Source organism: Urocitellus parryii, chromosome 12 (assembly GCF_045843805.1).
Source record: "Urocitellus parryii isolate mUroPar1 chromosome 12, mUroPar1.hap1, whole genome shotgun sequence".
Lineage (NCBI taxonomy): Eukaryota > Metazoa > Chordata > Mammalia > Rodentia > Sciuridae > Urocitellus > Urocitellus parryii.
The window spans coordinates 95,240,258-95,312,346 of record NC_135542.1 but is presented as its reverse complement, the minus strand read 5'-3'; positions in this window follow the sequence as shown (position 1 = coordinate 95,312,346).

The window sequence follows — 72,089 nt, the reverse complement described above, 5'->3', positions numbered from 1 at the left end:
CTATCTCTAACCATGCACAAAACTCAACCCAAAGTGGATCAAGGACCTAGGAATTAAACCAGAGACACTGCTGGGGTTGTGGCTCAGTGGTAGAGCACTTGCCTGGCATGTGTGAGGCCCTGGGTTCGATCCTCAGCACCATATATAAATAAATAAAATAAAGTAAGATCCATTTTAAAATAATAAACCAGAGACACTGTATCTAATAGAAGAAAAAGTAGGCCCAAATCTCCATTATGTCTAATTAGGTACCAAATTCCTAATAAGATTCCTGTAGCACAAGAATTAATATCAAGAATCAATAAATGGCTTGGATTCAAATTAAAAATATTTTTTCTCAGCAAAAGAAACAATCAGTGAGGTGAATAGAAAGCCTACTAATTGGGAAAAATCCTTACCACACACACATTAGATAGAGCACTAATCTCCAGTCAGAATGGCTGCTATTATGAAGACAAAAAAACAATAAGTGTTGGTGAGGATATGGGGGAAAAGGCACACTCATCCATTATTGGTGAGACTGCAAATTGGTGTAACCAATCTGGAAAGCAGTATGGAGATTCCTTGGAAAACTTTGAATGAAGTCACCATTTGACCCAGCTATCCCACTCCTTGGTCTATATACCCAAAGGACTTAAAAGGAGAATATTACAGGGACACAGCCAAAGCAATGTTTATAGCAGCACAATTCACAATAGCTAAACAGTAGGATCGACCTAGTTGCCCTTAAGTAAATGAATGGATAAAGAAGACATGTTCATATACACAATGAAATATTATTCAGCATTAAATTGAATAAAATCATGGCATTTGTGGTTAACTGGATAAAGCTGGAGAATATAATGCTAAGAGAAATTGGCCAAACCCAAAAAAAACAAATGCTGAATGATTTATCTAATTTAAGGATGCTGATTAATAATATGCTGTGGGGCGGGTGTTTGGGTGGGAGAATTAAATGAATTCTAGATATGGCAAAGGGGAAAAGGGGAGGTGGGGAAAGAAGGGGGCATAGGGGTAGGAAAAGTGGAATGTAATACATGTATGAAGACATGAAGCATGTGACTTAACCTTGTGTACAGCCAGAGATATGAAAAATTGTGCTCTATATGTGTAATATGAATTGTAATGTATTCTGTTGTCATATATAAGAAATTAAAATTTAAAAAATAAACCACATTCTTATTTTTTGATATAAAATCTTTTTTCTTTTCACTTTTTAAAAACATTTTTATTCATTTTAATTAGTTATACATGACAGTAGGATGCACTTATGCATTTTGATATATCATACAAATATGGGATATAATGTCTCATTTTTCTGAATGTACATGTTGCAGAATCATATTTGTCATGTAGTCACATATATACATACAGTAATAATGTCTGTTTTATTCAACTATCTTTCCTATCCCCACATCCCCTCTCCTTCCCTCCCATCACTTCCCTCTACCTAATCTAAGTTAATGCTATTCTTCCCTAGTGCCCCTCACATTATTGGGAATTAGCATTTGCATATTAGAGAAAACATTCAGCCTTTGGTTTGGGAGGATTGGCTTGTTTCATTTAGCATGTTATACTCCAACTCCAACCATTTATTGGCAAATGCTATAATTTAGTCTTCTCTAAAGCTGAGTAATTTTCCATTGAGTATATGTACCACATGTTCTTTATCCATTCATCTATTGAGGGACACAAAGGCTGGTTCTGCTCTATAGTCTAGCCATTGTGAATTGAGCTACAATAAACATTGATGTGGCTGCATCACCATATAGTATGCTGATTTTAAGTCCTTTCTGTATAGACCAAGGAGTGGGATAACTGAGTCATATGGTGGTTTCTTTCAAGGTTTTCCAAGGATTCTCCATACTGCTTTCCAGATTGGTTGCATCAATTTGCAGTACTACCAGCAATGTATGAGTGTGCCTTTTCCCAAAAATCCTTTACCACATTTATTGTTGTTTGTATTCTTAATATCTGCCATTTGGACTGGAGTGAGATGAAATCTTAGAGTAGTTTTGATTTGCATTTCTCTAATTGCCAGAGATGATGAACACTTTTTCATATATTTGTTGATCAATTGTATTTCTTCTTCTGAGAAGTGTCTGTTCAGTTGCCTGGCCCATTTATTGATTTTTTTGGGTGTGTGGTGTTAAGATTTTTGAGTTCTTTATATATCCTAGAGATTAATGCTTTATCAGAGGTGCAAGTGGTAAAGATTTTCTCCCAATCTGTAGGCTCTCTCCTCACTTTATTAATTGTTTTCTTTGCTAAAAAGAAGCTTTTTAATTTTAATCCATCCCATTTATTGATTTGTGATTAAAAATAGGTAAAGAAGAACTCAAACTATTACTATTTGCTGATGACATGATTCTCTCTCTAGAAGATCCAAAAAATTCCACCAGAAAACTTCTCAAACTAATAAATTAATTTAGCAAAGTAGCAGGATATAAAATCAACACCCATAAATTAAATGCATTTCTACATATCAGTGATGAATCTACTGAAAGAGAAATTAGGAAAACTACTTCTACTGAAAGAGAAATTAGGAAAAGTACTTCACTCAAAAAAATAATAAAATACCTGAGAATCAATCTAACAAAAGAGGTAAAAGACTTCTACAGTAAAAATTACAGAACACTAAAGAAAGAAATCAAAGAAAATCTCAGAAGATGGAAAGATATCCCATGCTCCTGGATAGGCAGAATTAATATTGTCAAAATGGCCATACTACCAAAAGTGTAATACAGATTTAATACAATTCCTATTAAAATTCCAATGACATTCTACATAGAAATAGAAAAAGCAATCATGAATTTTTTTTTTGAAAAATAAGAGACCCAGAATAGATAAAGCAATCCTGAGCAAGAAAAGTAAACCAGGAAGCATCACAATACCAGACCTTAAACTATACTACAGAGCTATAGTAATAACAATGGTATGGCATTGGCACCAAAATAGATTTGTAGACCAATAGTATAGAATAGAGGACACAGAGACAAACCCACATAAATATGGTTATGTCATACTAGACAAAGGTGCCAAAAACATTCACTGGAGAAAAGATAGCCTATTCAACAAATGGTGCTGGCAAAACTTCAAAACCATATGTAACAAAATGAAATTAAAACTCTATCTCTCACCCTGCACAAAAATTAACTCAAAGTGGATCAAAGACTTAGGCACTAGAACAGAGACTCTGCACCTAATAGCAGAAAAAAATAGGCCCAAATCTTCACCACATTGGCCTAGTATCTGACTTCCTTAATAAGACTCCTAAAGGGCAAGAAGTAAAATTCTTTTTTTAACATTAAAAAAATTATTTTGGCAAATATATCTTCCTGGTATTTTATACCCTAAAAATGTCCTAGTTTATTGAATGATATTCAGATAATTATGTACGTTAGGACTTGAAGAGTAAAAAACATTACAGAAGTCATAATAATGTTTCTCAAAAATATAAATTTGTTTTACATTTGCATGAGAGTTTATAAACAATAAAAGATGAAAAGTTTTGCCAAAGGCCATAGAGGTATTATTAATGGACAGAAAATTATAAACCTTCCATCTTGCTTCCCTGAGCAATACTCATTCTACTAGATCATGGTGAAGCTCCTAATTTGGTGGCAGGCAAGGAGCTTATCATTGTGGTTAGGAGCATGGATTTTTGGGTAAGACTGCTTGGTTTGAAAAACTTTCTAGGCAATAAATCTCTGTGTTCTCTATACTTCTTATTTGTCAAATAATTCGTATTTTGGGAACTGTAAGAATGAAATAAAATATTTACATAAATTGTGTTTAAAGCAGCACCTGACACCAGAAACAATAAACAAAACTTAATTATTATGGGTATATTGAATGCAAAAAAAAAAGCTGGAATTAGCTTTGATTTTTAATTTTCTTCTAAAGCAGGTGAAGCATATTCTTTCTAAAATGTGACTTTTCTAGTTCATTCTTCTCCAGTTTATAATGCAATTGAAAGGTCGCAGGATCACTGATTGTCTCAATCAAAAATTAAGACCTTATTGCCAATCTAAAGCCCACTAGCTCGCAAATGACACCAGACATAGGAAAATGGGCAATGAAATAGCCTTTTAGCAGTTATTCATAAATGAATCCCCCCTGGAAGATTTTGGAGAAATTATAAAGTGGCCATTAAACTAGATAATGGTCCATGCATTTTTCACATTACATAGAAAATAATTCTGATGAATTTTAATTGTAGATATTTTCCAAGAGATTAAAATACTTTACACATATTGAAGAAAATATGACTTTTTTTCATTTTTGAAATGAAACATATAGTTTTCTAAATGCCTGTATTCTTAATAGTATTGCAATTTTTATCCAATCTAAAAATTAATAATTGCTTATTATGGGAAAATTTGCAAATTGGGAGAGTATTAAAAAATAAAACCACTGCAGTTACAAATACAGTGAGTGATAAACATTTTTAAGGTGTTAATCTAAGGATATGTATATATATATATATACATATATGTATATATATATATATATATACATATATAATATACATTTATAAATTCATCTAGACATATGTATACACATGTCTGCAAAATCTAGACACATATATAAATTAAATGCATAATGTTGATTTACTTGACATAATTATTTTATATCAGGATCAGTTTTAGGTACCAAAGATACAGATTAAAAAACACCAAACAGAGGCTCATTGTTATGAAGACTTCATTCTAGTATACAGAAAAATATAACTGTATAATTTTACAAATTCACATCATACTTTTAGTATTTGCCCTTTACTCCCATGTGTAAATTATTAACAGTTTTTATAAAAATATTTTTAACTACCATCCAATTTTAGATTCAGCTTCTTACAAATGTAATGGCATGTATCTTTTTGGAGTAATCCAAGCATGAACACAATTAGCATTTTATAGCTACAACTATTTATCTAAAAATGTGTTTCTGTCCAATAAATTAAGAATGCAATTGCTTTACCAAAGTGGCAAAAGAGAAAAATAAAGGATACTATACTATCAACAACATGATGGATCATTTACACTTGAAATATATTGAAATATTTTCAATTATTACACAATTAACTACATTTATATATGATTTAATTATGGAGATATGTACAAATATACTCACAGTTATGTTTCTAAAAGGGGTTTGAAGAGCAGATAGAATTATTTAAATTGGTACCAAGTCCAGATGTTTAATTATTTTACTTCCAAATCAATGCGTTGAGTCCCCTGTCCCCTAAACTACCTTTTTTCTGAAAGCAATATCAGATGAGAAAGAACATTTTAATGTGTATTCTCTACAAATATCTCTGTAAAAGAGTCAAGTACAGCAACATATTTACATGTTTGTCTAGAAATCACAGGCTGCAACTGAGGAGGCAAAGAAGCTGGAATTGTGAACATCATCTTCTGGCTCTCCACCAAATTTCTTGAACAGTCACCTTGACTCTGGTATTTTAAAATGTTAAAGACAAAACTTCCTTTTACCTCATTGCCTCCTGCCCCTTAAGTCCTAGTGACTTTTCTGTAATATTGTCTTCTGAATCTATTTCTTTGTTTGCTTATTTCCACCACTGCTGCGATCCGTTTTGAGAGCTTCCCACCTGGGTTATCAACTCTTTTCAATTCAACTTGACTAAATGTCTCAAATGAAAACCTTCATCATATATTAAAAACAAACAAAACTCAGTATTTTATTTGGAGGTAATTTAATTCCCTCTTGTAGGCACTTAATGTGATTACCTTAAATGTGAGATGCTATTTAAATTTAAAAAATTAAGAGTGAAAATTTTAATGTATTTTCTTCCTTTATGAATTTAAAAGAGTAATTAATATTGATTCCAAATTGTCTCCCCTCTCCCCCCCCTAAAAAAAAATCATAGTACTTTTGAGGATGTTAAGCCTCAGGTTTCTGGATAGATGAGAACCAAAACCAAGAACCATCTCAGAGGGTAGAGCCTTCCACTAGAGAATCCTGATCTCACCAAAGCAGCCTCTGGGTCCATAAAGCTGAGAACCTAGTTAGTAGGCAGTAGGGACACTTGAGGAAAAAATGGGAAAGGTCTACACTAGGAATAATAGGTGAAACTTCTTCCAGTCCCCAGAGCATCATGAGCAAATGCCACAATGTTCTTGCTTGAAGGGATCAAGATAGACATGTTTGAAGGTGGAATTGCCTTGTCCTTATCTCATGAGTGATGGTAGCAAGTGTATTCAAACACCTTTTCCTAAAATGATGCCACCTCTCCATGGCTGCACCAGAGGCTATAGCTTCTAGCTTCAATAAACTAGAAGACAAAGACATCAGTTTAACTTTCCTTGGGAGCACATCGCACGTGCTCAAATTGGAATTTCAAATTAATTATTTCAAATTGGAATTTCAAATCTTTGGGAAGTTAAAATTTAGAATCAAAGGATACAGCAACATTCTCTGAAGTTTGAGTACCTTAAGACACCTCTTTTAGATATAACAGTTGCAAAGAAAGTGTTATGACACAAAATATGATCTGTAGTTTTGCAGAGAGAAAATATTCTTCAGAGCTTATCATTTTTTTAATCAAGCAGTTTGAAGAACCTTTAGTTTTTGAGGCAAAGGAATATAATTATAAGTCAGAAGTGAAAGATAAAAGTAGTCTTGAAAAGCTCAAACTTACAAAAACCTCATGAAATTATTACCAAGTGTAATATAGGGCAGGTTATGTGTTACATCCAGAACGTTCTTTTTATCTGAACTCAACCTCTGCATTCAGAATTTTTTCATGATTTTTTTACTGGCTGACACATGATTGATGTCCAACAACAAAAAGTTGAATAAATACATGAACTTTTATTGCAGTCACTTTATTTTGGTCACTGGCCTCTCCATAAACTCCTTTCTGCCTTTGCATGGGCTATCTCTTCCACAATATTACAAGACACACTACATTCTATGTGTTTTATCAGTCTTATTGACCACTCTGGACCTTAGATCATCTAGCTCTTCTCTGAATGGCTTTCTATGGCTTCTTTTTACTACTTTAAATCAGTTGGCCACTAACCCAAGAGCCCTTAGTCCCTGTTCCTCATTGAAACAGAAGTATTTTAATTTTCAAATATGAGCTATATCTATTTGCTTACCCTCACTCTGCCTGATTTCTCTTACTTGTAAAGTAAAAGTAATAATAGTATGGTTTAGAAATGAGGTGTCCCTCAAAAGCTTACTGTGAAACAACTCAAGAATTTTCAGAAAAGAGATGATTATATTATGAGAGGGGTAAACTCGATTTGTGGATTAATTCACTGATATGGGTTAACTGGTTGGCAACTGGGTGATAACTGGGAAGGTAGAAAGAAAGAAGTAGGTCGCTGGGATCATGTCCTTGAGGTTTATATATTTTGTTTCTGGTGAGCAGAGATCTCAAGATCTCTGGATCTCTCTCTCTCTCTCTCTCTCTCTCTCTCTCTCTCTCTCTCTCTCTCTCTCTCTCTCTCTGTCTCTCTAGCTCTCTCCACTTTATGGTTGCCATATTCTGAGCTGCTTCCCTTTGCTATTCCTTTCCCATATCAGGACCAGAAATGTGGAGTTGGTTGACCATGGACTGAACCTCTGAAACTGTGAGCCACAATAAGCTTTTTCTCTTCTAAGTTGTTCTTTTCAGGTCATTTGTTCAGGGATGAAAAAGGTAATTAAAACAAATAATCATATGAACTTCATAGATAATGAACAAATTTACATATAAAGTGATCAGAACAGGACCAACTACAAAGTAAGAAATCAATATTGGTTATTAAGTCACACAGACAGACAGACACACACACATACACTCCAAAACATAAACCATCCCTCCTCCTGTCTCTCATCTGTACGGGCTGTGACTGTGAAATAGCATGAAGAGCCCTTATCACTTGAATGTTCATTACTGGAAGAGTGACAGCCGCTCCAAGTGTTGCCTCCTGATCTACCAACAGGGTCAGCTGGTAGGTTGGCTGAGTGAAGCCAGATTCTGTGCAGGGGGGATAATGCCTTTGCCCCTGCTCAACTCCATCTGTGGCCCTATATCCCTGAGGCCTCTCTGACTGTGGCCAGAGCTTAAAGCGGAGATCAAAGGGACATGTGGGTCAGTTTATTTCCCCTAATGTGCCTCTCTGATGTTCTTGACTCCTTTCCTAACTTCCCCATAACATTTCTGGTGTCTATCCAAAATTTAAAGCTAAACATTTCTGCATGTGTTATATCATTTTTGTTCAAGAATATCTTTACAAGGATGTTTGTATAGCAAATAACCTTGAAAGTTAGAGATAGTGTCTTCCTTCAGGTAGAAAACAAATTTATTTTCTCACCAGGATATTAAAGATAATGTCTCCCTTCAGGGAAATATTTAGGCAGGTTTTCTTAGAATCCACTAAAAAATATTAGGATTTCCTAAGAAACCTGAGATTTGTCCACTCTGAGGCACAGTTCCTCTCAGATCTCTTTGCCATGGGACTTGGAGAGAAAAAAAAAATGATACAAATATGAAGGTCTTGCTGCTTGCTGTGCCATGAGTAATAAAGTTCTTTTTCTCTGACTTGGGAATGCTGTGATTTCTATCAGCATCCATGAAATAAGTTAGCTTGCAAATAGAGGAAAATCTTAGTTATTGACAAAGACATAACAAGCCTTAGTAATTTGTTTTTCTAAGCCTTGAGATAAGAAAAACTAGTTAAATGTATTGAATGCTTAAATATGCATTATACATATTTTATATTATTCTCTATGTTTGTATGTGTAGACATCCTTATGTTGTAGATGAATATTTTACCAATAGATTAGGGTAAGGCATCGAGCTATAGCATTTGACTTCCCTCCAGAAAATTAAAGAACATCATGTACAGTGCTTGCCCTCTATTCTTAGACAATTCAGGAAAATGAGAATATATGTAATTACCATTACAGCTTGGCCTTCTCTCTCTCATTAATGAATAAATAAAGAATACATTAAATAACTATTACAAAATTTAATTATATGATGAGGAAAAAATGGCTTAGTCATTAAAAATATTATTTTAGTAAAAGATGAATCATGTTTGATAAATTACTTGGACACATGAAAACTGGTACCTATGGATTATACACAACCAAGTTACAATCCTTCACGAATGCACACAGTCCTGCCCCACATAATAACATTTCTGCCAACAGGGCACTGTATGTGTGACAGTGATCTCATCAAGTTAAGTGACATCACAGCCAGCGTAGTGTATGTGAACACACTCCATGATATTCAGATAATACTGAAATTATCTGGTGGTGGATTCCTCAGAACATATATAGTTAAGAAACACATGGCAACATTTCAAAGGCATCAGGTTTGCCATACAAATTGGCCCAAGCAATACATACTGTTTGACATGTGAGTGAAGGGATGGCAAGAAATATGCACACAAAGAGGAATATTTGTTTCAATCTTTTTAAGGCTACAATTAATTGAACCATTCACTACAATGGAGACATTCTTAAAATAGGAACAATTTCCTGTAAAGGTGGGGTTCCTTTTGGAAACTTGGTTGCAAGTCACTCAAAAAAAAAATGTCTAAGATGAGGGATACAAGTTGTATCCCTCATATGGTGACTGATATAAATAGTTTTCTCTGTTTGATTTGCCTAATGTTACTTTCACTTTTTAAAATTTATTTATTTTTTTATTTGTTTTAATTAGTTACACATGACAGTACATTGATCTTAACATATCATACATTTGAATCAGATGGGGTATAATTTTTCATTTTTCTGAGTGTACAGGTTACAGAATCACATTGGTCATACTTTCATTTTTAAAAACAAAATTTATGTATAAAATAGATTATTGTCCACATAGCTTGGCTATAGGTACAAAGGATAATATGGTGAAATGTGGTCATTGTCAACAGCATTTGGTCTTATATGATTATACCATGTATAATTTTTCCACAAAAATAAATCTGCTAATCAGTTATCATTAGTTTATGCATCCTGAGCATGGTGAAGGGAGAGGTATATAAATTTCCCCCATTATTATTCATTCAACACTTTGCCTTCTATGTTTTGTGACCATTGTTTATATGTTCCACCTGCTTTGAGATATCTTGATATCAATAGCATAGCATTCTATTAGACTAAATTTAAAGTACATGCTATTTCTTTTTTTTTCTTTTTTCTTTTTTTTAAAACATATTTTGGCTTTAGAAGAAGAAAATAATCACTTTAGCATGAGCCAACGAGGAGAAGACACAGGTGCTTTAGAGATGCTGTTTTCTTAGTTCCACATGTGTGCCTTGTGTTTAGGGCCTCTGCCGTGAGCCTGCCCTTTGGACAGACACCTGCCACCAGGCCTGGAGGTAAGTTGCAGTCATATCTGCTCTCTCTCCATCATCTCAGCCAAGTGCACACTGAGCCACCAGCTGAGTCAGACAAGATTCTCCCTCACAGGTATCTGCTAGTAAAGTGCTAATTGGAGGTTTTCAGGTCTTCGACTCTAAAAGCAAAAATTTCGGTTTAAGTTTAAAGGGAAATTGGAAGCAATATTTCATGAGGAAAGCACTGGAATTGAAATCTGAAGATGGAAATGCAAGAAGATCATAAAGATGGGTTTTTCAAAAATTTTCAAAATTCTTTTCTGGTGAAGAAAATTAATGATTTGTTGGTCTGCTTTCTAAATTTGGATGCAGGTGCCACAGTGGCCTTTGAGATGCTACTGTTATGCTGTCAACCTGGCTGCTGTCCAGCTCTTCTGCCCCTGCTGCAGTCAAGGGGTCTGGGGCACCTAGACTATAAGGCAGTGCAAAGAAGACTGGATTAAAAACTTCTCATCTCAAATTCCATAAAACCTTATGGAACTTTATGCTGTGGTTCAGATGCCTGGGTTGATTCTGCATCTTGCTGTCAGAACTTGTTTCCTCATCTTTCCCTCAGGGCCACACCTGGATTCCGTGGCTCTGCCTGTGCAAAACTCCTCTGCCACTTGTTCCTGACCTGTCATCCCAGAGCACTGGACCCTACATCTGCCTGTTGCCTGAGCCATGGAAGCTGCTTTAGCTTAACTACTTGGGCATTGCTGCCTGCCTGGGAGACACACAAAATTTCACACAGTTCTCCGATGTTTATCTAAAACATGGTATCTGTCTAGTTGGTCTCATTGCCCCATGTCTAGCTTCTGTGAAACCTTTCATTAAATAAATAAAGGTTGGCACTATAGACATTAAAAGCAGATACCCATCATAATTATAAATTTTGTAATTATTAAAATTCACTGAGTAATTGCTTCTGGCCAGAAATATGTTTCTTGTTTTCCTAGGGAATTCCTTGTCTGGTTACCATAGCAATAATATACATTTGGAAAAAGAAAGCAATGATTTGATTAAAATTTGATTGAATATTTTATTCCTAGATTATGTTACAAAACCTTTTTTCTTTTCAAACTGAATTAATTTTACCTTTTATATGCATGCACTGATGCTTGCATTTCAATAGATAAAAAGAGTGTATAGTCATTATATGTTAAGAATGAACAATTAATTCATTCAACAATAATGCTCAAAGTTCAGGTAATGTGCGAGGGAGGCAGCTGTGAATATGATTTTCTGCCTTCTTAGAGCTTATAGCCTAATGAAGAAGTGCTTTATTGAATAGGAAAAAAAAAAAAAACTCTTCTAGAAAGTAGTGAATGTGTCCTATGTATCACATGACCAGCCCCCTCTACTACCTGCAGCATTATGCTTACATGGAGCAAGCTCATTACACACATCTAGTTTTCTTAGTCGACAGTTAGGAATAGAATAATTCTTTACTTTAAAAAAAATAAAAAATAACATAAGTGCCCAATTTTTTATATCCTAATAATGGGGCTGTCTTCTCAATAAAACCAATAAAAATAGAATCCTTTATTGAGAAAATACTAAATATTTCCAAGGCAAAACAAAATTAATCCATTATCAAAAAGCATCTAATTAGAGAAAAATCCAAACTTACAATTAATCAAGTTTATTTTTTAAATAAATTAGTAAAATTAATTTTCAGTTTGGCAACATGTAGGATTTAGTGATTATAGGATCTAATCAGGTTTTTCTTTTGGGGGGGGTAGCAAGGATTGAACTCAGGGGCACTCAATCACTGAGCCACATCCTAAGACCTTTTTTGTATTTTTTTTTTTTTTTTTTTTTTTTTTTTTTAGAGAGAGAGTCTCACTGAGTTGCTTAGCACCTCATTGTTACTGAGGCTGGCTTTAAACTCACAATTCTCCAGCTTCAACCTCTCCAGCTTCTGGGATTATAAGCAATGAGCCACTACGCCCAGCTAGTCAGATATTTTCTGAAGGACTTTAAAGGCACCTGGAAGAGATTTTACTAACAGTGATAACCAACACAAAGCCAGCATCACAAATATGTGAAGAAGAAGAGGGAAAGAGAAGGAAGAGAAAGCAGTAGTAGTAGCAGTAGTCCTTTGGAGAGAAATATACCCAGGTGAGCAGAGACACAAGATTAAAAAGAGATTTGAAAAAGGTGGATTTATAGGCCTGGGTATTATGATAAAGAGTTTAATCATTTCAGTTTGAAAGAAAGTAAATGTGGGGGAAAAAAAAGGAAGAAGTTCAGGTATATAGGTGAAGAAAATCCACAGGAGTAGGTCATTATCGGTATTAAGGTGATGGGGTTGAAGGCCTCTGCTTTCCCTTCTAGAATGATCCCTCCCCAAGGTCAAATATGAATTTTTATTCATAATTAATATAATAATATTTAGCCAGGCATGCACCTGTAGTCCAAACAGTTCATAAGGCTGAGACAGGAGCATTGTGATCTCAAAGCCAGCCTCAGCAAAAGCTAGGCACTAAGCAACTGAAAGAGAACCTGTCTCTAAATAAAATATGAAATAGGGCTGGGAATGGGGCTTAGTGGTTGAGTGCCCCTGAGTTCAATCCCCAAAATTAATATGATAATAATTATATGATTGAGGGAAAACTATAAAACCATAGGTTCCTTAATTTGTCTTATTATTCTTCCTTAATTGCTCCATCATTTTGAGAGGTAATAGGAAAAATTGGAAGGTTTTGTTTATCCCTTTGATGCCTGAAACAAAGATGAAACCATCTATCTGCCTGTTAAAATATACTGTCTTTAAGATTATGAATGAACAAGCAAAGCACACACATAGTTGTGATTAAGTAAATTAGTTAAGTAATGTGTGATGTTCGACATGTCATAACCTTAAATTACTAAATATTTGTTCACAAGAAAAATATTATGCTACATATTTGGAATATTAACATATTTGCCTTTTCTAAGGTAAGTGTTCATGCATATTTTTAACATATTAATCTAATGGATAATGCTAATTTTGAGTAGGTGCTCCATCTTATTTTAGCAAACACACACACACAAAAAAAAATGTTCCCAGAATTCTGTGGCTTAAATATAATTTTGTGTATTTGGGATTGAGTAATTGATGGAGGAGCAGGAGTAAATTGCTGTTCTTAGCAGAGAACTGATTTCATTCAAATTACCCTCTCCCTGTCCTTCCTGCCCACCTTTTTGGTACTGAGGATTAAAATCAAGCAAGGGCGCATTACTATTGAGCTAAATTCCCAATCCTATCTATCATCCACCTATCTATCTATCTATCTATCTATCTATCTATCTATCTATTTATTTCTTATTTTGAGAAAGAGTCATGCTAAATAGCTGAGGCTCATGTTGAGCTTACAATCCTCCTACCGCAGCCTCCTGGAGCTGTTGGAATTTCAGGAACATCACCAATCCTCTTTATGTCACTGTCCCTATAGAAGATTAGCCTGTTTTCACTAAAAGTCAAAACTGCTTCCCCAGTAAAAAGCAAGCCTGATGAGCAATGCTTGTCAATCAAGATGGAATTAGAGCTCCCCACTGGACAGCTAATGAAGGGGATCATATTGCTACCCACACTCCAGCAAAATGTATTATGTTATTTTACAAGGTATTTGCTCAGAAATTTCCACAGAGAACAAAGTAGTATATTGTCCAGATTAAGAAAGATCCTAAAGGGAAATTAGGAGTGAAAGAATAACTAGGTGATACTTTTCATTTGTAGTTCAAAATTCCATTTAAACAAATACCAGAAGACTATCCAAATGAAAATTTGTTGAATCAAACAGTGTTTGACTGAAGTTTCACTAAGTTCATTAGATGTGACACATTATAAGTGTCAGGTTTTATGTAATCTGATTTCCACTGCTTTAGTGTATAAATTGAAGCTTTTGTGGGTATGGACTATAATGGCAGAAGGAAAGGACACTCTTTGGAAGGCACAAGTGAGACTCTTGCATATTTGTATAGACATATACCTCACAGAGTCTGCAATCCACACTTCTTCCTCTCTTTTCCTAGCTCCTTGGTGAATGTAACATCTCAGACAGATTCTACATCTTGACCTACAGTGGAAAAGGTGAAGGAAATTCATTTCAAAGTAGAAGTCATGGGCCTAGTATACCCTTTTAGTAATTTTTTTTTCTCTATAAACACTTTATTCTTTCTACTTCCTAATTCTTTAGTGAATATAACAAATAACAGATAATTGAAATTTCCAAGGGTATGGCAGATTTTTTAAATATTATAGAGGACCAATGGCAATGCAAAGTGATTAGGTTTTCTTTTCTTTGTAAAGCTTGATCTCCATAAATGTACTTTGATTCATTTATAAACTTGTATATGACTTACCTGTTTCCCTAAATGGACTGTAAAAATCCTTTCAAGCAGGGGTTATGTTTTTTTTTAATATTTTTCCCTAATACATAGAACAATGCCTGGTAAATAAATAATTGATGCCCAGTACATGTAGAATGAATGGATAAAGCTACATTCATTTCCCATAAAAAAGAGCAGGGCCCAAAGTGTTAGCAATAGCTACATTACTGCATTGGCTCTGAAGCTCTGTAAAACAGGCATATTGAATTTTCTCTTCAGCCCAACAGATACAGCAATTAGCAAGTGATAAAAACGAACCTAATCTTAACAGTTATTTGATGATGACCTTGTTTGTTCTGGTGTCGACTCTCAGCTCATATTTTGTTGTTGCAGCTTGCAGCTGCAGTGTTGTGACATGTAGGGCATAATTTGGAGTTCAAAATTGTTTATCAACTTTATAAAGAAATGTGCCACAATGAATATGAAGCATGGACATGTATCGTCTGTAGAAAGTGAGAACATTCTCAATTAAAAATAATTGGAACAATGAAATAGTACTCAAAGTTTCAACAAATGGCAAGAAGTTTCAGTTGATGTGACAAATAAGCCAGTTTAAAGGTGCAGAAGTCAGGGGAAATGATAAAGACCTCTGGGGATTTTAATCTTGCTTGTCAAGAAGTATCGCAGCTGTTTTTTCTAAATGTGGAGAAGATAATCAGTGGCTGTAGTAAACAGAAAATGGATCAAAAGTGAGGGTGTTTTTTTTTTCTTTTCTCCAAGACACCATAACCAGGACATGTTGACTTTTAAAGAGGCAAAAACAGTGACACAAGGAGATGCAATCCAGATAACGTCTCAAATGAGCATGGTTCTGCCTCTGACTCTTGCCAAACACCTGGGCACCTGGGTCTTACAGAGATTTTGATCTTAACGTTGCTATCCGACACGGTGTTTCCACAGATACCCTAGATATAAGTTCCACCTGTGCGCTTGCCATTGTTTCTACTACATTAAATATTTAAGGCTCCTTTTGACTTTTGAAAAGCAACCAACTGTGCTACCTGTTTCTTAGGCTGATTCTTGAATTTGTGTTTCTTTATATAGGGGATTCTGTATTTTTCAGGAGTGATTTAACAGTCTCATAGGTATCTAACAGTATGTATAACATGGTGGAAGACATAACTAAAAACTTTCAATGGTGAAGTCCTTGGGCATAGATCTCATTAAGTTTTTCTTTCTTTTTTTTCCTACCAGGGATTGAACCCAGGGAGCTTAATCACTAAGCTACATCCCCAACCCTCTTTTCATATTTTATTTAGAGACAGGGTCTTCCTGTGTTGCTTATGGCCTCGTTAAGTTGCTGAGACTGGCTTTAAACTCACTATCCTCCTGCCTCAGAGCCTCTTATGCCCAGTCCATTAAGCTGTTCTTCATAAGGTAGGAACTCAAACTGCTTTTGCTTTCCATTGTTCTTCATACAATCTTCTCAGAAATTGAAGAAACAGGGAGGGAGGACATTCACTTCTATCACTCATGTTTTCTGTCATTTACATCCTGGCAATGATATGTGTACATGGGTGTGTGTATGATGTGTGTGTCTGTTTCGAGACAGACAGACTGACACTCTTTTTCTTTATATGGTAAGGGTGATTCATTTTCCTCTAAAATTAGTAAAAATTTTGCTTCTGCAAAAATTCTTAGAGAATATGGCACACCTTAGTCATTACAACATGTTCAATAGCTAATGAAATGTTTAGCCCACCGATACAAGAAAGATCAGTTGAAAGAACATTACAGTAGCATGGAAATACCTCCTAGGCCTGAAGTTGTTTTAAATTTCCAAATTTGCCCCAAGTATATTTACAGGAAAAAGTACAGAGGGAAGAGAAAAGTCTGCACCAAACCAGGGGAGGTTAGAGTAAAAAGTAGACGTGTTTGTGGACATTTTTGAATTTGTATTCATACCTGTGTTATGAATTTGGAACAAAAATAATGATACATATGAATATGAAATTCTGTATTCCAAAATGTGCATCTTCCATCATGAAGACAGAATGAATGAAATTGACTTCAATTAGTTATCAACCTCAATTTAAGAAAGTAAAAAATCTGAGTTGAGTTAGTAACATAAACTAACATGGAAAGAGGAAGTATTTTTAGCCTTGGGAAACCTTAAGCGAACAATCCCTAGAGGATGCTCAAGAAGCAAGGACAAATAGATCTCTTACCCTTTCCTGTCTAAATGATAAGTTTATGTGGAGAAATTGATAGTTAACATCTGGACTATCAAATAATTAAGCCCATATGTTATCCATCAGTTCCATCAGTTATTGCAAACTTTCCCTAGGGTTAATTGTTTTAATAAACTGTATATAGTTGATTATAGGATGTTACTTCACTTTCAATTCATCATTTTATGACCTTTATAAACTCTTCAAATGAATGAACCTTTTCAAGTATTATTAAACACAGGTACCTGAAATGAGAAGACTCATGTTTACATTCAAAGTGTTAATTCTAAGTGGTGAGTAATTCTGTTGTGGCGGAGACTACTAATAGGATCTAATAACTAGTCCTCCTGTTTCCTTTTGAAAACAGAAGCCCCAATTTTAACTGATATGTGGCTTCATAGTTAAAGGCAATATTTATCAGCCTATCTTGCAGTTAAGTATGGTGTTGTGATTAAATTTGGGCCTAAGGACTGAAATGATGTCTGAGACTTCTAGTTGACACCTTTTAAAGGAAGCAGTTTTACCTCTTTCTCCCCATGGCCTGGGATGCTGATAGGATGCAATCATGCTAGATTTATCTATAAGGGTGAGCAAATACCCCAAAGTAGATAAACAAAAAGAAAAAAGAAATCTGGGTACCTAGATGTCCTAACTGAAAAAAAAAAATTCCCAAATAATCCACATGCTTGACCTTTTAATTATAGGCATATGAGACTCAAATGAGCCTTTTCCTTTCTTTTAAGCTACTGTTATTTGATGTCTATTAAAATAGGCAAATTGATAATATTGTTACAACTCCTATGACCAGTGTGAAAAATAAAAAAAAAATTAATAGAACTTAGAAAGGACAGTCTTCACAAGGCCATCTTTATAGCTCCATCAGCAGACTACACCTACAGGGGGCAGTCACTCTGTATGATGGGGAGGATTTATGTAAATTCTTGCCAAAATTTTTACTGCAAGTAAGTGCTGATACAGTTTGGAAGTCTCTTTTCTTGGGATATATACCAAACATCTATGAAAAGATGGTGAATTCAAAAGAAAACATAGAGACATAGAAATTGTTTAACTCCAAAGTCTAAGTAATAGCCTTATTACTGATCCTTTAAGTAATTAGGATAATTACTTACTACTTATCCTGGAGGAGGATGTCCTAGACTAATTAAGAAAAACTAAGAATTGATGTAAAGATTCTGGTGCAACTGGTGTGGTCAAAGAGCTGTAGTATGACAAAGAAAATAATAAATTGAGAATGGTTTTTAGAAGAATTTTCACTAAAACACAAGCAGAAGTGAAGTCAGGGGTCAATTAGATTATTACAGGAAAAATAATAACTTGGGGAATATTTTGCTCTTGGGGCAAAGTTTTGTTTGGACATGAAATCAGAGCTTGTGGACCTGCTTTAATTTGTTACTTTCCAACTCTCTGCAACAGTCTTTCTTTGACACAGATTTCTCATACAGCATCAATCAATTTTCTATTAGTAAAATCTGCAAAAAAGCAACATTCTTATCTTTTGGGGCAGGGGTACTGGAGATTGAACTCAGGGGCACTTGACCACTGAGCCACATCTCCAGCCCTATTTTGTATTTGATTTAGAGACAGGGTATCACTGAGTTGCTTAGTGTCTCACTGTTGCTGAGGCTGGCTTTGAACTCATCATCCTCCTATCTCCACCCCCAAAGCCACTGGGAGTACAGGTATGTGCCTGTGCCCGGCAACATTTTTATCTGAATTAGACAAAACAGTAATGCTGCCACTGACAATATCAGTGCACAGCAAATAGCTGCATAGTGAAGATATTTTGTCTCATTTTGTTACATAATTAAGAATTTTGCTTTGGCATACGTAAAACCGGGGATCATTACAGTATCTACTAAGGCTTTTGAGATAATAGTCTGTTTCATATGTGTTAATTAAATTGAAATGCCTGATACATTGAATGAATGAAGTTTAAGATAAAGTCAGAGTATTTTTGACTCTAAAGATGTAGTTATATGAATACAAAATAATGTCTTATAAGTGACTTTCGAAGAATATTTTTAGGTAACTTTCACCTGTACATTAATTCTGTCATTTGCAGCTTGACAGTATCATGTCTGAAAAAAAAAAAATGTGTTTGTCCCAAATGAGAAGAGAAAATAAAATGTGCTATTTTCAAAATTCACCTTATACTTTTCTGAGGGCCTTTGTGGTTAGTAAATCAGGTGATTCCTACAAGTTTTTAATCCTATAATGCCATAAAACATATATCATTAACATTGGCAGATAAAACTTTTGAGGCCACCAAACCATATGTGACTTCCTCAAGATTACTATAAATTAAATCAAAAACCAGGTGCTTTGAGCCTAAGACTTGAAAATATTCTTTCCTGTGTCCATATTTAATTAATCTGTACCAGTACCCAATTGCTCATTTGCTGAAATTTGGGATTATTTTAAAATAAAGTAAATCTAGGCTTTCATACACCGATGGTTGTCTCTTCTATATCTAATCTCCTCTTCTTTATTGTTATTAAAACTCAGATTTTATCCCAGAGCAGCTGAAAAAGTAGGAGGCTAGAAAGAGCCTAGCTTTTTTTTTCCTAAGCAGTTACATCAGTTTTGGGTTGTCTGCAGGTGAATGAATGTATGTTACAAAAGAAAATAGATGCCTTATTAGCTAAAGCTACTAGAATTAGCTAACAGTTAAAGATATATCTTTTTCATATCAGAGAAATTATATTCTAATATTTTCATTGTTTATTCATCTCCTTGCTTCTCCAATTGTTCATTCAGGAAAACATGAAATATATTCTGAACACCTATTTTATATCAGGCGCTATCTGATAATGGGAATGAAACCATTAATAAACCAAGTTTTCTACTTCTGCTGAGCTTGCTTTCTTACAGAAGAGTAAGACAGTAAATAGGTAAAAAATAATAATATAACTTCAAACTCATATTAAGACTGATGAAGACTGTATTTAAAAGCAAAATGGCAAGATGATGACAGGGTGATTATAGATAGGGAAGTTTTAGTAAGATAGGAAGGCATGTTTTAGGAAGGACATTTGAACAAAAACCCTGACCAATGAAGAACAAGGAGCCCTGCATGAAGAATAGTAAACACAGAAGCCCTGAGGGGCAGACAATCCTGATATGTCTGACAAATGGCAAAAATCCCTTCATTAGTTATTAAGAAAGATCATGGTGAAAAGTGGGAGTCGGAACTATGCTGGTCTTCTCTTTTGCTCTGCCTTGTATCCTCTTGGCTTGGAAGAAAAATAAAGGAGAAAAAAATGATTACTGAATTTCAAAGGAGGGAAATATTAAGCACACAGTCAGAAAACCCCTCAGAAAGATGACATTTTTAAACACAGGTATCAGTTAGGTAGTAGAGCAAGTCACTTGTACATCTGGGAGAAGTATGTTCCAAAAAAGAAGACAAAAGTGAAAAACTTGAAGTTGCCTTGATAAATTTGGAAATGCCAAAAGATCAGTTCAGTTGGAGGGGAAATAAGGGTTGAGGAGAATAGGACAAGAGGTTAGAAAATATCAGGAATCCAAAGGCCATTGGAAGTACCCCATCTTTTACACTAAGAAAGATGGAAATCCTTTGGATAATTTTGAACACAAGGATGATTTGAACTTCAGTTTTAAAGGAATCACTTTGGATAACTGGTTAAGAATAGGATGTTGGTTGAAAGTAGTAGAAGAAAACAAGGTAGAAGACTGTTGCAATAAAACCATAATAATCTCATAGGTGTATTTTTTCTAAGCCATCATTTTTACACTTACAAACTTCATTTATCTTTATTCTGACTCTTGAAATATCCAGTTTGCTATCCCATTGATTAGCTCAATACATTTTGAAATATGCAACCTGTCAATTATTGCTTGTACTAAAAATCACACTTTTATAAAGTTCAAAAAATGAAGTTCTTAAAGTGTGTATTATTACCCAAACTTCTTTTTTAGAAATAGTGGTTTTAGCTGGAAATGCCTTGGCTAGTAGTCATTTGATAGAAACTAAGATAGTCAACAATGTCATTTATTAAAGTCATTTTATAAATGATCATTTCAGTAAACTATTATACTACCTTTTAGGTGTTTTAGTAAATTTTAATTTATTTTCTAAATTACACTAGTAGTCAACATTCAAACTTTTTTTCAGCCCTTTTTAAGTAGTACTCACATTGCAAAAACTCTACCAAGAAATCATATTTTAAGAAATGTTAACAAAAAAAATAAACAACTTTGAAGTTTTAAAAATACTTTTGTAAAGAATATAATAGAGCAAATATTTGAAAATTTATATTTGACTGAACTTCCAGTGACCATTTTCTTTTAATGATAGTTTAATTCATATTTTACCAACATGATTTTGTTGCAGTGGGGAGATATATTTTTTATGCCTGTTCTGTTTTTTAGGAGCATAAACCAGTTGTATATTGGGCTAGGCACTGTGGTATCACATCACTGAGCTGCAGGTAGATAAATCCAAGGAGCTACAATCTCATCTTTTTTCATTCTCTTTCCCACTCAACAGAAGATGTCATATGGATAAAATAAAGTTGAAAAGAAAAAAAGATCTGCAGGGGGAATCAAAAGATAATACACAGCCAAGAAGGTGAGCTTTCTCTCTAATGATGCCGTGGCCACAGTGACCTTCCACTGCTCTTAACAAGGTGGAAGAAAGTCTGCTTAATCCTTCACCGTGGGGCTGTTATTTTTCTACCTCAGTGGGCTCATTTCTTTTGGACACATAGAAAATAAGACTTTTTACTCTCAATATGGCCTAGACTACTTTTGTGCATAAGGGAAAGTCAGTAAGTTTGAGGAAAAGAATCATTAAGTCCTTTTGAAACCATTTTTGATTCTCATTTTTAAAAATTATGATCAATTCAGATATTTACTGCAGCTCTTATTGTAAGACTCCAAAGTTTTACTTTGATGTATATTTTGATGAAAGAGGAATGTCTCCCAATTTTATAAAATTGTACCAAATGTAACACTATTGGGCAGTCACCACCATGTATGTCTTCCCGGGGGGGTGGGGGTGGGGGGTGGGAAGCGCCATTGGGACTGTATTCCCAACTTTAGGCCACCATATTGCTACAGAGAATACAGTACCAAGAAAAATACTTTGCCCATTGTGGATAGTCAATAAATATTTGAATGTTTACTACTAGCAGGGTATTTAGGGGACCTAAGCACACGCACACATATTTTAATACTAAGAAATGACAACAACATTAAATTCCACTGTAATGCATGCATAATTGATAACTGTTATGATTTGGATCTGGAATGACCTCAAAGGCTCATATGTTGAAAATATGATTCCCAATGCATTAAGGTTCAGAGGTGAGCTTTTAGGCAATGATAGATCGTGAAAGGTCTGACTTCATCAAGTAGATTAATCCACTGATAGTTGGATGGTCTATTGGAAGTGGGACCTAGTTGGAGGGAGTGGGTCACAGGGGGTGTGCCCTGGAAGAACCAGCCCTCCCCCACTCCATTTCCTGACTGTCATGAGCTGAGCAGCTTTCCTCTAACATGCTTGATGACATGATGTTCTACCTCACCTCAAGCCCAGAGTAATGGAGACAGCCCACCAGCCAACAACTGACTGAAATATCTGAAACTGAGAATCAAAATAACTCTTTCCTCTTCTGTGTTGTTCTTGTCAGGTATTTTAGTCACAGAGATGACCAAAAAAAAAAAAATGTCAAACATAACCATTAAACAGGCAATTACATGAGCATTATACTTAAAATAAGCATAACTCAATACAATTTAGCAGATATATTTCCACACGTACCATTTGCCAATATTCTTGGATGTCTTCATGATTCTGAGTTAGACTTACTTTTTATAAAATATCTCAAAGTGAAAATAACCTGCAACTGTCACAAATAGAGCAGCTGTGACTCTGAAGCTCACTAGTGCTCCCACCAGGCTGATGGGAACAGATTCAGAGTTAGCAGAATGAGACCCAGGGAAATCAGTCAGGACAAAATGATACTGACACAGATACAAAGAAAAGTAATAAAGCTAGATATGTTCAGTGGTGAGCCAAAAGGATGGTCTGAGATAAGGAAATAGGCCATCAGAAAAAAAATAATAGTTGGCGGGATGGTGAAGATTCAAAAAAACATCTGAACATAAACCAGGAATTGATAAATTAGGAAGAAATTGGGGTTGGAGTTGTGTCTCAGTGGTAGAGCACTTGCCTAGCATGTTTGAGGCATTGGGTTCAATTCTTAGTACTGCATATAAATAAATGAATAAAATAAAGGTCCATGAACAACTGAAAAAAAAATATATATATATATATAATTTTAAGTGGGAAGAAATTGAAAAAAAAGCTAGACTAAGAGATAGGTCTATCAGGCTAATGGCTAGGTTTCAAATACATACTTAAAGAAAAACAGGGAGATGGACAGAAAGATAAATTGAGTTTCATGGACCCTTACAATGGAGAACTAAGGGAATTCTGTTGCCTGTATATGACTGGGTGTGGCTCAGGGCTCTCAGAGATTATAGCAACCTTGAGGCACATTGGACATAATATGTGAGTAAATTGCTATGTATTTCCACGTGAAATTTTCCCTCGTCTAGTAACAGTATAATCTGAAGAAGTTCATCACTTTGGGCAATTTGGAGAGGTACAGGTTGACAGCCTGTGGTAATGGTCTTATGATGTTCCCATTTAGCTAAGCACATATGAAAAATTCAATATTCATTACTTAATTTGTTCTTCTCTGTTTTTCTTCAATAAACATCTGTAGATCTGTTTTGTGAGCCAAGATTATGCTATCTGTACCACTCCATTAATAGAACTCTTTAGCATACTAAATTATTATGCTTGTGATAGAATATCTATCTATATTTTAGCAAAATGTTAAAGTTATGTGTATGTCTAAAATCTATGATAGATCTAAATCTACGATGGACATAAACCCAGGGCTGTCCTGAGGCAAAAATGATCACAACAAAAAAGGAAAAAAAAATGTAACAGATATTTAAGCAAGTTTGTTTTTATAATTGTGAAAACTATTGTGTGGCTCTAGCTTGTAAATATAGTCTTTTTAAAAATATATATTTTTAGTTGTAGAGGCACACAGTACCTTTATTTTGTTTATTTAAGTTTTTTATGTGGTGCTAGGGGGGATTGAACCCAGTACCACAGGTGTGCTAGGTAAGTGTACTCCCACCAAGCCACAAAGACAGCCCATGAATATATTCTTGAACGACCTTTAGACACTAGTAATATCTGAAGTAGTCTATATTGGCATGGAACAAGTTTTGTAGATAAAATGATAAATACCATTTTTTCAAGCCAAAAAGGCAATAAATAAGTAAATAAGACAAATAAGCAAGGAAAAATCCTTTACTGAGTATCTAACTTAGGCAAAATCCTATGTTAAGTAGTTAACACAAAGTATTTTTGGTTTTTACAACCATCATAGGAGATAGGGTATTGGCTTCTTCGCTTTAATCTAAGCCTAGAATATTTTGCCATATATATAAAGAAAATCTACACAAGCTAAAAAATGCTTATTTTTGCTGTGCCATGTTCTAATTAAGGTACACTTTGAGGACTCTGTCCATAATAGACAGATTTCTTCAGTTTGAGTTTGGTAGGTTGATAAATTGGCAAGGACTTTTCACCTGCACCATTGTATCCCTCTTCTCTGCATATGAGTGCATATCAAGTGATAAACTAAAATCAAAAGAAATAAAACAGAAACATAATTTTTGTTTGAAAGTGAATTTGGGGGGAAAAGTATAGAAAGACATTGGTCACATATATATAGAAACATTGAGTAGCACTTACATATTTTGTTAAATACAAAATATAGCTTTTTATATGGATTTTTTTTTTTTTTTTTGGTCAGAGTGGGATACTATAATGGTCTAAGGGAATTTTGAATTTCAAGAACGCTCCGTAACTGTCAAATTGGTGCTGCATTATGGCTCCCATTTTAAGCTTAGCACAAGTAGAATATGTGTTGGTCACAACCCTAGCAAATAGAGATAAGAAAGCTGTTTTTCTCCATACTCTATGTCCATTTTTCTCTGCTGCTAGCAGCCATGAACTTCAGTTGTGTTGGAGATGAACTAGAAATAATCTTTCTTCCCAAGGGTCTTTTCTTTGATATTTTTCCCCCTTTGAACCAGAGAAGAAATTTACTTTATTTTATGACAAAGTTGTCAAAATAGGACCAGGAAGACAATCCTGATGTGGAAATGGATTAATGAAGACCTAAGGGTAAATTTAGAATGAAAAGGAATGCCATAGAACCTTTAAAAATAGAGGCACTTCCCTGTCTTGGGGGACATTAAAGGTCTCATCTATAAATGCCACTTGCAATAAATTGAACTACACTCAGATCATTCACCTTGGGAGAATGAGTCAAGCAAAGTGTGAACTTCAAGCTGTCACCTTTGGAAATTGTGAGACTGACCTAAGACTTTACCTCTAGCAATCAAAATTGAGAAGTTAAAAAATTAAATGAAATAGCTGGATGTTGCTTTTAGTGGAATTGATGTCTTTAGTTTAAATCACTGCTGGTAGAAGAATATAATAAAGCACTGTTTTTATTGACTTAAACTAGATCGCAAGTGCACTTTTGACAAGCTACAACTTATCCATGAAAGTAAATATAAATGCTATTAAGGAATCCAGACTATACCCTGTAGGTTAAAGTTGGGGTGAGGACATCACTTTGAATTTACAGTGGGCAGCTCTGTCAAGGAGAGATCCTGTTCCACTCCTGTATTTCCATGTCACCCTTTACTTGTTCTTACATTTATTAACTTTTACATTTTAATGATGCACTCCTCTAAATAAACAAAAGGATTTTAGCTTTCTTAGGGTGAACACTGGACCTTGTTCACTTTTCTACCAGCACATTCCACACTATTCTAATTAATGTTAGAAAAAGTGATGGGGTTTTGTTTCTGAAAACTATCATGGCACCTTTAACCTGGTTCAAAGTGGGGGACATTGGAAGCAAAAAAAACCTGGGATCATTATTAGTGAGGAGGGGAAAGATAACATTAGCCTGCTTTAATCCAGAGTCAGTGAAGTTGGAAAGAAGGCAATGAATTTAAGCATTTTAGTAAATAGAATCAAAATTAGTTGGTGACTAGTTTAAAAAGTGAAGACAAACGAGCGAGCGAGCGAGAGAGAGAGAGAGAGAGGAAGAGAGAGAGAGAGATATTAAGGTTTATACCTGTGTTTCTGTCTAGCTGATTGTGTGAGTAGAGATGAAATTAGTGTCAAGGATGCTTCAAGCATCAAGAAGCAAGCTTGGAGTATAAGGGTCATGACATTTAACACTTAATAGTGCTATGCCTTTTACTCAGGAGTATATAAGTATCCATGGTCTCAGTAGCTTTTTTGCCCCCCACACACTTCAGCTTATCACCATCAGGATTTAAGCATCTTTTGCATTCCTTCTATCCTTACCTCCTTTCAAAGTCATTCTTTCATAATTAAGTAGTATATTATTCTTGTAGGATGAGTTATTTTCCTTGTCAAATATATTTTTCCTAGAGCAAGTTCTTCTGAGTTATTTATATAAAATGTGTTTAGCTTTGTTGTCATGACTGAAAATAACTTTTGTTCTCAACTGTCCTTAGCAGTTTTCAAGAGAAAATGTACAGCCAACTTACAGAAAGTGCACAAGTCAATTACTTTGTTCAGCCTTGATTTATTGACTGAGGTGCTGTCCATAGTTATCAATGCTATCTTCTGGGGTTATGATAAAAAGAAAAAGAGATATGAGAAGACACATTTATTTTTAAGTCCCTGCCCCTTGGCATTCACTAAATCTTCTTGAGCCTCAGTTTCTCTGTCTTTAATAATTTCTTCCTAATCACATTGTTGAGAAAAAGAAATGAAATAATGGAATAGAAAGTTTTAGTTACAAATTTCCATTACTTGCTTAACTGATGGTCTAATTGATGCTTATATTTGTATTCAAATATTTTTCTTATGCAAGATGGAGAATTCATAAATAACTGTGGGGAGCAGAGCATTACCAAAATAAAGCAATGAAAAACTACATTTTTTATGTGTAGGTAACACTAAGATTTTAAATTGTCAAATCCATTTTATAAAAGTGTCAGAATTCAAAAATAGTTCAAAAGGCTAAAATAGTGAATTGGAACTAATAAGACATTGAATAGGGTAAAAAGTGAAGCTGACAAGAGTTATAAAAGGCCTAGGGACTTTGAGTTGACTCCTCGTCTAATTAATCAACAATATGGCTGCCTAAAAAGAAAATCTGTCCTCATCTGCATTAATAGAGGTGGAGGGTCCAGAACAAAAAAGGTGACGGCCTACCATTGTACTTGTCACTCGTCAGATATCATCCATGCAGAAGGAAAAGGAGAATTAGCATAAAATGGCTTAGCAACCAAATATTACATAGAAAATAGTCAAGGAATTGGAGAAGTTGAAATTGAGTATTAATTTCATCTTCTATAAGATGATATGGGGAAAAAGATATGATCTATTCTACTATTCTCATTACTGCATTATAAAATTCCACTCTAAAACTTAATTTAGTAAGACAAGAAGCATTTTAATATGCTCATGGATTCTTTGGATTAAGATTCAGTAAAATCACAGTAGGATTGGCTCCTCCCCAAAATGCCATTCCGGGTGATTAGAATAGGTCAGGGTACCTCAAAGGGTTGGGTTTTACAAGAACTGGGCAAGGGAAACTCCTTCCAACAAAGCTTATTTACTGAGAAGTCTGGTGCCTGGATTGAGATGGCAAAAGGACAGTCATATAAACCGTCAATCATGGCATGGCAGTTTCCTCTCCAAGATGGTAAACTAGAGATAGCCAAGCTTCCAATGTGGCAGCTCTGTACTCCAAGGGTGAATGCTCCAGTGAAGAAGGCAGAACCTTCACGGCCTTTGGTGACCAGTGATGGAAATCAGAGTTTCACTTCTGCAAACTCCATTGTGAGAAGTTGTTACCTACAGAGATTCAAAGGATGGGGACAGTTGTCACCATGTTTTGCTAGTTTCCAACTCTCAGATACTATAACATTTTGTCTCATGTCTATATAAAAACAAGACTGATTTTGGCTCAAAGTAAAAATAAAAAAATAGTTTACCTTATACTCGAATACTTGAAATATTTTCATAGTGTGACCTATGAGAATATTATTCAGGATGTGCATATGTTACAAATGAGATTTAAGAGCATATGAAGAGCTCATTATCCTGCAAATCTCAGGAGACTAAAAAAAAAAAAACTTGCTATTTGAATTATTACTAATACTTTTTGGTGGCAGTATTCTAAGTAGAAAAATCACATGAGAGTGTCTTTAAAGTAATTTCCAAAAAAAAAAAAAAATGGACAAGAGGCCAAATGAGAATGAATCACTATTTACAGATGGGTCATCATCAATAAAAATGTGAGAAGTCATTAAACAGGGCAAGCTGTCTAAATTAAGTATATTCTTGTCATAGGCAAGAAGGGATACATGGCAAAGAACTGTATATCTGTCTCTTTGACTTTAGATATAGGAGGTTGCCTAAATTTCACAAAGGGGAAAATGAAATGAACAAAACATCCTTTTATTTTTCACTAGAGAAGTTAATGCAGGGTGGTTGAACTGATAAAGGGGCATTTTTTTTTTTCGACAGTGAACTCAAAGAACCATAGCTAAGAAGGAAAGGGAGATTGCTAAGGACCAGGGGTGAAAAGCAGAACCAAGTCCAAATAAATTAGAAGTTGTCAATTCAATAAAGGCTACATTTTCATCCAGAGTTAACAGTTAATAGCAGGGGTTTGGAAATTTTGGAAACTGAGTAAACTGGCTGAATACATACCTGAAGATGGATTTTTAGATTATCCCATGCATGGATGACAGAACTATGAGCTTAGGCAGAAGATAGCTACCATGGAAATAGAATGTGACAGGATGAGTTGCATGATTCTTTCCATACCTGGGGAGGAAACAGTGAGAATGTGGTTCACCTATTCAGCAGCGATAACCAAACATACTGGCATCCTCCTATATCATAATGGAAGAAATTTAAGTAAACAGGGGAGAAATAACACTTGACAAATCCAGGTCATTTTCTATCTACTTATAGGCAAATATCAGACAAAGGCAATTATTAATCAAATGGTTTCCAAACCAAATCTTTGTGAGAAGCTTAGCTACCAATATTTCAAACTAGCTGTTTATGTGGATCCAGGATAAGGCAGTTCAGTGAAGCAAGCTCCCCTGTGGGTATAAGGCACAACTATGGCTGGGATGGAGCAAGGGGAGGCTTAGGGAAGTGCCAGGGATTTAGAAATAAGGACATATGCCTTGCATGCCATATATATATATATTATCTGATATATATATATATATATATATATATATATATATATATATATCAGATTAACTGGAAATTTTGCATGTTACAGAGTTGTTATGGGAAAACAAACAAGTTTGTATTTTCAAGTAGAAAGAATAGTATATATGGAAATAATAAATACTGACTGAATAACATATCTTCCCAAAGTTACTCCCTGATCCCTTCCTGAGCATCTTCATCTTTCTTCAGCCATGAGTCCTTCACTACATGGACTACTTGCATCCAGCTTTTATACTCTGGTTGCTGTATTTAGATGTTTCAATTGACTCCTCTCACTAGGCAAGGTGTGTGGCTCAATCATTACTCCCGTTTAGCACATTGTTCATTGTAATTTGCTCTTCAGGGTTTAGTGGCTTTGCTTGTTTGGTTACATTTGCCCAACATAGACAAGCCTACACTTCTCAAATATGAGCTATGGGAAGAAAAGTGAGTCAATAGTGTCTGTTTATAAGTCTGGAGATCAGTGAACAAGTATAATGTAAGTGTAATTCAAATTATGTGTGATTTTTTAATTCAAATTCAATAAAATTGACATTTTAACTATAGTTTTACAAAATGTCATTTTTCACCCATTCATTTTTTAATTTTTAGCTTTGACTTTGCATTACTCACGAAAATGCCTTAATTTAAGAAGAGTTGTAATTTTAAAAAGGAGGTTAATCAATTTGTTAGTCTAAGCTAATTAATTTAATTTAAGTTGATTTTTATGGTGTGCTTTTCTAAAACTAGATTCTTTGACAGAGAAGCAAATCGATGGTTATTGATGTTTCCAAAATTTCTTTAATTACCGCAGAGACAGACTAATAGTCAAACATTTTTCTTTTATTTTTTTCAGTGTACATAAATACAAATTATAAAAATATCTTACAAGATGGAGGTAAGAATTTTAAGAATTTAAAAAAATTAAATTCACCTGTAATTTTATGTGCTTTCCTTCAAATTATAAATATATTCATGTATATACATATATATTTACATACATACATATTTGCCATATAAAGAGTACTATATATTCTTTTAAAAATATAATTATAAATTAATGTCCTATATATACATACACACAAATATACATTTATATCTTACAAAGAACTTACAAATGTTTCAATTTGCATGAGGCAAATACTGGTACTTTGGATATGTTTTAATAGCAAGGTCAGGATTAAAATTATTTAAATCCATGCTTTTCAGTACTTCTCTCATATATTTTCCCATTGAAATGGTCAAAGGATGGTTGAAATGGAGTAAAACCTGCATTATCACTGAAATTTTGTTATAGGTACAATCTAGGTCTCAATAAAGGTAAGGGCATTGTATATAACATACAAGACTATGAAGAGAAAAAAAAAACTTAAACATCACCAATAGACTCTAAGGGAAGAATATGAAGAAGACTCACAAGTGGTGCTAAGCCTAGATCTGAATGTGACCACATGTCCCCTCACAGTCCATAGTTGAGAACAGAGGTCCTCAGCTATGCCCACTGGCAACTAAGGTGGGGAAATGTACTTTCTTGCTATTCTGTGTGGTCCTGTGTCCAGCCACCATTCTACTGCTCTGGAAAAAAAAAAAAAAGAAAGAGTAGATTTTATCTCTTAACTGACAGTACTGTCACTCCCTGTAATTATTGTTAATTGCAGAAAACAAATTTTTAAAGACTATTTTTTCTCAATAATTCAATTCCCTCTTTCTCTATATCAAATCAAGTGTATATAAAAGGAAAGTCTATGAGACCAAATGTCTATAAAAAGAAAAATTAGAAGGCTTTAGACCCTTTTCAGAATAGATTTTTAGATTAAATGGACCATGGATTGGGTTGGACACTTTTGACGATATTACAGAGGTGGAGGTAAAAATGGCAAGCTCAGGGCCTCTTGTTGCCTTCATTTTGAGTTCTACTTCTATTCCAAATTTTATTTCAATATCTCTCTTCCAGTTTTGGACTTCTTATTCAAAGCTTCCCCTTAGTGACAGTTCTCTTCAAGCATATAATATATTTCACATTTCTGTGCCATGCTCCATCAGTATTCTCTTCTATCTACTTTCCTTCTAACAACACATTTAATGTTTTTCTTTAATTACTGATTCAGAGCTTTTCTTTCTTTGTTAAAAATTTAAGAGACTTTAAGAGGTTGAGATGGTTAGTTCACAGGGCACATCTGACATCTTGTACCAACTTATTTACTCATATATAAATAGAGTAATATCATACATACAGTTTTGAAATTTTCCTTTTGGTTAGTTATAAAAAATACACTTTTGTTTATAAGTCCTTTCCTGTAACATTTTTACAATTATATAAACATTTTATAGACGCAAACAAATTAATAGGCTTATTTGGAATAAATCACTTTCTCCATTTTAAAAAGTGATCAATTCATTTCCTTGTAATTCTATATTTGTCCTAGACAAGAATTGAACTCTTAGGATAAATGGCTAGAAGTTAAATTTCTGAGTGATAGGTTCCTGTGTTGCCAAATTCCCATATGAAAAGCTTTGATAATTTATATTTCTACCATAAGAGGAAAAAGATTAATAAAAGTCCTTTGGGTTTTATTATTTTAAGGTTGCACAATATGTAGCAAGTAGATAGAGCATGTGGTTGCTTACTTTGCCTTTCTCTGATGACTGCACATTGGTGAATTTGAAATGTCTGTCCACACTCTTTGCCCATATTTCTACTGGCCCTTTATCATTCTTCAAATTGATTTCAAATATAAGTATCTATATTAAAAATATGAATCTTTATCCCTTTATTTTCCTTAACATTTCCCAATTTTTATTTACCTTTAATATTTTCATAGGTTTTGCTTTATTGATCTAAAGTCATGTTATAGAGAAAAAAACCTATCAAATTGTTGAAATATGTTATCTCCATTAATATCATGCATTAAAGTTTACCATTTTCCACAAAGTAAGGTGTTTTATATATAATAGTTGCTTTTATTTCTATGCATATCACTTTTATTTGTTAATATTCAAATATTTCATTTGTTTACAGTTTGTTGTGGGAGCACATGTGAACAAGTATCTAACATTTTTTTTTTGCCAAATATCCAATCAAATGGTTTGAAATGACACTGATTTTGTTGAAGTGAGCTGCCATATTATAGACATAAATATGGAATCGAGGGAGTTGGCAATTGTGCTCTTCTATTCCATTTCAAATGTCTAGTGGATGTGTGTATCTTCTTCCAAGAATGAAGCAACATCTGAGCATTTTCTTGTTGTTGATGTTTTTGTTGTTGTTTTTAACAGCACTGACAAGTGAGGGATCTTTTCTGAGGATCACCATCCACCTAATGTGGTGGCTGGATACTCTTCTCAAGTATGCAACACAACAAAATGCATAACACCTGCACAATTTCAGCACCAAAAGGCTCCACTTCAGCCTCTTTCACCCTAAATTCCTGATTTTCTGATATTTTGAAAAACCTGGATTTTAAGAAAACCAGATCACCTGGAGTGCATTGTTCTTAAGATTATTCTGAGTCTTCCAAGGAAAAGGAATTCTCTGTTTCCTTCACAGGATGGTGCCAAGAGAATGGAGTGTAACACTGCACGTTTTCAAGTTGCTTTTCTTGGTGTCCATGAATCAGGGAAAAGTAGGTGAGGAAATTATAAAAGAAATTGCTATATTCTTTTCTTAATTCCCTATTTCCTGAAGTCAGTTTGAACTGTAATATGATTTGGAACACAGATTATTTCATTTATTACTTCTCAACCCAACTCTGCCTTCTTCCATGCTTCTTCATCCTAGACAGCATTACTAAATAATCAGACTTCGCTTATTAGATAAGTTTTAGTGTCAGTATTTTTTTTTCCATTTTCTATCCCGACCCTCCCTCTGTCAATGCATTTTGGTATCATAATAAGAATTTAAGTGAAAACCCAAAATATCTGTTTAGTCTTTGTGATTTGGAGCCAGTACTCTACAGCATCTAGATTCAGTTGTTGAAACTGATTAGTAGTCTGTACACAATAGAATAGTGTTTGATATGTTATACACATTTGATGGTATATACTTTCAATGTTTAACAAAACTGCCTTTAGAGAAGAAAAAGAAATCTGTATTGATAACCTAATGTACAACATAAAACAATGATTATTGTAAGTCAAAATAGAACAAAAGAAAAATTCCAAGCTTTTAGAATTGTACAACTGGATTCAGTCCTGCCATTAGCTTTTAATATCGATATGAGTGTGAGCCTTTTTTATCCTTCTGAATTTTAGCTTCTTTATCTTTCAGTTTTCAGTGATACTCAGGACAGACACGGAGCAGCTTTCCTTCAAATACCCCTTAATTTACAGCCATGTTATTAGACCCGTGGTTTCCAGGGCAGTGATAGCATCAATGAGAAATTCCTTAGGAGTGGGAATTTGCTGACCTCAACCTGAACCACTAAATCAGAAATTGTAATGGTGGAGCCCAACAGCATATAACTTAATAAACTCTCCAAATAATTGTGATGCATGCTCCAGTTTGAGATACAATGATTTACATTATATTATTTGCTTGTATGTGATTTTCAATAAATGACCATAGTGAATCAAAATTAAAATACAACTAAAAATCATCATGGCAACTTCATATGAAAGAGTAATTATAGACATAAAATATTTCATTTCTAATTTCCTTATAGACTACATGGACAATATGTAATGCTTAACCAGGATAAACTAATGATTGACAAGCATTATCCTGAGCATCAAAATGCTCACCATTACCACTAGCCTCAAATCACCCAACAACATTTCAGTTCTTAACATAAAATAGAGTCTATTCTACTATATTTTTTTTCTAAATGCATTTCAAATATAGGCCAATAGCTTGTAATTTTTCTATGTCACTCTCCCTTCAATCTTTTTTCTTCTTTCAAAAGTGTTACATTTTTCATTAAATTGTTTTGACCATGAGTCAGAAAATATCTCCTAGCCTACACCTGCACATAGTTATCAACATATGGAGAGAGTTGAGATGACTCTGACCTCTTACACTTTGCTTAGGAAACTGCTTTCCCAGAAATTTAATGTGTGAATTCTATGGATTCAATTTTCCTGCATTATAGGTATCAGAGCAAGCTGGCAACTGCAGTCTTTGAGGTCAGCAGACAGTATTAATAGACACGCGGTTAGTGTTGCAGCTGTGTTAATGTAAAGTTTGAACCCACTGATTTGAAAAAAAAATGGCAAAATGTATGTGAAACTTTCTGTAACTCCTCACAGTGTGAACTTTTACTAAGATTTTTCAAAACAGACTTCCTCCTCTACCCTACTCCCTTTCCCACTGGGTGGTATTTTTTTAATTCGTGTTTAAAAAAAAATTGTGGGAATCTATTGTTAAATCTTTATAAAAATGTCTTTTACCTTTTCAAGACATTCATGTAGTGGTGCCTTTTGAAATATCAGATACTGAGTTCCCTTTAGGGAGCCATAAAGTTAAAAAATTTACTTTCTTTTCCCTAAGGAAACTACATACAGTGGTTTATCATTCACTTTCAAAATTCCTTAATTTGGTTTCCAAGAAGTAACCATTTTATGTGCATTGTCAAATATCTGACAAGAACCTACTTATTTTAAAGCAGTTAGAATAGCTCTCAATATTCCTAAGGGTTTAAATTTTGAAGGTTTCTTTTAATGACTGTTTCAAAACTTTTGTATCTCTTTGGAACACAGAGATAGCAACTGTCAATGGAATGTGCTTGAGTTTTTCTGATTGCAGATCAGTTTAAAACTTCCAATTTAACATTTAAAGAAGATTTGACATCATGAAAAGAAAAACAAACAGATAAATGGAGACTATATTTCAATAGCAGGAAATAATTTTACCTTTTTAAATTATATGTCCTTTACAGACTTCAGGTGACAGACACAAAAGCCAGCAGAGAAGCAAGGTAAAAAGAATGGGCTTTGGAGATAAAAAAGAAATGACTTCTTTATCATATCTTGTTGCATTTTCATGTCACCTGAACTCTGTGAATCCAATCTCCTAGCTGCAGGGTAGAGATGTAGCACCTGTTTTATATGGCTCATTTACAAATGAGAGTTAAGGTAATATATGCAAAGTACCTAACACCATGCTTAGTGTATACGGGATCTTATTTGCATTTCATTTCCCCTAACACAACAGTTCTCAATCATGGGGGTGCATTAGTATTCCCCAGTGAACTCTGGTAAATATGGATTATCTTGACCCTACCACCCAAGCTTCTGATCAAATTGTTCTGGGCTAAATTCTGGATATCTGTAGTGTGCAAAGCTCCCCAGGTGACTGCAATGAGTGGTCAAGGTTCAAATTCTGCACAAAAGCACCAGTCCTCAAACTTTTATAAGCTTCAGAAATGCTTGTGGAGATTTTTTTCAAATTTTATGTGCCTGGCCTTTAACCTTGGAAGACTGATTCAATGGAATGGGACAAATTAGGTTAGGAGTTTCAGGAAGATATTTTGGTGTCACTCTTATGGAATGTCTAAAAGCTTAGGGCCGCTCAGGTCACCTATATTCTGCCTTAGCTTTAGAATGGTTTCTGAGTGACTCTCCTAAATTTTCTCATTTGATGACAATTATGTAAAATAGATATAGCAAAAACTGTCACCTCTACTTGACAGTTCAAAAGACTTGAATTTGGAAAAATGAAATAGTTTTACTCTTAACACGCTGTAACTGAAAGATAAGACTCACATTTGGGTTGTGTAATGATAATAATTATTATTAACTTATCAAGAACTCACTATTGCTAGGCATTGCGTTAAGCACTTTGCATTAATTCTGTTAATACCAACTGACTTATGCAGCTATTATTTTACTCCCTCTTTATTTTATAAGTAAGAGAACCACAGCCTAATAGTAAAGAGTAACTTGATTGACAGCACCCATCTAGAAATGCCAAAATTAATTTTCAAATGAGTTTTCTTTGCTGCTAATGTCCTTGCACATCATCTCCCACGCTTCTCTATCTCCTCCAGAAGCTCCAGGGCCCTCTCCACCCCTTCACACTGCTCTGGAAGCCTCACTGACAGCATTAGACAATGTCTGCAAAGTGTATTTCAGTATTCTAATTCTTAGGAAAAGTAATAGGAAAACTACCTTCAGTATTACCATTTTCTTGAACCCTCTGATCCTGACTTTGACTCTGGTACTCGAAGATTCAAACTCTCTTCCCAACTCCAACCCAAACTTTAGTTTTAGGAGCTAACCTTTTGGAATTTCTTGGTTCATGTAAATTTGGAAGAATCCAAAGATAGAGAAGGCTTCAGCTTTTGCTTAATTTAGTAAGAAATGAAATGGTGTGGCCAGGACATGGTTTGGTCTGTGTCTTAATCAGCTCCTACTCTCTTCCTTAAAATGTTGACTTGTATTTAGAGAGACTGACCTTTATGATTGTAAAATGGCTCAGCTTGATGTTCAAGAGAACAAAGGATAAAATCTGCTCCCCACAGATACAACATTTATCCATAAACTCAGTCTTATTACTTATAATTGGTCAGATGCCCATCAGACCTACACATTCTAAGCTACAATTCAGTTGTTTGTTCTATTTGTCACAACAATCTCGTATTTATATAAATCCTTATATTTCACAACATGTGTTCACATATGTATTAACTCATTTCCACTATTCCTAAATTTACTCCTAATAAAATTCACTGCCCTATGTTTCTTATCTTTGGAGGTTATTTTTGGCCAATATATACTAATATTCAGAATGAAGTTATAAAAGACTTAAAGGTTAGATGGACAAGATTAACTGCCCATCAAGAGAATCACAGAATGGTTCCCTGGCGAGGAAATGTGTTAAACTGGACTTTTTTAAATTCCATTTAATAAACTAATTTTGCCATGGCTTCCTAAATACATGTTTCACATCCAGGAAGCAAACATGCTAGCCTATAGTGATTATTAATTTGGCTTAGAGACTTCAGCAATATCAGCCCTGCTGCAGTAATTCCAGGTAACAGCAGCTTTTGAGTCAAATATAGTGACAAGTCAAACTAAGCCTATATGGCAGGCTGAAAATTATGCTGTGAAATTTCTATTATTTTCTTACTGATCAGGGGCCCTTGCCAGAAAAAAGAGAAATCTTTGAAAGAAAGTGTCTATATTGAAAATGCTTTTCAGCCCCACTGAAGAGCAGCCAATTCAACCAAATCAAATCCAACATATTATGCCTTTTTAATCATAATAGAAGAATATTGTTTTCACAGGAATATAACTAAATTTGTAATAATATCTTAACTTTTAAGATACTCAGGGAATACATGTAAAAGTTAATATTTTGCAATTCATCAATTGATAATACTTTTACAAATAAAAAAAAAACCAAGACATTTGAATCTCAAAATCTATTATTTTCACAATTATGTCTCTATATCTAGGGGTTTCTCATTTAAAGCTTCAAATAATAAATGTAATTATAGAGACTATAGAGAATGTGCTCAAAATAATATTCTGATCTTCCAGAAGAATGTTTCCACATTAAAATCCTATCTTATAGTGTTTTTAAGCTGAAGGGAAGCAAATTTTTTCTTCAGTATAATACTTTTATAAATATTCAGAGAATTTTCATTCTCTTCTGATGTCATAATTAATGAAAAAAGCTGATTTCTATTTGTATTAAGCTCATTATGATTTTTTATTTTCATCTTATGTAGAAGACTCTTTAGTGAGACAATCAGAATAAAAACTTTACCTCAACAAGATCCTAAGAGGCTTATCTATCCTAGTATAGTCAGAAACTTCTCCTGTAATCTGATCCTTGCCTTGCCTTTTTCAAAGAATCTTGTTTAGACCTATCACAGTATAAAATTTAAATTATCCCTAAATTGAAGAGAGGAGATAAGAACTAGTTTATTGGCATTTCTTTAGAATCAACCAATTTGATGCAAAGCAATTCCATGCATTTTTTTTAATAAATATTCCTTTTGTTTAGAGGAAAATAATGATACTATGATTTCACTAATTTCTCCTCTATAAATTGCTGAACACATTAATCCCACTTTCTTGTTTCTTTTAGTATGTCATTTCATGGTGCACAAGTGCCAGAGCCTTTACTTTCAGTAATACTGGGTGAAATTTTTCATGATTCTGCTTTGCAGAGGAAAGAATTGTAATATTTAATTGCCTTTTCTATTGTTTCTGATAATGAAATAAGTACGACCTAACTATGGATTAAGTTTTCCAAGATAAAAAAAAAGATAGCTTTATTAATTTTTAATAAAAGTACACCAAGTAGCATTTGTACCAGTCCCCTTATTTAAAAATTATTTTCAAATCAAAGAGATATAGCATTTTTTTCAAATATAAGCAGTCAGGTCAAGGTTCAAAGGTAGTACAAGGTAAGGAAATCATTTGCTTCTATAGGAATGATTCATGTTCCATCAATTATTCTCCCATGTTAGTTACATATAAGACCTTAAATAAGGTAAGGTACAATATATGCTATGCAAAGGTTTAAGTTTTAATCACATGAGACAATGTGCATAAGTATAAGAGCCTGTTCCCATGGAACTATAACACATTTTAAACACTTTAGGCAAAAGACGAAGAACATGATTTCTAATTAGTAGGTCAAGGAAAAAGTTTCAGGAAAGATTGTGCTTAATTTTTCATCTTGAGGGAGGAGTAAATTTGCAAGTGTAAATAAATGGATATCTCTTCAAGGTAAAGGGCATACCCTATGTAAAGATATAAGTCCTTAGAGAAATAAGCAGCTATTATGTTGCTGGAATGTAAGCTGCACATCAGGCAAAGAGTAGCAAGAGAAGAGGCTGAAGACAAGTAGATATGAGAGATCTTGTGTATCATGCTAAAGAGTCTGGGCATTGAGTCTTTATCACATGCATTTTGAGCACAAATGATCAGATAAGGAATTTTACTCCAGGTTTTCTTTTCTCAACTTATATTCTTGGATTCTTTCATGATAACTCTATGAAGATGCCTACAAATTTTTATATCTAGTCATAATTTCTCTTCTGAGTTTCATGATTTTTGGTTATACCCATAGTTAAAAAACCATCACAAAAATTAAATATTAATAATATGATATGAATTATTTTTGTCTCTCCACTTTTCTTTTTATGAGCTATTCCCAATCATGGTAATGACAATGTCAGTCTCCTGAAAATACACTAAATTCTTCCTTCTCCCTTCATCCAGCCAAAAGTCATTTGGCATTTAGTAAGTCACCAAATTCCTCTTAATTGTTATGTTCCCTCTTCTTCATATTTGGTTGGTCTGCTCACATTTATCTTTTTAGCTAAATTCTCTATGAGAGATGTTTTTCAAATAGCATGAAGTGTAGTAAAGTCAAAAGAATACTTGATGATGTTATTTTATCTCATTTCTGAGGACAATGAGAACTCTTTATTGTAAAACCCAAGCAACAGAGTATTTATGCAAGCCTATAATTTCTGAGATTCCAAGGAACTGTATTTATTAAATTAGCTTGATTCCTATATATCATTTTCTTGGCCAACTTTATGAATACAAGACCCAGATACTACAGTGTGAAAATAAATTTAATATTCTAACAAATATTCTCTGGAGGAAGTACTATTTGAAAAGTAACAATCTGTCTAATGCAGGCACAAAGAAAGGAATTTTGGTGCCATTGTATATGAGTTCCATCCTGACACACACTTATAATCCCAGTAACTCCAGAGGCTAAGGCAAGAGGTTAGCAAGTTTGAGGCCAGCCACTGTAACTTCGTGAGACTCTCGGCAATTTAGAGAGACCCTGTCTCAAAATAAAAACTATTAATAAAGACTGGGGATTAACTCAGTGGTGAAGTGTCTCTGGTTTCAGTCCTCATTATCCAACCAACAAATTACAATCTATGGTTTATAGGTCCCAGCGAATTATTACTATTCAATATATGATCATAAAAAGGTTGGTAGAAGATAAAATCATGTTTAAATACGGGAGTTGTATGGCACATAAAATCACATATAATACATAATATTTGATAATGACAATCAATAACTCTGATACTGTTTTATATATTTACCATATTTTTTATTTTATCATTATATTAGAGTTTATTTCTTCTACTTATTAAAAAAAAAGAAGTTAACTAACTTCAAGCAGCCTCAGGCAGGTACCTCAGGAGGTGTTCCAGAAGAAAGCATTATTACAGCTCCAAGTATTTCATTGCCCCCAGTGACCTTCCAGTGGACAAGATGTGGAGGTGGAGACAGCGATCTGACTATCCTTGACCCTGCAGACAAAGAAGTAAACACATGGAAAAATAGAAACACATTTATAGAAGAAGGATATAAAGAAAAAAAATTAATTTTGTATAGCTAAATGTTTGTGTTTGAAGCTAAATATTATTTTAAAAGTCAAAAAGTTAAAAAAAAAACTTAAAACATCCATAAAGTAAAAGCGTTACAGCCAGCTAAAGTTAATTTATTATTAAAGGAAAAAAAAATATTTTAATGCATTTGTGCAACCTAAATGCACAGTGTGTATAAAGTCTGCAGGAGTGTGCAGTAAGGTCACAGACCTTCAACTTCAGTTGCTGCTCATTCATCCAGAGCAACCCCCAATCCTGTAAGTTTCATTCATGGTAAACAGTGTAGAGATATACCATTCATTATTTTTATACTGCATTTTTACTATACCTTTTTTTGTTTAGGTATGCATGTACCACTGTGCTCCACCTACCTACAGTAGTTCAGTAACTTACTGTATAGTTTTGTAGCCTAGACGTGATAGGCTATACCATGGCCTCAGTGTATAGTAGGATGTGCCACTATATTCAGTGGTATTAACACACAATGAAATCACCTAACCACATATTTCTCAAGATGTGTCCCCATCATTAAGTGATGCATAAATGTATTATATAAATATATTAACACAGACTGTAGGACATCACTCTAATAATATTTCTGTCTGAAAAGAAATGTGTTCTGCTATTTTGCTTTTATGCTTATTGATTTCCTGTTACATCCTATGGATGTATCTGAGGTGACAGAAATGGGCAATGATTTACTTGTGTATGTGCCATAGTTGACCCTTTTGCAAAATGAATAGGCAATCTACTTATGTGATGTTACAGACTAAGTTCACCTTTTCAAGTCTATTCAGAATTTCCATTGCTGTCTTCTGAATGTTTGAGAGGGTATTTAGGAGAAAAGTGTTTCCACAAAGAAAAAAATAAGAATAAAACACTATATTAAGTCAGACTAATTCTTTCATGACTCATTTTATAGAAATATATTCTGTTGGTTTTAATATAGATAAAATAACAATGAACTACTAATTTCCAGTACACTGCAACATAAATGGGTTTTGTAAAATTTATGCAAATTACTATATATTCAGCTGAACCATTAAATCTCTTCATTTTAAAATACCTATTCAACTGAACTAATGAAGTTGTAGAACATTGTCAAATAATAACAGGCTACAGAGACAGCTGTCAATATCACTCCACTCCTGTTCACTTCTCAGTTATAAACATTTTCATTGATATTTAGGTGATCAGAAACAATAGCAGAGTAATTTTGCACAACTTTTGAATTCAAGAAATAAGTATATAAAACCAAATGACAATTTTGAGTAAAATCTCAAATGCAGTTATGACATATGATAGTTTAGTTTCCAGTACATCATTTCTCTTCCCTTTCCCAGCCTGAACAAAACCAACTCTGTCCCTGGTTTCTACATTCTCTGCCTTTTCTACCACTCTTCCTTTTACCTATTTTTGAAGCTTTGTGATATCACTGATCTTCCTTTCTAGGTCCCATGACAAACTTGTAACCCATTTGAGTTATTTTCTTTTTCAATCTCCCACAAACAACCTTCCTCCCCTGTCTTAGTTGCCAACATGAGGACTGAAATGCTGATTTATGGATTCAAAGACGATTGTAATGTTGCCAATGTCTCTCTAAACTGCCAGTCTCGTGCACACTCTTCCTGGCACCTTGGGACATCAAACACTGCTTTGATTGTGATCTTACTCAGGTTTTAAAAAAAAAATTGGTTGACAACTGTCCAGTGGCTTCCTGATTGTTTCACATTTAAGAAGAAAATCTATGTCATATGTCAAGGTTGAAGGGTCTTGCTTTTCTCACCATTCCATAAACCTGAGCAAGCTGTTATGTTCACTTCTGCAGGTATCATTATGCTTTTGTTCCTGCCAAACCTTCTGTCAAGAATATCTTAGTTGAGAGCAACTTGGTGATAGAGCACTTACCTGGCATCCATGAGGTCCTGAGTTTGATCCCTGGTACTGAAAAAAAATACAAATACATATGTATTTATATGTGTGTATATATATACACACATATACATGTATAAATATGTATGTATATGTGTGCATATATACATATAGACACAGCATATATTTGTAATTTTATGTATGATACACATATATCTCCTACCCATATCCTCCAACTGTGAAATCCTAACTTATAAGACTCCTTCTTTAAGTAATCTTTATTTCTTTAACAATTGTACTCCAGGTCTTAATAGCTTTGTATTTCATTAATTATTTATGTTGTTTTGTTCCTCTTGTGATAAAAATTAAGTGTTCATTTTTGCCTTTCACATTGTATTTTTACCACCATATGTAGTAGATTGTCATACATGTATGCAAATGATTATATGGTATATATATTATATATAATGTACAACACAATACATGTGTATATGTATACAAACCTGCATACATGTGTCCCTGTAAATTACTTCATACACCCAACTCCATCATATCAGTGCATGCTATCCAAGCTTATGAGAACCTTGGACTTAAAGGCAGAGATCTTATAATGTTCATCTTGTTAGAATGAGATCCCTCATTAACTCAGAGTATTAAATGAAACACTTGAGTTAGTAACCAAATCGACAAAGAACCAGTTGAATATATGTCCGATTAGGGACTTTATCATTTTGTTCTTAGATTAATTATATGGTTCATTATACTGGAATGTGTACTTAATTTCAAAACTAGTTTTTTTTTTTTCCTTAGAATTTTATTCTTGCTATCTGGTTTTATGGAATTTCTCTTTAAAAATAGGAACTGTAATTTATATATCTGATTTCTGGCAAAAATAAATAAATAACTAGCAGCTATAAAAGAATGAAGAACATTGCCCAATAAAGAGAACTAATTTTAAAACAAAAATTAGATTCGCAATAAACCAGTGGCTTTGTTCAATGAAAATGTGTCAAGGATATTTTGGGGCATAGCCATGTAAAACTGTTAGTATATTCTATCCAAAGAACAAAGGTTGTCATAAAGACAGCAGAACATTGTTTTTTTTTCTGTTAAATAAAATTAATAAATGATCAAAGCACACATTTATAAGTTAGTCCTGGTCATTTTAAATAGCCCCTCAACCCACATCCCTTCTTTAAATAGATGAATTGGCTTCATTTGCTTAAGTACATTTTTCTATCAAAATTTTTCTATCAAATTTTCATTAAATATATTAAGAAAATTATGTGTGGGAATATGTTTTACAACATCAGAAATCAGGGAAGTCTGGCCTTACCAAGTTGAAGATTTTTTATGAGAAAGTTTATGAGGCCAGATTGAGGAAAATAACCATAAAAGAAAGAAAAAGACATCTGGAAAATTAGTAAGCAGGTTTCCAGCAAGATTCCCTTAAATTTGTGGGAAAGGGCAGGATATAAGGTAATCAGGAGGTTAGTAAGAAAGACAGGGATCTCAAATGCATATAACAATAAAATCAATAAAAACAAGCAAAACAAACCTAATCATTTTTCTTGTTGCATGTTAGTATTACAGAATGTAGTTTTGCAGTCTTAGACACCTCTCTTCCCTGCTCTCATTCTACCTAACAGAACTAAACTCAGAGCTTGCCCTTACTTGGGCTGAATATTTTGAATCACATCTTCTTTCTTTCTATCTTTTCTCCTTTGTTTTATTCAAACATAGGGGTGGAAAACTTCCTATGAAGTTCTCCGAAGTTTTTCCCATGTCTTCTTGATTGCCTGAATGTCTACAATTGATTGACCAACTATGGAATACAATGCAGAAAAAAAACTTTCTCTTGGGACTCAAGGGCTTAATTCCAATTCTTCTAGTATATATTGTACTACTGGTAATAAAACAATAATCCCTATCTCATTCCAGTCTCTTGCAGCAAACTGTCTTACTTTTCCCACAGTCTTTCATTTTTTTTCTATAGAAAATTTTCTTTATCTCTGCTGTTCACAGTGATGAATCTAGCTATCATTTTTATTCATTATGGTAAACACTTATTGGCTCCATTGATCTTAAGACTATATACTTAACTCTTAAAGTTTCTTTTATAATATTTCTATTCACTGTTATCTCGATTCAATTCCTATTTTAACTTATTCGTCTATAGTTAGACCCCTAGATTGTTTTTTTTACTTTCTGTCTCCTCTTTCTCTGCCCTTTTTTCTATTATCACACAGTGTCTTCAAGTTTTTCTTCTGAACATTCCATTGAATATTTATTTTACAATCATAGTTTAATTTCCAAGAGTTCTTCATTGTTCTTTCACTGATCCACATCCTTTGGATTCTCTGAGGATACTAAATAAGGGATTGTATCAGATTTCCACCATAAGTACAGAATTGGAGAGAAAGAAAGATGAGAAAGAGACAGACAGAGATAGAGCAGAGAGATCTTTACTTCTAGGAGCTGGTTTATGCATTTATTGAGATTGCATAATCATATCTAAAATCTGTAGGAGAGGTCTCCAGGAAGGACAGGCTAAGAACTCAGGCAGGAGATGAAGCTGTAGTTGATATGTAGTCCCCCCACCACCACCCCACCCTGGAAAACTAATTGAAACAGACATATTCAGGTTATAAAGGATAATCTCCTTTCTTCAAAATCAAGTTATTGTGTATGCTAATCACATCTACAAAATGTCTTCACAGCAATACTTAACACTGTGGAATTACTGAGGACTATGGCCTAGCCAGATTAATATACAAAACTGACTATCACAGTCAGACAGGATAGTCAGCATTCTTGCTGCAAGGAGGCAGAAAGGATAGAGATACACATGTGTAATGGCCAAGAACATGGACTCTAGTCAAACCACCTAAGGTTTAATTATTTTTCATTTACTTATTAATTATAATATGCAGCTTCTCTGTGTCTCTATTTTCTTAACTATACAATAGGAATAATAACATTTCAGAAGTGTTAGTGAAGATAAGATTTAATACACATAAAACGTTAGAACATTACTTGTCACATGGTAAGTACTAGATCAAAGTTTGCTGCTGCACTTCTTTCTCTGGTGTTGCTATATTGATACTGGTTTGAAGGAATTCTGTGGGTACTGTGGGGGAGGTCTGACACCTGGCCCAGGCAGAGAATACCACAGGTGACTATTTCTAGAGAAACTTCATCTGCAGAATAAGATAATCCTTACTCACTAAGCTTCTGCTTTTTCACGACTTTCATAGCCTGCCCCCATCTCTCTTGCCGCTAGAAGCCCAAGACTCTCTCTTTAGCTCTTTGCAAAGTTCAATCATGTTGCAGCTCCATGTTTACATATGTAATAAAATTTGCACTTGTAAAAGTCAACAGTAAATCCATCTATTTCTGGAGTATTCTTTCTTGAGAAGATAGCAATTATTAAAATTTAATTTGGAAATATAGATACATAAATAATATGAAGAAAGAAAGGGAGAGAAAAATATAGTTCTCTCCTCATTTCCCTTTCTCTCTTTTATTTTTGTAAAAGGAAAGTACTGCATTTTTAAAACAATGGTTATTTTTAATTGTAATATGACTAAGGGAACCTAATTAAATTCAAGTGTTCATCTAGAATAACTAGGGATAGAAATGAGAATGATGAAATTCATTACATTTTTTAAAAATGAGAAAGTCTTTTAAGAGCTATACTACAATAATAATTAAGACAGTAGTTCTAAAGGAATCAGCAGATCAATTAAGTAAAAGAAAGATAAGAAGTAGATGTGCATATGAAAGGGAAAGAAAATTTAGTGATATTAGAAAAGTTAGTGTCATAGATGGGCTTTACAAAAGTGGAGAAATTCTGGGTTATTTAGTTACAGCTGTTGAGATAAAATAAGTTTCTGACCTAAGGCATTACAAATAAAGAATTCTCATGTGGAATAAATAACAATTTTTAAAACAAGGCCAAAATGTATAGGTGAATATATATGCATATATGTATGCCCAGATGTAACATATATTGCAATATATGTAGGCCTACACTTTATGCCAATATATGTATGAGATGATGCTTTATAACCTGAATGTTTATATGTTTCAATTACAACGTATATTGCATTATATCTTCCCAAAATTCATATGTTTCCATCCCAACTCCATGACTGTATTTACTGATACTATCTTTCAGTCTTTATTTTAATTAAGGTTAAATGACAATCATAAGGTTGGCCTTAATCGGATAGAATGGGTGTTCTTAAAGAGGAAGTGGCACCAGGGATCTTTCTCTCCATGCACACACAGAGGAAAGTCAGATGAGGACACAGTAAGAAGGCAGCTTCTGCAGGCCAAGAAGAAAGGTCTCAACTCTGCTTATACTTTATTTTCAGATTTCCAGCCTCCAAAAATGTGACAAAATAATTTCTTTTGATTAATTCCCCCAGTCTGTGCTATTTTGTTATGGCAGCCCAAGAAGACTAGTACAATGTACTCAGAAGAGTTAGAGGAATTGGCTTAAACCTATTGTATGGCAGAGTGAAGGAATCCCAAAGTAAATAGATTTGACTTAATGAAACTTTAAGTATTGAATAGATTAAAGAAAACCTGCAAACAGCATTTAAAAACAGGCAATGCACTACAAAATATTTGCAACACATTCTAAAGAGATGTGTATTTTACAAAGGGGGAATTCAGAAATTTGAAGTTAGCTTTGTCTAGCTCAAACCGGCTGAAGTCACCACCAGTCCCTTCATGTGGGCTTGTGTAAGTTCCTACAAGTGACTTTTAGATGTCAGAGGGTCAACATTCCACCTGCAGGTCATTTTCATGTTGCCATTTTCTGAGCACACATCCTGTGAAGATCCATGAAGTTTGATTTTGCACACATAGGTTACAGATTACTCCTTCCATCACCTGTCCCCAAGCCTTAGACCATGTTTCTTCTTAATTCCATAAATATCTCAAAATCCTTGCTCTGGAAGGTGAATTTGAGATTTGTCCTCCTGTCTCCATACACTTGTCTGCCTTATGAATTAACTCTCTTTTAAAAAACTCATCATTTCCATGATTGGCATTACATGTAATAGGCAAAGTCAAACACAAACAGTAACATAGAAGTTAAGTAGACATTCTTTGAAAAAATTCAGTAAGCATGTCCAACTCAATAATGATTAGAAAGTATTTTAAGTGAAAAGTCATATTGTTTCTCAAATATGAAAATGGGCATCATAAAACATACATATGGTAGAATAGATTCAGGTACTTGAGAAATCAGTTTGTCATTGAGTATCCACATCCTATTTCTTGACCCAGAATTACACTCCTAAAAACTTATTCTTAAAACTAAAATGATAATAATAATAACAATAATGTTATTATTATCATTTTTATATTGGGGATTGAACCCAGGAACCCTTAACCACTGAGAATGGAACCACCATTTGATCCAGCTATCCCTCTTCTTGGACTATACCCAAAGGAATTAAAAACAGCATACTACAGGGACACAGCCACATCAATGTTTATAGCAGCACAATTCACAATAGCTAAACTGTGGAGCCAACCTAGATGTCCTTCAGTGGATGAAAGGATTAAAAATGTGGCATATATACACAATGGAATTTTACTCAGCATTAAAAAAGAACAAAATCATGGCATTTGCAGGTAAATGGATGGCATTGGAGAAGATAATGCTAAGTGAAGTTAGCCAATCCCAAAAAAACAAATGATGAATGTTTTCTCTGATATAAGGGAGGTGACTCATAGTGGCGTAGGGAGGGAGAGCATGGGAGTATTAAATTCTATATAGGGAAGAGGGGTGGGAGGGAAAGGGAGGGGGAAGGAGATTAGCAAGAATGGTAGAATGTGATGGTCATCATTATACAAAGTACATGTATGAAGACTTGAATTGGGTGTCAACATACCTTATATATGACCAGAGATATAAAAAATTGTGGTATATATGTGTATTAAGATTGTAATGCAAAAAAAGTACATGTATAATGGCATAAATTGACTTGAACATACTTTATATACAGAGATATAAAAAATTGTGCTCTATATGTGAAATAAGAATTGTAATGCATTCCACTGTTGTCGTGTATTTAAAAAAATAATAATTAAATTAAAAAATGAAAAAACTTATTCTTAAAACTATAATTGTTATTATTATTAACTATTATTGTTATTATTATAATTGTTATTATTATTAACTATTATTGTTATTATTATTGTTGTTTGGGTATTGGAGATTGAACTCAGGAATACTTAACCACTGAGCCACATCCCCAGCCCTTTTTTATTTTTTATTTTGACACAAGTTTTACTAAGTTGCTTAGTGCAACCCTAAGTTGCTGAGGTTGGTCTGAACTTGTGATCTTCCTGCCTTGGCCTCCCAAGTTGCTGGGATTACAAGCATGCACCACCATGCCCAGCAAGAAATATTATTTTTAAAGATAAATATTTTAACTCTAGAAATAAGGTAAAAGTTTAAAAACTGTTCTTTTTCTAACAACAACAACAAAAAAATACAACCATTATGATAAAGAGGGAAGGCTACAAACCAAGAATGATGGCTTAGTTTCTCCCTATACTGGCATACCCTGGAGGAGGCTAATAATACAGAAGACTTGGCAGAACTATACAGCAGATTCCAATCATGAAGGAAAATTCATCTTCACCTCTAACTTTGTTGGACATAAATAGTAATATATCTACCTCACTTTAGATACTAAACATGGCATAGTAACTAAATTCAAGATGTAAGCTGTAACTTGCAGCATTCTACTTAAGGCTATTACCTCAAATGCTTTAGGAGATAGTATGGACACACCCCCACACATAGTCTACATTATTTTAATATTTATTCTACATAGGAATTTCTTTTTTGTAATGTAAAAAAAAACTAATTTCATTTGGGGACCTATGCTTGTTTTCCTAGCAACTAAGAAGACTGAGGCAGGAAGATCACAAGTTAGAAGATAGCCGGAGCAACTTAGCAAGAACCTGTCTCAAAATAAAAAGACTGGGAATCTATCTCAGTGTTTTGTGCCACTGGGTTCAATACCCAATATAATAATAATAATAATAATAATAATAATAATAATAATAATTTTGTTTCAAACCAATATCTGAATCTAAACAATTCAGAATTTCTACACTTTTCTACAAACTACCTACATGACTGTATGTATGACACACAACATCACACACACATGTACACATGTATGTTAGTTTGCACACAAATACAAGAAGTATGATCTAGTGAACATTGGGCTTTGTAAAAGGAGAACCAAAGGTATATAAAAATTTTTGGCAGTATGTAATTCATTGCATCATTATTTGCTCTAATAGTAAAAATGTCTGTTACACTGGGTTAAAGAAGTTACATGTTCATAAATGGAAGAATAAATTATGCCAGAAGAGAAAGAAATTTAATGACATGAATGATATAAACAGTAAAAAGGCTGCTTCTAACTTATGGACATCAGAAGTATATAAGCAAATATACCTTCAGCAAAATTGATTGAGCCCCTCTTATATGCCTGACACTTTTTAAAGGGCATTATAGACAGCTATCAGAAGACAATTATTTCAGTGATTTAAGAGAGGTTAAAAGCTTTATGCAACTGCTGCCTATCAAGGGGCATCCAATGAACAGGTAACTATCAGACTAATGCAAGGTCATATTTTTATGGGTCAAAGAAAGGTCAATTGTATGTCTTGGTGGGGTTTGGCTCCGGAAAGCTATTTTTGTCTAAACACCAAACTTGCCCTATTCCCATTTAGTTTGGGATTAAAGGTGTAATTCAATCAATTAGAAAAGAAGGGGTGGGAGGAAAATGAAAAAGAAAAAGAAGTGGAAAAGGGGAAACCAAGGATTTCATTTGGTTTTGGTCATTTCAAAAATCAGTAAACCAAGTGCATCATCTGATCTCCTTGGATCCGCTTGTCACTAGGAAGAAAATGGCAATGATCAAAATAAGTAAATGTGGAATGCCAGCAGAAATGTGTTATAGGAAAAGTTAAAGCAGGTTAAAGAAGATAGAGCAGCTGAGCTCACGCAGTATGTGGGGTAGGATTGGTGGCTCGATGTGATCAGGAGAAGCCTCCTCTCATGATTGAAGGAAATGGGAGTGAGTCAAATGAGAACCTGGAGTAGAAGCACAGGGAATGACAATGCAAAGCATTTTGCTTAGTGCTTCAGGATAGACAAGAAAGAAGCTAAACTACAGTCACTAGGGGACAGATAGAAGAGGGTTGAATGCCGAGATGCAAGGAGGGAAAGGAAGGGTAGACTAAATACATTCTTGTGCATGATAGTAAGAATCTTCTATTTGATCATAGGGATATATGAAGGGCCTCAATTGCAGTTTTAGGGGTTAATGAGAAAATGAAAAATAATTTGTTCATTGCCAATGCAGAATACTCTATAAAATGCATTTAAAATTGAAAATAAAGTTGTGTGACTAAAAATGTTAACTGTTTTATGAAAATACCATAACAAAATCAGGTTGAAGGGATTCAGACAAGAATAAAATAAAAATCGGAATTGACAACAGATAACTGAATGTGATGCCATTTCATTTTACATTTCTCAAGCAGCACATAATATTTTTTCTATGGGTATCATGGGGAAATTTTGCAATGAGATATATATTCAGCTTCCTTAACTGCACAATTCCATAATACATTTTATATACCAAAGAGCTTAACATAGATTGACATTTAAAATGAATTACTTTATTAAAAAACAGAATACACCTCTAATGGATTTCAACAAAGAATGTTTTTCTCCTATAACCATTAAACCAAATTCTGTTTTTTTATTCCATATGAAAGTTGGTTTATTTATTTTTCTCTCATTTTTTGGCTAGTTTGCTTGCTGTGCCAAGAAACTTAAATGAACTAACATGCAGTTTCTCTCTTTTGTAGGTTAGTGTCTACTGATTCTACAAAGGAAAGGGAAAAAAAATTGACTTTGCTAGCTTTTCTAGAACACAAAATTATAAGTTAATTGGGAGGCAGAATTAATGAGAGGAGAATGAATGTATTTCAAATAGCTCTTTCACTGAAAATATCACCTTGAGCATGAGTGTTGTTTTCTGTTGTCAAAAGCAATTATTGCAAAATGATAATAGTCTTTTCAACCTAACTTTGTTCATGCATATTTCTCTTCTAATTTTTCCCTTTTCATGACTGCTTTTAAATTATACTTTTAAAACATTGGAATGAATTGTATTCAAGTGCTAATACAATTTTATATTTTATTGGTGCTCTAAATTATAAAATTATACTCCTTGTTCCAAATAAACTCCACTTACATGCTTTAGAGTTATCATTTTGGATTGTTTTCTTGAAGATGTTTTAAGGGTTACTTTTACCTGCACTCTCTTTATTCATATATATAATGGTTTATTGTTTCTGAGGAGGGGGTGGTACTGGGGTTTGAATTCAGGGGCACTCAGACCACTGAGCCACAACCTCAGCCCTATTTTGCATTTTATTTGGAGACCCTGTCTCACTGTGTTGTTAAGCGCCCCCCTTGTCATTGCTGAGGCTGGCTTTGAACTTGCAATCCTCCTATCTCAGTCTTCCAAGCTGATAGGATTACAGGCCAGTGCCACCTCACCCAGTGATATGAGGGTTTCTTATAAATAAATTATCTCTATTGATAACAATACTATGAATGATGGGAAATCTGTTCTATATAAGTCCTTCTTCCCTTTGTATTCTTCCCAAATTCTATATAGATTGACAGACATAGATAGGTGTAGATATACATAGACATATAGAGATACAGAAAAAGGATAAAATTTTATTCTATTTCTTGACCCAAACATATCAGACATTTTTTTCCCACAATGTACAATGAAGAAAATTGCAACACTATACTCCCATTTCTCTCTTTACCTGATCTGTCTCTTGAAATCTCTCAAGTAGGTTTGCCTATTCATATTGCCAAGGTTATATTTACTTTTTTGTGTATGACTGATTTTTTTTCATGCTCTTTTTGATTCTAAAATTGAAAACCACTAAGTGACAATTGCAATCGCATGGAAATGAAAACATTTTCACAAAGCCAAGAAAGACGAGTGAATCCATAGATAAGATGCTATCATCCTAAGTCACCAACCTTCTGGCGCTGAAAAGGATTAAACCAATCCATCACATACTCGGAATCAAACCATATTTTGCTTACTTCCTATTCACACTGACATTTCTGTCATTTGTTTATTATGTGTGTTTGTGTGCATACACATACAAACACACAAGTATATGAAGATCAATCAGAAAAATAAGAGTCATTTGAAAAATCTGATATTATTGATAAATTCCTGGAAAGCACTATGAAGAAAATAAAGAAAAAAGCCACACACACACACACACACAAAAAAAAAAAAAAAAAAAGCTGGAATTAAAAAAAAAAAGATACTAAAGATTTTACAAATGTTAAAAAGCAAAAATAACAATTTATATATTATGGCAGTAACTCTAAAAATTAAATAAAACAGGTGTAATTTACCAGAATTACATAAGAAAAAATATTATAACTGTGAAAACCTGTTCCTATTTAAGTAAAGGAATCCATATTTAGAAAAAAAAATTTCAAACAGGAGATTTATAACTTCACCGAATTTCAACATTCATGAAAATACAATACCAAATTAATTTCAGATTTTTCAGAGAACAGAAAAGGAGCAAATACTTTCCAAATTTTTTGATGAAGTCAATATATAATAGATACCAATGCTGAAAATGATATACCAAAACAGAAAAATTAAGGGTAATTTCTCTGTGAACTATAGTTTCAAAAATCTAATAAAAGTCAAATCAAAATTCAAAGAAAAATCTTTGGTTCTAAATATTTCTAGCATTTCAAAAGTTATCAGTATTCACAGAATAAAACAAAAATCATATGATTATCTAGAAACGCTTGTAAAAAGCATGGATAAAAATAAATACAAATTTAAGAAAGAATTATTTCTGATTCCAAAACTTTGCATTTCAAAAAGCAATGAATTTACTTCAGTATATTCACAGAACAAAGGAAAAAAATCATGACTAACTACTAAATACATAAATCTAATGCAATTAAACACTAAATGAAGTAAAATTAATATAACCTTATTCATCCAACATAAAGCTCTTAACAAAGTAAGAATAGAATGGGAGGTTCTCAAAATGATAAAATTATCTATAACTAATATTACAACAAATAATATTAAATAACTTTAATTTTTAGAAATCAGGAGATAGACAAGGATGATGGAAGTGACTACTCCGATATTATTATACTAAAAATTGTAACTAATACAAAAATACGAGAAAAGAAATTAAAGTTATCGGGATTGGTAAAGAAGCTAGAAAAAGCTATCTTTATTTTCAGATACGATGATTATTTGCATATAAAATAAAGAGAAATCAAAATATAAGTATTTGACAATACATTCAATGAGACTTTGGTAATTAATTGGATTATAAAATTTTAAACCCCAGTACCATTTATAGCAACATCAAAACATCTAATATCTATAGAAAAATCTAACAACAATATTGAAAACCACTATAAGAAATTTTCAAAACTTTATTCAGAGTAATTAAAGTTTGTCTAATATACAAATGGATATAATATTTTATGAGTTTTGGAAAACTCAATATTGCAAAGATGTCAGCTATTTCCAAAGTGATTTATATTAATTAACATTAATCCCCACTTAACATTGTTATATGATCAATTTGGTTGTTCTTCACTATTGTATAAAATAATAGTTAAATGGAAACCAAAATTTCAAAAATATCCAAGTAATTAAACACAATTGAAGAATTTAGAATAATACATACCTGCCGGGGTCCGGCTGCAGCAAAATAGCCGGGGGGTGACGAATAACTTGTGTACGTTGATACAGCAGGAATAGGAGCCATTTATTGTATTTTGCTGCAGCCGGACCCCGGCACATACCAACACTTAAAAATGTACATAAGTCTATGTGGCTCAAATACAAGGACAGCCCCAGAGAACAATGAAAAAATATGTGAAAATAAACTCATTCCCAAAGGGACAAGCTATGACAAAGGTGACATGATAATAATAATGTTGAGTAATGGACTGTACTTTCAATAAATGAATCTGCATGATATGGACTAGCACATCAAAAAAAAAAGCAAAGGAATTTTGACCTTCAGTATACCCTAAAATGAATTCCAAATAGATTATAAATTTAATATGAAGAGTACAAATAAAACTTACTGAAGATAAAATAGGAGAATATCTTTCTACGTCTGACATAAACATTATTAAGTAATACTGAATTGTGCACTAACCTTAAAGAAAATTATTATAAATTACACTCCTATAAAGTTAGAAATGATGCCACAATTAAATAAAAATATATCCCAGAGGATGGAAGAAAGCATTAATAATATATCAACCCCAAATTGACTTTTACCCAGAATATGAAAAATAAAAAGCCTCAGAATTATATGAAAATCACAACTCCATAAGAAAATAGGCAAAATATTGTAACAGGAGTATCACACTGGATACTATATATCCAAATATATATCCAAATGAACAATAGTCAAATGAGGTGCTAAACTTTACTAATCATCAAGGAAATGCAAGTTAAAAACATACTGAGTCCACTTCAAGGCCATCTAGGAAGACTAAAATTAAAAAGATTGACAATTCACAACCCTAAGTCGAGAAAGATATGGGTTAATTAAAGTCTTAAATCATCCTGATGGGAGGGTAAAATGATAACAGCACTTCTGAAAATTGTTTGGTAGCTCATACTAAGTTGAAGGTATTCAGTCACTGTAACTCAGAGATCATAAGATAATGACCCAACATATATGCTTACTTCCATGCACAAAACATATTTATGGTAGTTTTAAGAGTAGCCTTGTTTATGTTAGGTAATTACTGAAAACTACTGTGATCCATTACTAGAAGCAATTAAAATGTTCATCAAAAGTGGGATGGATAGCTGGGGGCTGTGTCTCAGTGGTAGTGCACTTGCCTGGCATGTGTGAGGCACTAGGTTTGACTCTCAGCACTGTGTATAAATAAATAAAATAAAGGTCTATCAACAACTAAAAAAAAATTTTTTTAAAAAGTGGGATAGATAAATAAATCACAGTATATTTTATCTCTAGAACATTATGCATCAGGGAAAATGAATGAACAGTTGCTACACAAAACACCATCATGGGGAAGATGGAAGATGTAACATTCCAATACAAAAAAAAATAATAAAAGAGGAAGAAGAAGAAAAGAAATAAAAAGAAAGAAGTATGACTTTCTCCAACTTGAAAATCAACGAAGTCTGGAAGATGTAACTACTATTCAATTTTGTCAACCTGGGCTATGCTTAAATCACTATGTTTGCTTTAGTAAAAAAAAAAAAAAAAAAATTGAGCCATGTGTGTACTTAAGATTAGTTCACTCTTCTGTGTTATGTTACATTCAAGAGTATATCAGCTGGCAGGGAAAAACTCACCTCTCTAAGCTTCCAATATTTCTTCCAATGATGAAGAAATTTATAAAGTTAAATAGCTAATAAAAATAAAAACAACAAGTTCATATTCAGAGTTAGGTGCATGGTATTATAACATCTATAATATTTTGTTGTCTGCTCACATTATCCTGTTACCACTGCTTTTATAAATGTTTCTTACTTCTTCCTTCTTTGCTGTCCTATTAAGAGATTCTCATTAAATAGATAAATATATTCATCTTCACCTAGAATACCACTTAGAACCCAAATTCTCTTCTAACTCTCCATGTCATTTATGTTGCAAATTTAAGTTAATTTGTAATGTTTCCTGTTGCTTAATAAATGTGTTTTCATCATTCAAACTAAGAACCATGCTACTTTTTTTTCCACTTCTGAAAATACACTACCTTCTTTCCTGCTCAGGACCTTCAAACCTGAGCATGAATTGTCTTCTGTCTGGAATAATCCATCTCCACCTCTCTGCCTAACTGGACATTATAAGCTTGCACAGTTTCAATTTATGATCTGTCTGTCTGTAATGGGTTCTCTTCTTGTTCTAATTTCCACAGTGACCATTTTCACATTAACACATATTCACCTAAAATGAGAAATAAGTTCTGTTAATAATCATCACAAACACAGAGGCAAGCAAATTGCTTCACTTCCAGTGGATGCTCAAATAATTATTGAATAAATGAATATTAAGGAAGGTTATCAATTAGGGCAGTGTTTAGATATAAGTAATGAAGACAGATGAATTGTAGCTTCAACAACTAGGAATCACATGAAAATGCCTGGAGTAGGCAGTGTATTTGATGGTCCAGTGGTTCTGCAAAGCTCTCAAAGGACCAGGCTCTCATTTTATTCCTCATGTGTGTCTTTCCACATGATTTTTCAAATATTTTGCAGCAGACCAACACATCATCCTATTTCTTAGGGTAGAGAGTGCCTATCACTGGGAAGAAAAAAAATTACTAGAAATCAAAGAAAATGTCATTGGTCTAGGACCAGGTCATATTATCACCCCTGATGCAAAGGGAATGAGAAAGTCCATCTCACTCTTTAATACTGTATGGTGGGAGATGAACAAGGGAGGTAAGAAATAGAAATATCTTTTTGGAAAACCAATGAATCTTCCACAAAACTCCAAAGGTAGATTTTTCATATATCACTGTGTACCTATAGTAAAGTCTAATAAAGATGAATTTTCATCTCTACTTATGACACATACTCAAAATAACATCAAGTTTAACAACTGTCCTTAAAGACAAGAACATCATTACAACAGGGCAACCCTGTTCAAGTCCAGCCACAAAAGTATGTCCAAGATGATGAATCATGAAGAGAAGATAACAAGTTTCTACTACAGTAAAATAAAAACAAACAAAATAAGGCAGATAGCAAATTATCATGTAATTTCTTCCTGGCTTTCATTATTCCTTTTCACTGTATCACAGATATCATTCATTTCTCATTCAGCGTGGACAAACTGAGCTATGGGATATTAGATAACAACTGCAATTTTAAATCATCACACAGTTCACAACTTCAGGGAGCAGATTATGACAGAATCAAATTAATCTATCTGTTTTAATATAATAAATGAATTCACTCTCACCTTTGTCTATTGCTGGACATATATTATCCTTTAATTTTGTAAGGTCCAGATTCAAAAAACGTAGTCTTACATGGATAATGTCTCTCATTTTGGAATTCAAGGTTAGACAAATCATTAAATAATTTGAGAGATTTCTGAATATTATGCCACAGGAATCCAATATGATTTTCTTTTTTGACATTGGAAGACCTACATCACTTAGAATCATTGTAACTAATGCATTAGTTTAATAATTTAAAATTACACTATTGAATGACTCACTAATTTTAGTTCTGTCATCATCACTCTTCCATAAAAATGGAGTAACAGAGAAAAAATATCAAGGTTTTTATATGGAATAAATTCACTGCCTAGATAGTTTGAGATTGCTAATAAGTAGTGACCTTGATTATCTGAATTGATACATATATAATTATGTTTTCAAAGTATGGAAAACTAACTAAGAACAATAAGGAAAATAAACTCTCCAAATCTGATCACTTATTACACAATGTTTATTGAAAAATATAGACTATGTAGTCAATGAAAAAACAAATACATAATCCCACCAATGATCGGCAATCATATATGGTGCTTAGGTGCAATGCTCTATATGTGTGTGTGTGTGTGTATGTGTGTGTGTGTGTATGCACCTGTTTGTGTGTATAAAGTCATGTTGCATCAGTCTTTGTAAGCTACTTTTTCTATCTATGTAAATACTATGTTTAGGTATTCCTCCTCCATGTCCCATCACCCTGACCAAAAGATCCCTTTATAGAATCCTGATCCCCAGGGAGGGTCAGTGTCATCAAACTGCATGCTAGAAAGAGGCAACCAAAACATTCCCCCTCGATAGTGACCACTCTGCACATTAGGCCTTACTTCTTTTTTTTTTTTTCAAATTTATTTTTTTTAAAGACAAATAGTTAATTTTGGTATGATAAAACTCAAGTATGTTAAATATTTATATCCATGATTGATGAATTTTAGTAAACTTTGTGAGATCAGGGAACTTCAGTGTATATCACTATTCCTTTCAAGATCTAACATAATGTAGGGAACAGTCAATATATATTTATTAAATAAATGATTAAATGGATGAATAAAAATTGTTATTTTTTCCAGTTGCTTATTTATATTCTAGCAACAGTATTTTCTTTTGGGATATCACTGCATTTCTCTTTTGGAAACGGAATATATTTTCATGTATTTTCAAGCTCTTCCTTTTTCACACGTTATAAATATATTTTTCACTGACTGCTTCTTGTTGTTGTTTTTATACTATTTACTAAATTTAATTCCAAGTTGGCATAAATTTTTCCTTCTTTTTTTTTTTTTCTTTTGGTACCAGGGATTGAACCCAGGGGTGCTTTACCACTAAGGCAAGAGCCTAGCCCTCTTTTATGTTTTATTTAGAGACAGGGTCTTCCAGAGTTATTTAGGGCCTTCCTAAATTTAAGAGCTGGCTTTGAACTCGAAATCCTCCTGCCTCAGCCTCCTGAGCCACTAGAATTATGGGTATGTGCCACCACTCCTGGCTGCCATAAATTTTTCTAAGGTCAAAAGTAACCATAGAATCTCTCTCTCTCTCTCTCTCTCTCTCTCTCTCTCTCTCTCTCTCTCACACACACACACACACACACACACACACACACACACTACATGTGAACATTCGCATAATTTTAGCTTAGTAAGGAGCTGACCCAAACACAGGAACAATAAAATAACATATTATTTGGTGTGAGTGTATAAAACAATATACCCCCAAAACCACTATAAATATAAAGAAGTTACAAAAACAATGGCAAACAGAAAACTATGTTTTAAAGACCTGTAAAAAGTGTTGTCAGATTTTATGTTAATGTCTTCCTGAAGTTTTTAAAAAGTGAAACCATCCTTAAAAAGAGGGAGGAATACAAAGAATAAAAGGGGGATTTCACTAAAGATATTTTGGCCAACGAATTTTCAGCTTCAGTAAGTTAATGAGTGCAAATGAAATAAGCCCAATCACAGCATGACTTCTCATGGACGAAGTCTAAAATAATTACAGTGTTCAAAATTACTATGGCTGTGGGAAAATGAAATGAACACATCCATTCACTCTTGTTGGAAATGAAAATCAGTCGGAGCAAATAAATATACTCAGAGTTTTCAATGTGTAGAATGGAAGTGGCATCATTTCAGATATGGTTTCGAGTCATTTGATTCCATGTGAGTTAGAGAGTGGCCCCAGCCTCTCACGAAGAGTAAGGGGAAATGAAAGGAAATACATGAGGGCTAGGGATGTGGCTCAGTGGTAGTGCGCTCGCCTAGCATGTGTGAGGCACTGGGTTCAATTCTCAGCACCACATAAAAAGAAATAAAGTAAAATAAAGATATTGTGTCCATCTAAAACTAAAAAAAATAAATAAATTTTTTTTTAAAAAAAGGAAATACATGAAACCCAGGTGAGTGCAGATAAGGAAACTTTGAATTTTTCCTGCAGATATGAATGGGACACAGGAATGATTTTTAAGCAAGCATCAAGTCCTTAACTATTAGATCAGAACCTAAGGACAAACAATTCTCAGAAAAAGTACAATCAGCTCACAAAGGAAAGGAAACATTTTCCTACTTAGATAGGAAAAGACCATTCTGTTCACAGAAAGGGCACTATACTATTTAGAACTCACAACATTATAATTCCTTCTCCCTTGCTATAGGACATAAAAACTGTCCCATTCCTGATGGTTGTTCCTCTTATTAATTGCTCCCTAAGCTACTTAGGGATCTATAGAAGCTTGGCAATTACAATGTATGCGAGGTAAATTTCTGTTTGAAATCATCATCTGCCTCTGACTGGTATATCTCAACTTTGGCTGTACGTTAGAACCATCTGGCGGCTTTGCAAAAGTAGAATGACTGGGACTCTCAGACACACTTTTGAATGTGGGGAATTGTAGGGAGCAAGAACTAAGAAATGCTTTTAAGTCACTCATCTGAGGGCATCCCAGAAAGGAAGGGATAATGATATAAGTTAGACATAAAAAAACATTGTTCAAAAGGAAAAGAATACAGTAATGCTCTTCAAGATTATCTACTTATCTAATCTATGTCTATACTTACGGTTTGGAGTTTAAGTGTCACCTGAAAGCTCATGTGTTGAAAACTTGGTTCCCAACTGGTGTTCTATCGGGAGCTGGCAGGAAATTTAGAAGGTGGAAACCTGCCAGAGGAAGTAGGTACCTTTGAAGAGTACAATGAGACTCTAGCCCTTTGATCTTTCTCTTTTTGCTTCCCAACTGCTAGGAGGTCAATAGCTTTATTCTGCCATGTGCTCCTGCCTTGTTCTTCCTCCGCACAGGTCCAAAGACACAAAGGCCAAGGGACCATGGACTGAGTGCCCTGAAACCATAAACCAAAATAAATATTTCCTCTTTTTAAGTTTTTTTGTCCCAAGTATTTTGTACTGGTGATAGAAATCTGACTAACTTATCTATTATCAATTTTCTGTTTACCATCCACAAACAATAGCAGAATATGTTCATCAAAATTTAAATAGGACTAAAGTTTGCTTTTTTCATTTCTTCCAAATCCCTCTGATTTCAGCCAAACTTTTTCCTCATCAGGATTTTGTTGATACCATTCAGTCAAGGACCAAAGTTGGATTTTATGGACCCGTTGAAACAAAGAAGATATACCAAAAGGGGTCATGGAGTGTCTCACTAAGAAGCTTATTTGAAAGAATCTATTTGATAGATTGCTATCTTATATCAGGATTCTGAAGAATGTTTAAGAAAGCATGGCTTTGTTTTCGGCCAGATGCTAACAGCAATCCAGTGTTGATTTGTATGATTTTTGTATCTGAATGAATTGTATCAGAGACAAGGAGGAACAAGGTATGGTTAGGACTGTGACTGGCAGAGAAGCAGCAATCACTCATATGAGGGCATCCCAGGAACCAGCAAGACATCACCCTTCCCGTGCTCAATGGTATAAAAGTGCAAACTCATTTCAAAAACTTTTTGAGAAGAGTACCTCCACGATACCCTGCAGCCACAGGGCCACCCAGAGAACTACTTCTCAGGAATTTGTTTCACTATGTTCAGTTGTTACAGCACTCAGAAACCCCTGTGGACTTGGATCAAGAGAACCTGGGTAGTACTCCAGCAAGTGACAGACCTTGGCATCATCCAGATGATGCTGGTTTTGTGGGCATGCAGAATGCAGGAGTTATAGGGGTCATGGAGGCTTTTGCCAAGATTTCAAACAAAGGCTAAGATCCAAGAAATATTTGGCAGTTTTGGACTCCCTGCAAGCATCCCTGGCAGGACAATTCATGAGGCTATCGGAGTGAAGCCAGAGCCGCAATGGAGACCCCAGGAAGTTGGAGATTCCAAAAATGTGAAATGCTTGACAAGAAAAGCTGCAGGTAGTAAGCAGAACCAGCCAACAAAGGTGACCATGTGGATTGTAGTCAGCAAGGTCATAAGAATGGGATGACCCAAGCCCTTTGAAGTTCTCATCATGCCATCATGTGTCCTGATGCTGGATACAGAGATATAGGTTTTAATGTTCTCCCTGCTGCAGTTTGGTCTTGCCATGTCTGATTCTTCTTTAATTTCCTGTTCCTCCTTTTTAGAATTTGAATGCTTATTAGGTGCCATTGCATCTTGAAAGTATGTATCTTGCTCTTTTGATTCTTACAAGGATGCAAAGCTCAGTTTATCTTGAGTCTCAGAAGAGACATTTGACTTGGACTTTTGAGCAGTGCTGGAACTGTTAAAATTTTGGGACTCTGGGAAATAGAATAAATGCATTTTACATTATAAGACTGAAAAGTTTGGGGGTTACAAATGGAATGCCATCATTTGAATAATTATCTCCCAAAGGCCCATGTGTTAATGGCTTGGTCACCAACCAGACCATTACTATTGGAAGGTATTAAAATCTAAGGAGTTGGGGCCTAGTTGGAGGAAGTTAGTTTACTAGGAACATGCCCTTAAAAGGAATGTTGGAACCTTGGTACCTTTCTTTCTCTCCTTCGTTGCCTCTGGGATAACATGAATTGAGCAATTTCTTCTGCCACACACTTCCTGCCACACTGTGCTGCCTCACCATGGGTCAAAATGCAAAGGAGACAAGAAAGCATGATGTGAACCTCTGAAGCCATGTGCCAAAATAAACCCTTCCTCCTTAAATTTTCTTAAATATTTTGTCACAATAACATAAAATTGACTAACAAACCTGGGAAGGTATTTTAAACTAGAGGTAGTGAAATTTGTTGTATTTTTATTTTTAATTTAAAAAAAATGCTTCTAAGATATCCTCCAAAGTAGACATGAATAATATATTTTACATGAAATATGGTAGAAATACAACTGGAACTATGACTGACTGCTTGGCTGGTGTACAGATATATTTTACACTACTCATAAAACTCAAACTCAGAAAATTAAAGAAATACTTTTTCACCCCTTTTACAAATTTTCACACTCTTTCCTATTTATACACTGGCATGGACTTTTATACATCTGATAACTATTTTCCATTTGTCATTTCATCATTTTTTCTTACCCTAAAACAAATTCTGGATGTACATAAAATTATATATCATTTTCTCAACTGCTTTCTGGTACAAACATCTCAAAAATATATATCAATTATAAGTTCTCAAAAAGCAGATATTCTGGATAATCAAAAGTATTCACAATGAAGAAATCAAACAAAGCTATGATAGTCAAATGGTTATCTTTTCTCAAATAATTTTCTAAATCCCCTCTCTCTCTCTCTCTCTCTCTCTCTCTCTCTCTCTCTCTCTATATATATATATATATATATATATATATATATACACACATCTAAGTCATGATATTTTTGCATTTTCAAAAGTAAAAATTCAGACTTAGTCTATTTACAAGACTGTTTTGTGATTTCTCAGTAAATAATGAATCTCAAACACAGAATATCTGACCTGATTCAATTCTGGCATTTACTTTATTGGTCCCAAGATGATATCTATTTTCTGATCTTTTTTACATGCCCAAATATGTCAACCAATCTTTTCTATACTTTCAAAATTGTGCTAGTATTCATAATGCATTATCAGAAGAATCATTCTATCTTGTATTAGAAAAAAATATATTTACTGCAGTTGGAAAGAGGAAAAAAAAATTAATCATCACCCATAACCCATGCCTTCACTGAGATGTCTCAATGTTGATAGTATGGATTTAAAATAAGAAAGTACTTAATATTGTACGGCCTCACCAATAGAGCAAGTCCAGGCTCTGAAGCCAAATGTGAAAGTTTGAATCCAGAACCTTTCATTAATAAACTTTGTTCCCTGATTTATAACAGTAATTAAAATATGTACCTCTTAGAGTTATGATATAATTTTTTAAATTGATAAGTAATAAAACATTTTGAAGTTTTCCTCAATACATCTCAGTCATATCAGTTGTTTCATATCATTATGGCAGGACGATGTATGGACTATTACACATTTTCACAGATTTCATTCTGAGATCTCCCCCACTTGACATGAAATGTGTATTTGACTTTGCTCCATAGAAGGCAAATCATCCAGTCAACAAGCAAATGCTTAGCTCCTTTCCAATTGCACAATTTCATGTCCACATGGAATAAAAAAAAAAATCTTGTTTCTTTCTGGTAACTCAATTGTTTTATAGATAAATAGACTTCAGCAACTTTTGTTTTGACATAGACTAGAAGATAGCATGTGAAGAGCAATAGAATTTAAACATTAATGAAGATCTCAGAAAAAGTCAACCCTGCCACCATATTCCCCTCCCATTTAAATTTTGGGGGAGAGTAGAAGCACTATAAACCTGAAAGTTTGAGAGATGACACATCTGAAGTTTACATTCTAGATTGAAGCTCAGGAAACATCCAACATGATTCATCACAGTCCAAATATAGGCAAATATAGGCAAAGTGATCTGTGAATAAAATAAAATTTGAGCAATCACAACTACATGATTTTAAGACTTGCAAACAATTTTACAATAGTTGAAAGAACATGCAAGTGCCCAAAAGATAGAAACAAAGATCAAAGGCATGGAATAGCATTCAGAAGTAGAAGCATATGCAAATTTATTTTAGACATGGTCAAAGACAATTTAACAGGAAAAAAAAATAATCTTCTCAACAGAAGATGATGGAACAACTGGACATATATATGCAAAAGCAAAAAATCAAAAACAGTACTTCAAACTAAACCTCATACCTTGCATAAAATTCAATTTAAAAGGAAACTTAAATCTAACTGAAAATGTCAAACTATAAAACTTTTAGAATAAAACCATGAGAAAATATTTATCATGAGGTTAGGCACAAGTATCTTAAGTATTAACACTAAAAGCATGATCCATAAAATTTTAAAAAGTCAATTGGATTTGTCAACAAAAAGATACTGTTAAGAGAATGAAAAGACAGCAACTGATAGGAAGCATTTACAAGTTGCACATCTGATAAAGGACTTGTATCCAAGACATATAAAGAGTTCTTTAAAAAGAAACCACCCAATTTACCACAAAATAGACAAAAGACTCAAACAGAATCTTCATTAAAAATATATGGAAGTCAAATAAATATAAAAAGATACCCAACACAAATAGTTATTAGGGATTTACAAATTTAAAGGCTGTGAGTATGGTACATGTCTATTAGGATGTCTGAAATAGATCTTATTAAGTGCTAGTACAAATAAAGAGCAACTGGAATTGTCATACACTGTAGGAGGGTGTGCAATATAGTTCAGCAACTCTTGGAAACAATTTGGCAATGTTTTTCACTTACCATGTGATTGAGTATATTATTTTTCTATCATTGTGACAAAATGCCTAAGAAAAATCAATTTAAAGGAAGAAAAGTTTATTTTGGCTCATGGTTTCAGAGTTTCTGCCCATGATCACTGGTCCCAGTTGTTTTTGTACATATGAGGAGACAAATCATCATGGTAGAAACACAGGGGGAGGAAAACCATTTACATCATGGCAACCAGGAAGCAATAACAGAAAGGGGAAGGGATAGAGGTTCCAATGATCCTTTCGGGTACACAATCCCAGTGACTTTGTACTACACTTCACCTACTAAAATTTCTTTCACCTCCCAACAGTCTAAAGCCTGGCAAATAAGCCTTTAACACATAAGCCTTGGAGGAACAATACAGATACAAACTACAACACTGATTAACCCAAACCTATTTACTATTTACCAAATCTATTTACAATAGATAGATAAAAAACTAGGTTCACATAAAAGTTTGCATATGAATGTTTATAGCTACTGTATTCATAACTGTTAAAACAAGAAATAACTCAAATTTCCTTCATTGAATATATAGGTAAATGAGATGTGATATATCCATATGACAAAATACTACTCAGCAATAAAAAGGGACAAAACTATTGATAGACACAACTTGAATCTCAAATGGACTGATTTATGTATAAGAAGACAGTCTCAAATTCATATACTACATGATGTCATTTGTATAACAATCTCAAAAACATAAAACTATGGTTATGAGACACATACATTAGTTCTTTGATTTAGAAATTGGAGGAGAGTGGGAGTATAGAAGACTACCTTGCAAGAGAATTTTTGTTGGGTAATGTAACCGGTCAACTTCCTGATTGTGGTATTGCTTTCACAAGTCTATTCATGCAGTAAAGGCAAAGCATACAGCCAAACAAAACTGTGTGGACTCAGAAAGCTTAAGTTGAAATCCTCTTATTCCTTTTAAGACAGTTTCAATCCATTGCTCAGATTAAAGTCTTGTCATTTTTCTGCTCCTTTAAACATATTTTCATTTATCAATCTATTAATGATATCACTAGGTACTCATTATGTGACAAGTACTTTTCTAGATCTTTGGTAATTTTTTTAAAAGCACAATGATATCTTTAGATGCTTCTTTTCTACTGGTAATTTAGAGACTCATCTTTGAGCCTCTGGCAACAATTCAAAACTCTTAGCTCTTTTCCTCTTTTTTGCTTTTTTAAAAGACATTTTACTCCATTTATTGACAAATTAGCAACAAATCAATTTGTATGTGCCTTCATTCTGTGGGATCCCTACCTTCATGAACTTTTGTAACTTTAGTAATTCAACTAAATAATTACTGGCATCAACAGTTTTCAGGAATTCAGTTTAAGATGTCTCTAAACTGTTGGAAAATAAATAAATATTACCCTAATAAATGGGGAGTCAAAACTACTATACCAAAAGGTTGAGTTTTTAATATTGTAAGTAGGTACTATGCCTCTGATGAAACAGAGACATAAATTTTAAGAAATTATGAAAAAAATTCTATCACTAAATGTTTTTGATATCTATTTCTGAATAGAATCCCTTCCTTTCATTTAAAACAATGTTAACAAATATTTGATAATATCTAAAGAATTATTTTGCTATTGAGTTTTTGTTAGTTCCTTCAATTAAAAATCAGTCAATGATCTGAATAGACATTTTTTTCAAAAGCAGATATGCAAATGACCAGAAAGTATATGAAAACATGTTCGACATTTCTCTTCATCAAGGAAATGGAAATCAAAATCATAATGAGATAGAATCTCACCCCATTAGAATGCCTATAATCAAGATATATGAAAAATAACCAATACTACTAAGGATACAAAACGAAGGGAATTCATATACACTAATGGTAGGAGTGTAAATTAGTTCAGTCATTATAGAAAACAGTATAGATATATCTCAAAAAACTAAAAATACAAATACCATGTTATTCAATTATCATCAAATTTTGAATGTTCCCAAAAGAAAGAAATGATAAATGTCTGAAGTAATTGATATGTCCATCACCCTGATCTGATCATTACACATTGTAAATATATGGACTGATAGGTCACACTTTACTCCAAAAATATATACAATTACTGTGTCAATTAAAAGTAAAAATATATTTTAGAAAGAATGAAACAAATTCCTACATATCAATAATAAAAGAACAGACAACCCATTGAGAAAATGAGCAAAGATATAAATAGACACTTCATAAATAAAGATTTATTAATTGTCAATAGGCTTTTGAAGATACATTCAATATCATTAGGCATAAAATATGTTCAAATTAAAACCATACTCAGCAGTATATCTTAATGGTAAAGTATTTTTAAAAACCCACAATACTATTGACATACCTAAATAAATTAACATTTATTCTTTTTTTAACTCTTTGAAATTCATTTTACTTTTAATTGACATAAAATTATACATATTTATGGTGTATATTGTGATCATTCCATTCATGGAGACAATGTGCAATGATTAAATCAGGTAATTAGCATTTCCATCTCCTTAAACATTCATCATTCCTTTGTGTAGGGAACCTTAGAACTTTTCTCTATTCTTTTATAAAATATAGAATAAATTGCTGTCTAGTGACCCTACTAGGCTGTAACAATAGGGCTCTGCCTCCTATATATCTGTGCTTTGGTACCTCTTCAATCTCCCTCTGTCCCTTCCTCCTTCCTTTCTAGCCCTTTAGTAATCTCCATTTTTCTCTTTGTTGTCCTCATACCAGAGAGAGAGAGAGAGAGAGAGAGAGAGAGAGAGAGAGAGAGAGAGAGAGAGAGAGAAGAGATTTCCTTACCCACACGACGTCAGAGGGTACTGACCTGCCAAGGAGAAGGTTCTCTGAACAACATGTTGTTTCCATGGAGGCTGCTGGTCCCTTGGAGCAAGGCTTAACTGCCACAGGCCATGACTCTTCAGCATCCATTTAAGTCACAGATACATGGTTATAAGAACATCTTAAATTTTTGGAAAAAGGTGATGTTTACTAGGACAGAAAGCCATGAGGATTTTTAAGCTAAGGATACTTCATTTGAGTTATAGGGGTATATAAAAAAAATACAGTCATTTGTGTTCCTTTAAGTGAACGATGAAAAAATTGTGCTCCTTTAAATGAAGGATGAAACCCCCTACAAAGTACTTTTCAATTCAACATGGCAAACTCGGGAGCTTTTCTTGTAAACCTTGCATGCCTACGACAGCACTCCATCCTTCAGTAGTCTTCACTTAACTGTAAACCTTAATATTAACTAATGGATGCTTTTGTCTGTTCTAAATATAAATCTATTGAATTCTTATTAAAGTAGACAAAACAATCCCAAAGACACTTCTGTTGTTTTCACTTTTAGTTTCATGTTTCAAGTGAAAATCTGAAGATTTCTACACCTCCAGAAGTTTTGTTGGCATGATTTCTGCTTAAACATAAGTCTGTGGTTTTCTAATTCATTTAACATTCAGGGACACTGACTCCAACAGACTATGTGTCTTAACGTATGAGATGTTGTCAGCCATGAGAGGCACTAGAGGAGGGCTCCCTAGATTGAGAAAACAAAATAGCGTGTTCTCAAGTCCTGAGATAGAAAACTATTGAGCTGCTCTAGGGTCAGGAACTCTCAGGCTATAGTGGGGAATCTGTCTTTTATCATAGTGCCATGGGATCCAGCTGCCAAAGGATTTTAGGCAGGGTTGTGAGGTCCTACAATTAAGGTTATATAAGGTCACTCCGACAGCTTTGTGGAGCAGATACTACAGAGAAGCTGCAAGAAGAGGCATGAAGCTATTGAAAGACAAATATAGGAAGGACTTGAATTAGGTAAACACCAGAGATGATGGTAAGAATTGACTCTAAATTTAATTTAAATTTAAAATTTAAATATGGAAAAGAATGCTGAATAATTGGACTAATAATAATAATAATAATAATAATTCAATAAGAAATAAACAGATAAAAATAATAATTTAATAATTAAGAACTGGGAGGAACCAAAGGTAACTTTTGGGTCTCTGGTTATAATGGATGGAGGCGATAAAATAATAAGGACAACAAGGTTTTGGGAAAGGGATATCAAGACTCACTGAGGCTATAGAGCATTGCGACTGGATGTGTTAATGGAACAATTGTGTACAGGTGAATCAAGATGTGGAGATATTAAAGAGTTAATCTACAGCATATAGATAATTTTGAAGTAATATAAATGATGTCAGAAAAATTACAGCACAACTAGAGAAGGAAAAGACATTCCTAAACAAATCTAGCACAGGGAGAAGACTCAGGAAAGAGACTAGAAGGTGGTGTTGAGAAGTGGAGGGAACTCAGACAAGTGATATCATGAAAGACAGAAGGAAAATGGTGTGGACAGTCAGGTGTGTTTCACTTGCACCGGATCCACAAGTTCCCCCTGTAATACACAGTCCACTCAGAGTAAAATGGACTTTTGTCTGTATGATTCTCTTTCTGAGCCACTCTCCATAAAATTTATTTTGTGGAAGGGGTTCTGGGGATTGAACTCAAGGGCATCAACCACTGAGCCACATCCTCAGCCCTATTTTGTATTTTATTCAGAAACAGGGTCTCACTGAGTTACTTACTCCCTCGCTTTGCTGAGGCTGGCTTTGAACTCACAATCCTCCTGCCTTAGCCTTCTGAGTCGCTGGGATTACAGGTGTGCACCCATCACACTTGATGAATTTTTACTGACCTAAATATTCATTCCAAGTCCAGTGGCTTCCTCCTTAACACCATGATGGAGGGTTCCCTTCAAGTCCCAGTAACCTCACCATCTTCCTTTGCACCACATGATGTTATCTTCAGTGGCTTTTCCTTTAGTATTTTCCGCTTCTTCATATTCTGCTATGATTTTCAAATTCTGGTTCTATCTCAGCTACCCTTCAATAAATCTCTGCTGGAAAATTGGGATAATCAACTTTTAAAAATCTGCTCCGAAGTATGATTAAAAAAATAAATAAAGCTATCCCTGACTGGGAAGCTTATATCTCCTCACTCTCTGCCTCTATGTAATTCTATGGAGTTGCTGCAACTAGGGCTCATACAAAGCAGCACCAAAATGTCAGTGCTCCTCTCTAATACACTAGTGCACCTCTTGTTAACTACCATCCCATTTATCCCTCCTGTATGAGTCTAACCTTGATTACTCTTCTCAAACTCAACCCCTCCTGGGTCCCTTCTTCTTGTGCCCTGTTCATTAGCATTGTGTCACACCTGGATCTTGTCCCTATCTACTCTCTAAAGCATGTCCTTCTACTCTCCCTAAATTGCATCCTGTGCTCTATTTCCTTCTTTGTGAACAAAGGCATTGGGCTCAACAATTTCTAAGGTCCCTTCCAGCTCTGACATTCTGTATTTAATTAGAGCACTGCACTGTGATCCATCTATAAATACAGCAGGAGTTCAGAGAAGGTTAGAGTAATTGAAGAAAGTTTCCTAGAGGAAATGTGGAGATTGAACAGGGTCTTGAGTAATGGGAAGAATTTAAACTGGCAAAAAAGATTGTCCCAGGTTGGAGAAACTGCATGACTCAAAGCAGGGAGGTGGAGAGAAAAGATGTGTGCCTGGTGACTGATGGGAGATAAACTTGACTGGTATAGTACAGGCAGATTGCTGGATGGTGAAAAATAAATGTGAATCGAAAGCAAATAATAATAAATAGGAAATAAACAAGCACCCGGAGGTGACTCAAATGAAATCTGAGCTTAGTAATGGCAACAATACTCTGCCCTAGACTTTTAAAAAGTGTTTGGAAACCAAAGGAAAGTCAAAATTGAGGAATTTAAGATGAATTTGTAACTCTACTATAAACTTATTTCATGGGAGTGAAGAATCGCTTTAGTGGGTTTCAATATACCTAACGAGACAGTGTAGAGAAAATAATCTCTATGAATTGTTTTCAGGGCTTGACCCACACCTAGTGGGAGATCCTTAGCAGGCTGCTGTTATGCCAGCAAAAACAGAAAAGTGGTAGTGTCATCCCTCATCAGTGATGCTGTGATAAGGAGGTGTAGACCACGATTTAAATCTTTTTGGAGGGTATACCTGGGATTGAACTCAGGAGCACTCAACCACTGAGCCACATCCCCAGCCCTATTTTATATTTTATTTAGAGACAGGGTCTCACTGAGTTGCTTAGTGCCTCATTTTTGCTGAGGCTGGCTTTGAACTTGTGATCCTTTTGCCTCAGCCTTCTGAGCCTCTGGGATAAAGGCGTGCGCCACCGTTCCCAGCACATGTTTTAAATCTCTATCCAGACTTATTGGAAGGAAGGAAGGGAGACATAGGACAAGAAAGTCTTTCTCAGGCACATTGTATTCCTAAATCTTAGCCATTTATATAACAATTAGATACCCTTCTCTGCAAAACAGGAGAAGTCACTACTGAGAACTAAGGGACTCATCAATTTTATTGTTTGAAACTTATCGCTAGAGAAGTCATAGATTTTTTAACCTAAATACTATAAATATCTGTGTAAAGTTTAAGAATATCTGTGCTGTCTTTAAAATAAACTGGAGAATGAAGTCACATCTACTGAGTGGTACATACAGGCTTGGCACCGTTTTGGGTTTAACATCAAGCCTTTAATCACTACAACAAACCTGGAAACATGCATAACTTTCATGAATAAGGAAACTTAGCATCAAAAAGTCTAAATGATTTCCCAATCTGTTGCAACTTGAAAATGGCAGAGCTGGGATATGAATTCAGTGAGTATAATACAGTTACTCCTTTGTAACT